This window comes from Myotis nattereri, assembly GCF_964212035.1.
Source record: "Myotis nattereri genome assembly, chromosome: 6".
NCBI lineage: Eukaryota > Metazoa > Chordata > Mammalia > Chiroptera > Vespertilionidae > Myotis > Myotis nattereri.
This window is the reverse complement of record NC_138081.1, coordinates 85,655,487-85,727,575: the sequence shown is the minus strand read 5'-3', so window position 1 is coordinate 85,727,575 and position 72,089 is coordinate 85,655,487. Positions and strand designations below refer to the sequence as shown.

The 72,089-nt window shown below is 38.1% G+C and overlaps 1 protein-coding gene across 4 annotated transcripts; it reads left to right on the top strand.

Annotated features, from left to right (window-relative positions):
• The first annotated feature begins 16,539 nt into the window (after positions 1 to 16,539).
• On the top strand, positions 16,540 to 69,683 carry HSF2 (heat shock transcription factor 2). Of its 4 annotated transcripts, XM_081093884.1 has the most exons (14): positions 16,598 to 16,750; positions 29,603 to 29,711; positions 29,868 to 29,995; positions 30,845 to 30,969; positions 32,667 to 32,742; positions 37,157 to 37,218; positions 39,406 to 39,493; positions 41,894 to 42,042; positions 42,470 to 42,709; positions 43,355 to 43,460; positions 49,514 to 49,567; positions 51,543 to 51,627; positions 52,060 to 52,233; positions 69,070 to 69,679. In XM_081093884.1, the coding sequence occupies exons 1-14, from the start codon at positions 16,631 to 16,633 to the stop codon at positions 69,123 to 69,125; spliced, it is 1,572 nt and encodes a 523-aa protein (XP_080950010.1). In that variant the 5' UTR covers positions 16,598 to 16,630; the 3' UTR covers positions 69,126 to 69,679. The 4 variants fall into 4 exon arrangements, with proteins under 4 accessions (XP_080950011.1, XP_080950009.1, XP_080950008.1 ...); XM_081093885.1 differs by lacking the exon at positions 49,514 to 49,567 and having other exon boundaries at positions 16,540 to 16,750; positions 69,070 to 69,683; XM_081093882.1 differs by lacking the exon at positions 69,070 to 69,679 and having other exon boundaries at positions 16,577 to 16,750; positions 52,060 to 53,211.
• The last annotated feature ends 2,406 nt before the right edge of the window (positions 69,684 to 72,089 follow it).

Sequence of the window (72,089 nt, the reverse complement as noted above, 5' to 3'; positions counted from 1 at the left end):
TCCATTCTGCATTGATAGCTGTATAGTTGATGATGATCTCAATATGTGGATATTTATCATTCACTTGAAAATAAATAGATAAGATATATCAAAATAAATACATATATCAAAAATTTTATTAATGAGGGCTAAAATTAATTTTATAATGATAAGAAAAATATTATACCTGCATTTTACTGTACTCCAAGAAATTATTGTATGCATACCAGTATCTAAAAAATATGGCATAATGTTATCTTAACTATTAAATTATAATAGATAGAAGAGGCTTGGTTTTATTCAGATGCAGAATAAAATAGAGAGGTTTTTGGAATGTCCTATTGATTTTCCAACATAAATGTGCCTTGTGCGCCATCTAGAGGAAAAATGCAAAATTTCTATTGAACATAAACATTTGTCTTGGTTATAGAGACTGAACAATCTAATCAAGTAAGTTGTAATATAGAAAAGTTTTTCATCTGCTTGACAAAATCTTAATATAGTCCTGGTAGAATATTACTTCCAGTCTTATCTAAATGAAGTCATATGCCAATTGGAATCTGAACTTTGCTTTACCAGAAATAATTATTCTAACAGGAATAATTAGAGTTGCAATTATTTAAAATTCTTCTTGAACATAATTCAAACTCTAATTTCCCTTAGTAAATTGGAGAGCCTTCAGCTAGATTTTCTTTTGACATTAAGCTAAAGTCCTGTTATTTTAAATTAAATGTGACCCTTATGTTACCAATAAGTAGTTTCAGCGATAAGAAAAAACCTTTTTCTCTTTTGTTTTTCACATCTTAAAAAAAAAAAAAGTATTACTGATAGGAAAATTGAAATGTAGATTATAAAAACTTCAAAACCTAAGTGTCTTACTACCGGGATAAAAAAAGAATCAAAGTCCATCATCAAACATTTTTATCAAGTATCTTTCTGGGCCTCATAGCATGATGCAGCAAAGTCAGTGAAGTTAGCAGCAACACTACTTTCTGGGAGTAAACATTTTTAATATGCAACTCTGTCTTTATGGCATATATTCAAATTAAGTCAAAGTAATTATTACTATTACTATAAACACAATTTTTTAAAAATTAGAAGAGGCTCGCTCCTTTTACTGTGCTATATTAAAAGCACTTAATCAGGACTAAATCTCTATGCCTTCATTTCTTCTCACTATATCCTCTCTTCCTAATTAGTGTCATAAAAAATTAAGTCTCTTTGGAGAAGTGTCTATTCAGGTCCTTTGCCCATTTTTTAATTAGGTTGTTTGCCCTCTTGGTGTTGAGTAGGATAAGTTCTTTATATATTTTGAAAATTAACCCCTTATCAGATGCATCCTTGGCAACTATGTTCTTCCATTCAGTGGGCTCCTTTTTCATTTTGTTGATGGTTTCCTTTGTTGTGCAAAAGCTTTTTACTTTAATGTAGTCCTATTTGTTTATTTTTTCCTTTGTTTCCCTTGCCCGAGGAAATATATCTTACTGTGCACTCATGTCTTACTGTTCACCAAAGGGAGAAAATATGATCCTAGGAAATACAACTCTGAAGTGTACTCAGTGATATAGTTTTGCTAAGAAGGTGCAATTGCAGTGCTGAGGAAACTAGGAAATAATCCTATTAAATACCATTTGGAACCTCTTAAATGAGATTTAAGTTTCTTTAATGGACATTTTTCTTCTAATAATTTTTTTCTGCTGTGGTTCTTTTTAACTCAGCCGCCAAAAATAATGCATTTACCGGTCGCAGCAGTAACACATTATGACAGCAGAGGGAGCCGAGGCACTAGCCAGATGGTGAATGTCAGTGAGGCTTAGGGTTTCACTGCCGCCAAACCACGCCTGATTTTGTGTTCAACATGAATATGCAAAACCCCACACGCTGAGGGTGTGCAAATCATATTGATTGAAATAATTGGGAGATCTCTTTATTCTCAAACGTAGCATAAAATGTCAAGCTATCCTTAATGGAGCCCATTCTTACCAATGATTGTCTTGGATAAATGTAATTAGGAAAATATCTTCTCAGTTCATTTTTTAAATATTTTAGAAAATCATTTTCAAATAGTTAGCACCTCCATGATTCCTGTTACGAGTACCTTTGCACCGATCAGAGCAGAGTTCCGGCTCCTTATAGGAGGACTTTCCACCTTGGGGAAGGGGGGTGAGGCCAAAACCAATCACCTCACTCTTGACTTCCATTAAGAAGGACTTCTTAGGGTGGCCCAATGACAGAGTCATGCCCACAAATGGAGCATTTTTAAATTCCTGTTTACTCCTCTCCATGGTCCCATGTTTTCTCATTTCTTTTTTTCATATATTGCCTTTCTTTGTGTTTTGTTTTTCCTTTCTTCCTTCATTTCTACAACTATTTTTCTCCAAATGTTTCCTATTTTTTCTTTCCTATTTTTATTTTATGTTCCAATCATATAGTATTTCAGCCCCTGTTTTTGTAATGTTCTTTATACTAATTTTCCCCTTTTTCCCATTTATCTTTTTTCTCCCATCCTTAAGTTTTCTTCCTCTGATAAGCTTAGCCATTGCCTCAAAATTTTTTTTTCTCTTTTCACATTTATTGAGAGAGATACCTCTTTTCAACTTTCGTAAAGTGGGAAGAATAATGCCTCTGGCTATATTCTATAATTTACTTATTTTATGAATGCTTACCACATACCGACAGCATATGGCATGTTTCAGGCACAGGGTTGGGAGGTAGCAATAAGGAATATAAAAATGAAAATGGCATGATTCCTTTCCTCTGCTGCTCCTAATATGAAATTAAATAGATATCAATAACTATCAAGGCAGTATAATAGTACCATCAGAAAAATATAATATTTTTCTCTGGGGAGATGGGATTATAACTGAAAAATTTTACATATCAATGAGTGTAAATGGGGAGAACAAGATGAATACTAATAAGGAGAAAGAGGGAATAGTTTAAGTATGTTAAGCATAAGCTTGTATTGCAGGGAATTTTGTACATTATCTGCCCAACAATGGGGAAGGCTCCTCTGCAGGATTTCAAACAGACTCTGCCTGCCAGCAAGTCTTTTCTGCCTTCTGCAGACTCGGTGGGAGAGACTGGATATCGTAATTACTAATCCTCATCCTTTAATGCCTCTTCCTTCCTTTGTAAAATGGGATAAAAATAATAGTACCTAATCCATAGAGGTTTTGGTGAGAATGAAATGAGGTAATAAACATAAAATACTTATAACTGTTCCTGGAACATATTAAACCCTGCAAGCCTTTCTTATTGTTGGTGTTGTTATATGAAGGGTTAATTGAGGCCTATTCAAATATTCTCTATTCTTTCCATGAAGCTTTTTCGAATCTCTCCAACCTACTCTAGCCTTTTATTTCACTGGACGCCTGCTCAGTGTTACCCAGTTAAATATTTAATTACTCCCCAATTATGTTGTGCATTGTCATCATGTGTCTTCATTAGAGCATAGATTCCTTTTGGCAGAGAACATGAAGATGGTGTTGTATATTTACTTGATCTGTCCGTGGAACTAACATGAATGAGCACAGCTAATGACACTCAGAAACCATTAGCTCATCAATGCAGTTCATAGCTTATAAGTGAACGAGTGACTACTATGAAATGTAAGCCTGCACAGTCCTTAGTGGAAAGTGAACATTGTAGAGAAGCTGGGATGATATCAGAGAAGAATGGCTCAGATTTACCTTCCTGTTTCAGGGTTATTTGCCAGTATTAGAAAACATTTATTAGGCATCCACTATTACACATGTATTTATCCACAATAAATTCATTATTGAATTAAAACTTTACAACCTTATGAGATTTTGTAAATGAGTGAGGCTCAGAGAGGTCCACAGTCGCATTGCCATTTATAACGACAGAGCTAGGGTTCTAGTCCATGTCTACCAAATCCCATGTGCTCTTTCTTCTATAGTACCTTCCATGAGCATGAGTAAGGTAAATTAGAGAAAACACTTCTTTTTTGGAGTGAACAGATATATTACATAGTCAGAACAATTATGGAAGCCCAAATAGAGTGAGAAAAGCAAAAATGGAAATTTAAGGAAGTCTAGTAAGAATTAACAACTGTTGAAAACTGATTTAAAAGGTTAGAATTCAGCAAATTAATTGTCATATCAACAAAATATTAATATTGACATTTTTCAATGGTGGAATAAATGCTTTTTCTTACAGGTGGTGTGGCAGTCCTTGAGCAGGGGTTTATTGGGGGAACAAAGTTTATAATAACAATAAAGTACTTCCATTTTTATTTCATGTTTTTAAAGGTCCGCCTAAATTCTTTCTTGACCCCATGAGTAGGCCATTTCTTTGTTAACTGGGAGTCGAATTACTATATCACTGAATGGAGCCTGCCTTTATGAGAGGCCCTTTAGCCAGCTCTGGCTGTACACTTAGTTGATGGGGCATTACCTAAAAATCTGCTCTCCTCATTCATTCATTTATTTATTTTTCAACAAATATTTATGGAACACTTACAATGTGACAGGGGATACATCCGTGAAAAAAAAAAAAAAAAAAAAAAAAAAACAAAGATCCCTGCCTGCCCTTGCAGAAAAAACAAAAAGGGATTATGGGTGCATGGAGAGGTGATGGCGAAAATAGCTGCAATTTTAAATAGGCTGGTCAGAAGGAGCCCATAGAAAAGATGGTATTTGAGAAAAGACTTTTAAGAGAAAAGAGGAAATCTCTGAGGCAATGTAGGAAAAAAAGGCATTCGAGAAAAGGCAGCAGTCAGTGCAAATGGCCTTAGGAAAAGTGTTCCTGGAGTTTGAGCTACTCTCAGAAGTCCAGTTCAACTGGCAAGAAATGGGAGTAGCAATAGATGAGCTCGAAGATAAGCTCTTAGTGGAGGGAGACGGAGAGCTTCTGCAGCATTCGCAGTTAAAAAATAAGTAGCATTGAGCCATGTAGTGACTTGTTAAAGGATAATTTAAAAGCAGGAGGCTGCCCTAGCCGGTTTGGCTCAGTGGATAGAGCATGGGCCTTGAGGAATACCTCTGTTGCAGGCTCCACTCTGGCCCAGGCCCCGGTCAGGGCTCGTGCAGGAGGCAACCAATCGATATTTCTCTCTGTCTTTCCCTCTCTCTTCCACTCTCTCTAAAAATCAATGGAGAGACATATGTAAAACTTTCAACAATAAAGAATTTTAAAAAATAAAATTAAAAATAAAAATCAATAGAAAAGTATCCTCTGGTGAGGATAAATAATAATAATAATATAAAAATAAAAGCAGAAGGCTAGGAAAGAGAAAACATAGTTTGACTACACCCAAAATATTGATGATCAAGTTTTTTTCTTCTTAGGTATCAAGTATTGCATAATTCATTAAATATTTTCTAGTTAATGTATCAGAGAAAAATAATTTAAATTTAATAGAGATATATTCACCTAAGCTTAGAATAGTGCCTATCTTATAAATTTTGATGACTAAAATGAAAATATGAGTAGCCATTAAAAATGTGTTTGTCAGTTTATCCAGTCATTATAAATCAACTAGTTAGTCAATATTTTTATTAAAGTATGCAGAATGGTTGGAGTTTTTGGATAAGCTGAGGTTTTGATGTAGTTGAAGGTCACAGACCTCCTGAAGACAGTACTTTAGCAATCTCTGCTCAGGGTTTCCAGCAAGGCCAGTGTGCAGGGGTGGGGGGCGGGGGGGCAGGGTAGGAGGGAGAGTGAGCAGGTAGAACCAGGATAGGAGAGGGAACCTGGCTACAGGCCAGTGGGAGTAGATGCCCAGCAGATCCTATCGCAGTATATGATGGTTGTGGGGAACCGGCCCCTACGAAGCCAAGGCAGAGCTGGGCTGCTGCAATGCTCGCCTAGGACATTAGTTTTCCAAGGCTGCCCTAACGGAGTACCACAGACGAGGTGTTTTAAACAAGAGACACTTATTTTCTCGCAGTTGTGGAGGCTAGAAGTTTAAGATCAGGGAGCCAGCAGGTTTGGTTTCTTCTGAGGCCTCGCTCCTTGGATTGCAGAGGCTGCCTTCTCGCTATGTCCTCACACGCTTACCCCTCGGTCTCTGGGTGTCGTCTGTGTCCTAATCTCTTTGTATAAGGACACCAGTCATATTGGATTAGGGCCTGTTCATCTGACCTCATCACCTCTTTAAGGTCTCTATCTCCAGCCACATTCTGAGGTCCTAAGAGTTAGAATTTCAACATATGCCTTTGAGTGGGGAGAACACAATCCAGCCCATAATGCCTAGCAACAACATCTGAACCAGGGGTCCTCAAACTTTTTAAACAGGGGGCCAGTTCACTGTCCCTCAGACCGTTGGAGGGCCGGACTATAGTTTTAAAACAAAACTGTGAACAAATTCCTATGCACCCTGCACATATCTTATTTTGAAGTAAAAAAACAAAACGGGAACAAATACAATATTTGTATTTGCATGTGGCCCGCGGGCCGTAGTTTGAGGACCCCTGAATCAGGCTGAAGCAAGACTCAGGACCAGAGCACTTAATTACCTAACTAGCCATTAGGCAAAGCAGAAGAGCCCAAACATGTTTTTGTATGTATTTCTTTTTGTTGTTGTTGTTTATTGCATATTTTTATATTTTCAAAAAGCATCAAAGAAGTCATCATGAAAAAAGCAGAACTTTATTGCACTTTCTTATACTTACGATAATAGAGTCTTGTAAATTGGCCTCTACCAGTCTTAGCTGGCCTGTGGCCAACTCTAAGGGCTACAGGAGCAGCCCAACCAAGGGTGGGGCAGGTCTTTGATTCAGAGCTCTGGACCTAGCATGGAAATGGAAGTGCAGATCAGAAAACGAGGACTGAACCCTAGTTATAGGGTCCAGAGGAGTGAAGAGCGTCTAAAGGAAAGGCTACCACTATGGACTGGAAATGCCACGCACTCACACCCGACACATCAGCTGTGAGACTTGGGATACCAGCTGTGTTTCGGGTCCCGTTAGGGTCCTCTGAAGGTAAATCCTAAACAAAGTGGTTAGAAGACGTGAGCTTTAAAGTGAAAAGGCTCAAAATCAGAAAACTAAATATATATCATACTGGTTATGACCCTATGAGAATGTAACTAAATTATCTGAGAATGAAAACATCTCCATTTCAATTAATATCTCTGTAACACTAATTCCTTTTCTTTATTCTTGCCGCTCGGCTGAGTAGGGACTGGAGGAGCCAGTTACTGACAATTATAAATGTAACCCAGTGGAAGTACACCGGAACTAGATAGGCCAGAAGCAATATGGAATGTATCTTCAGCCATCAGTACCCTCAGAGTCACATGTAATAAAACCTACAATTTCCTGGCTTTGCATTAACGTGTTATGAAAATATTTTTTTAAAGGTATCTCCTTTAATTTCTATCTGTCAAAGCTCTGCTGAGCACCAAATATTAGATTCTTTTCTACCAAGCGTAGACATTTGCTATTGCCATAGAAACATGATGTTGACATTTCTGGTTGCTAGTAGCGTCACAGTATTGGATTTGTACACAATGGCATTCTGTTGGCTCAAATGTGGGGCTTTTTAATCGGCAGGACTTTCTTTTCAGATGCCGGTACAATAATGGAAAGTATTGATTTACCATGCAAATTATGCATGAAAATCTTAATCCAATAATCCAGAGAAATAAAAGCACCTGTATTTAAGGACTTATGTTTAAGGATTTTTTTTTTTTTTGCAGCATCTTTCATAGTGAAAATAAATAAATAAAAGCCTTGAAACAAAGCAGATGCCCACCAGTAGCAGAATGGCTGAATATTTTGTGCTGCTCACACACCATAGAATACCATGAATCATTAAGAGAAGTAAATTATAGCCATGTCAGTTGTCTTGAAAGATTTTTACCATGCATTGTCAAGTGAGAAAAACAAAATGCAAAAAATTACATGTATACAGCAACACGCATAGCAGCATTATTCACAATAGCCAAAGCATGGGCACATTTAAATTTTAAAATGTATTAATTATAATTTATACTTAATTTTTAATTTTATTACATAACTATGAATAATTTATAACTTAAAAAACATGCATATAACTTTACTCTTTCAAATTTTTACAATGATTTAAATAACATTTTATAAGATATAGGATGTCCCAAAATATATATACACACACTGCAGAATTATAAAGGCAGCGTTTATTAAAATACATTTCACTTTCCAAATTGAGCTATCAGCTCTTAAAGTGTGTATACATTTTTTGGGATACCCTGTATATTCAATTTGAATTTTAAATACAATTATGCTTTGAATACAATTACATTTTTTAATACTTTGATCATTACCATCAATAAGACACTGATTATATGAAAATCTTGATGACAGCCTAATAATGTCAATCACCATTGCTGAAATAAAGGCAAGAAAAAACAAATTTATAGGATTAACCTATGCCTTATGAATTATATTGTGTCTCTATTTTATTAGTCATCTAAAACACAAATTCCCAATCACCAGACAATAATTAAATTTGATATGTTTGGATTTTTTGCCAATTTAGTGTCTTATAAAAACTATAACTTTATACATAGCTTTCAAATTTGTTATTATGAATATATATTTTTCCAGGTAGGAAAATAGAACATATTTTATTTAACAGCTCTTTAACCTGATTTGTGATCCTCAAGCGTTTTAAAATATGTACTATATGTGGGCCTCCATTTTTTACTTTTGACCCAGGCTACCCAAACCTTCTGGACTGGCCTGAAAAGCACTTTGAACAAAGGACCTATGAGAACCTAAGTTAGAATACCTAAAGAAAAGCATAGGCTACTAGGCTCAGATGTTTGGAAGGTACTGTAGTGAAGCGTGGGAGCTCCAAAACACTGTTTCTAGTCAATACGCATTATGAACTTCATTCATTTCACAAACAAAAAAAAACAAAAACAAAAACAAAAAAACACCATTCTTTCCATTTCTGTTATCCTCATAAAACTTCTAAAATAAAGCCTTCCTAGAGCGGGCTTTTGATTCATTTTTCAAATGCTGACTAACCACTCCTGGAAAAAGCATTCCTAATTAGGGTCTTTCAAATGCTAACTAACTGTCCCTAGGGTATAAATTACAATGAACTATCACACTACCTACCTCTGTTTCAATAGCTGTATTTGAAAGTAAATTATAGTCAGGTTGGTGTAGCTCAGTGGTTGAGAGTCAACCTAGGAAACAAGAGGTCCGGGGCTCTATCCCCAGTAGGGGGCATGCAGGAGGCAGCTTCTATCTCTCTATTCTCTCTCTCTAAAACATTTTTAAAAATCAATAAAAGTTATAGCAAATGTGTCAATCACCATACGTAAGGGCTTTATAAATAAAGACTTCACGGTTCTTTCAGGTGTTCTTGAAGTTCCTTAATTCAAACGGTGCCAGACTTTTCTCCGAAAGGTCAGAAGTCATCCGTTCTGTCCTAAGATGCCTCTACTTGACCTCTGCTGTACAGAACTGCCCTTGGAGCACACAGCGTAGAAAGGACATCTCCCTTTCCAGTTAGTCCCGAAATGCTGCTCATAGTACTTGGCTAAAACTTAAAGAGGTCAGAATTGTTCCAGTCATTGTCACCTCTCACCTCTCACCTCTCAGCACACATCTGCGACAGTGGCTACCTCTTCAATGAAGCCCATTTCTCCGGTTTAATTTTATATTGAAGGTATGAGTAGGCTTCTGTGCTTAAGCCATATGACCAGTTCATTTCATCTTTGAGGGGCCTCCGATCTTCACCATTAAATGATTTCAATAAAATAATCCTTTAACGCCACTACAGAGAAAGATGACATCCAAACACCATCTGTTTGGGCCACCACCTTCCTTTGGGGCAAGACCAGTCCCAGGGAATGGCGCCCTAGCATGATACTATTTTAGTGGAAATAACAGAAGGCTTATATCGCAGGCCACGCCGCTAATGGACATTTTTCTAATGCTTCCAGTCCTTTTAACTTTTCTGGCCTTGAGTTTTCTCTCTTATCAACATCTCTCTGCATGGGCCTGGGCCTCCACTAAGATCTTGATTTGTGGGGTACATAGATTCCTTCATTTATCAGCTGGCTGTAAGGGTGCCTGTGAAAGAGTACCTCCACTTAGCTTTCAGATAGGCTAAGAGCTGCACTAAAGTTGTAGATCGCTCAGGTGCACTAGTTGCTATACATGTTACCATCTTAGCTTAATGAGTCCCTGCTTCTTGTCCAGCATCAATAACTGGGAGACGCCGGAGTTTGGGAATCTATCACCCTGGTTCGCCTAGGCTGAGGTAGTACTGAGGCAGTACTTTCAGTACTAACACAGAAATGTCCTACACAAGCCTGGACTTCTTCGTCACCCTTAATGGGTGAGTGGTTGGATTCAAGAGAATTTGGCATGCAATGGAATTTTCTGTGAAGTGGTGCAAGGGCAAGTCTAGTGCAAGTGGTACTAACCCATAACCTAACTTTAAAAATTCCTCCAGACAGTGACTTTTTCACCCGAAAGAAAATTCTTTCTTGAAAATTTTAAGAAATTAACTTCCATAGCCTTCTAGTTCTCAACTTATTCAAAAGCATACTATAGGGTAGTGATGGCGAACCTTTTGAGCTCAGCGTGTCAGCATTTTGAAAAACCCTAACTTAACTCTGGTGCTGTGTCACATAGAGAAATTTTTTGATATTTGCAACCATAGTAAAACAAAGACATATTTTTGATATTTATTTTATATATTTAAATGCCATTTAACAAAGAAAACTCAACCAAAAAAAATGGGTTCGCGTGTCACCTCTGACATGCATGTCATAGGTTTGCCATCACTGCTATAGGGTGTTTAAGCATTTTGCCATTGTCACCAAAGAGTTGTTTATTTCAAAGACAAATGATATCAAGCCTGGCACTCTATGACATTCCATTAATGTCTGGCATTAATGTCAGGATTCTCATATTTGCTCCACTAATAGCTCCTTAATCATATGCCTCTTTGTTAAGCTATCCTTACGTTCTTCTTGTCTTCTCTTATTAACTGAAGAGTTGATATGGACTGAGATTTAATTGTAAGGAGTTTCCTTACTAGACAGAGGACATTTTATCCAAAGGGTTTCAAAAACTAAAATTATTCCTTCAACAAATATTTCTCAAGCAGTTCCTGCATTATTAACAATGTGTTTACTGCCAAATATACAAGAGTGGATGATGCAAGCACTATCCGTCAGGCTAACGAGGGGTTCTGAGAAGTAAATGAGCATTAGCAGTGAGGTGAATACCATAAAGGTCAAGTTCCACATGCTATGGGAGCATCTGGGAGAAACAACTAATCAAATTTGAGGGTCCTGAAAGTTAAATGAATGATTAGTGCTCAGGTAAATGCATTCATTGATTAAATTGACAAGTATTTATTGAAAGTCTAATGTGTACCAAGCACTGTGATAGCCATTGTAAGATGAGAATGAATGTAAATATGACACAGTCTTTATGCTGGATTTTCATAGCCTAATATAAAAAAATATGTGCAAATGAATAATGACAATATGATTTGGTAAGGGCTATAATAGAGGTCTCCAAAGAAGGCCTCACAAAAAATGTGATGTCTGTACGGAAGTGTACTTGACCTTGAAGGTTAAGGAGGAACTTATAGGAAAATGGAGAAGAAGGGCTCTCCAAGCAGAGGCAACAGCTTGCAGAAAGATGTAGAGGTGTGAAAGAACATGACTAATAAGGTAAATACATGCAGTTGGGTGTGGCTAAAGGAAATGTGTTGTGAGGAGCGGTAGACAATGACTGGAATGGTAGGCGGCATAAGATCACAGAAGGTCTTTTATGCTATCTTAAGGGCTTTGGATTTGCTCTGAAAATTATGGGATGTCACTGGATGGCTTTAAATTAGGCAGTAAACTTTTCAGATTTGTGTTTTAGAAAGATAGCTGTAAAGATTGTGAGGGTGGACTGGAGGAAGAAGCAATTGATCTGGTCCTCAAAAACACTCTGTGAAGCTGAGAATAGCAGGTATTTTCACTCATATCCTATGTAATAAAAGGCCAGCGACCAGAACGATAGTTTGACCAGTTGCCATGAGGTGCATTGACCACCTCTCGGTCCCTCCACCTTGGCCCGCAGGCTCCGATCACAGCATGGCGAATGGGGAACCACGGGGAACTAGGTGCCTGGTGGCAGCGACCAGAACAAAGCAGCCCCAGTCCCAGGTGCTGGAGGGAAGCCGGTGTCAGCAGCCGGGAGAAGGGAGGCCTACTCTTGCACAAATTTTTGTGCATTGGGCCTCTATTTTTATATAGAAAGATCTAAAGTGATTTGCCAAAGGCCCCCTATGTCATTCCAAAATTGAAGAAAATCAACACTGTCCAGGCAGGAATGTGGGTGGAAACCTCTATGCATTTACCTTTGGCTTCCAGTCATGTTGCACTTGAAAATAATCTTTAAAAGTTCTGTTTGCACTGCTGCGCCCACTATTTTTGCATAATAGATTAGGGAGAATTTGTACAGTCTGAATCAGATGCTTTGAAGCATCAAAGTGCTCCACAATATTCCTTTCTATTTCGTAGGCAAAGGTCGGAGTCACTCATATTTTCCAATGTTGTTCTAAATTTTCTAAATCTTGCAGTCCAGGGAATTCACTCTAAGAAAGTGATATTTGTATCTTATAATATTGTAAACATTTAAAAATTGTTGACATTGGCTCAAATGTATTTCTTCTAACATTTGTGAGATATTGAGGGTGGCAAATAATTCTGAGTTTAAAAGCTTGATTTGGTTTTGCTTCTCAGTTTTATAAGTAAGTGCAAATGACCACCAATGATTTTCTCTTCTCCCCCAAAATGTTTCTGGTCAATAAAGTTTTCAAAAAGTTTATTAATTACAATCAACATTAAGGATGAAGTTCATAGAGAAAGAAAATACAATAGTTTAAATAATTCCTGGAATGTCTGGAATTTGTTGAGGTGAGTAACAGCAAGTCTATATATGTTTGTGAGGGAAGGTCCGATTAAATTTTTCTTTATTACAGTGGTTCTTAAAGAGTGGTCCAAGGGTCTGCAGCATCTGTGTCACCTGGGAACTTTTTAGAAATACAAATTCTTAGCCTGAACCCAGACCTACTGAGTGGAATGAGGAGAGAAACAGCAATCTGTTTTCACAGAAGCCCTCCAGAGTAAAGGGGGGGGGGGGGGGAATCATGTTTCAGACTACAAAGAGCATGGTTTCAATTCTAACCCCAGACATGAGATTTTAGACACATCATCTATCCTGGTGCCATCACTAGATTATCTGGTTAATAACTTAGCCCCTTACCTTGCCTTCTTAGTATTGTAAATACTACCTAAGTCAGTGGTCGGCAAACTGCGGCTCGCGAGCCACATGCAGCTCTTTGGCCCCTTGAGTGTGGCTCTTCCACAAAATACCGACTTCTGTGCATGGGCCACGAAGTTTCAATCGCACTGTACCTGCGCGCCCTCATGTGGTATTTTGTGGAAGAGCCACACTCAAGGGGCCAAAGAGCCGCATGTGGCTCGCGAGCCGCAGTTTACCGACCACTGACTTAAGTTATTCTTATTCACTTGTTATATTGGCAGTCTTCTCTCTCCAAGTGATTTGGATGCGTGCTTAATTTTGAGAACTATCTATCTTATAAAAAGCCACAGGCCCTAACGCCGTAATGACCAAAGACTGGCGTGGGTGGGCGGGGCCACGTGATTTCACATGCTGGGCTTCTAGTTGGTTTATAAGAGGTAATATACTGGAAACACACCAGCAACATAACCTGAGGGGCCCAGTGCAAAATGAAAATGCAGCATCCCTTGTTTAAAAATTAAGAATTTCAAGATGGTGACAGCAGAGCATTAAACAAGGAAGGGGCCCTACCTACTAAGCACGGGCCAGTGCCTGCGCAGGTTAAAGCCCAAAGAGGAGTTTCTACGCGTATCTAATCACACTTGCTCTTCTCAGACAGAAATAATACAATGCCATGGAAGTGGCCACACTTCCCCCTCGGACCCCAGTCTTAGCTCCTGAGTTGTCTTCCCTTCAGAGGCAGACCATGCTCATTCTCTTCCCTCCCCACCTTTGCTCACTGTTGTCTGCCTTCCTTTCAGCTAGGTGAGTGTATTTGTACTCCCAGACCCGACTTAAAGTCCTCGTCCTCCATGAAGTCCTCCCTTACCACCTTAATCCACTTAACTCTTGTCTTTCTAAACTTTTCAAGCTTTTGTTTTATTCTGTAAATTTAACTCTGATTTTAAAAATATTAATGATTGCTGATCATTGTGTTCATGTTGTTTCTTGGGTTAGAATATAAGTATCTTAAGCGTCTAGATCAGCGGTTCTCAACCTGTGGGTCGCGACCCCTTTGGCGGTCGAACGACCCTTTCACAGGGGTCACCTAAGACCATCCTGCATATCAGATATTTACATTACGATTCATAACAGTAGCAACATTACAGTTATGAAGTAGCAACGAAAATAATTTTATGGTTGGGTCACCACATGAGGAACTGTATTTAAAGGGCCAGAAGGTTGAGAACCACTGATCTAGATGGTGTCATCGTCATACAATGGAAAGAGCACAGGCTTTTGAGGCCTGGGTGTAAATACCCTGTCTTATTTACTAATCATGATGGGATGAGTTAATTAATATTGAGCCTTAGAGACTTCATTGGGAAAATGAGATAAGACTGACTTCATTGGGTATTTCTGAGTATTAAATAAGATAACATATGTAAAAAGCGGAGTCTATGTAAGGGCTCATAAGATATTCGTTTCTTTATTAGACGTATTCTACCACACACCTGATTTGCTTCCGCAAACAGACCAGTGCTGAACACGAAGGTCAGCATAAAATAAATATTTGCTCATTGGAAATTGAATGCATTTTTTTAGGTATTATTTTACATGTATCCAGGAAGTAAGAAATCCTATGTTAAATGTTGTATAAAGTGTTATTAGCTCATTTTTTAAAAAGCATTTTCAAACCTACTATGTTATTAATAATACTTTACATGGGTTAAAATGGAGATATTCTTATTCCCAATGAATAAGTGAGGAAGAATGGCACCAACAGATTAAGGGATTACTCTAAATTATAAGGTATCAATACAATTTAATATCCACTACTAAAGTGTCCTTGAAGCTGGGTCTAAAGTCAGATATGCTGACTCCTTGTCAATTCCCCCCCCCACACACACACACACACACACTATAACTAAACTATCTCCAGCAAATAAAAATATACCTGTAAAATACGTGTGGCAACAATTATTTTAGTTGATTAAAATAGTGTAAGGAAGACTGTTTCTTATGTAGAACATATAGTGAATTAAATGTAGGGTGCCTATTACAGATCCTGGGTCACATTAGTAAGTACATCCTTGGGAATTTAGTGAGATATTTAAATTCCTCTTTTTGATAAACATTTTAAAGGGCCCATTTTGAATTTTAAAAGCAACAGGAGGAAAGCAGGGAATGCTTATTCAATGGTCAGCTGATTTCTCAACAGAAACTTTGCAGGCCAGAAGCAAGTGCCAAAAAATATTCAAAGTGATGAATAGCAAGGACCTACAACCAAGATTACTTTACCCAGCAAAGCTATCATTTGGAATTAAAGATCAGATAAAGAGCTTCCCAGACAAGAAAAAGCTAAAGGAGTTAATCACCACCAAACCAGTATTGTAAGAAATGTTGAAAGGCATTATTGAAGAAGAAGAAGAAGAAGAAGAAGAAGAAGAAGAAGAAGAAGAAGAAATAAAAACTATGAACAATAAAAATGACAATAAATACATATCTATCAACAATTGTACCCCAAAATCAAACTAAACGAACAAGGCATCTAATGAACAAAATAAACTCATGAATAAAATAGAACCAGACGCATGGGAACATGGAACAGGCTGACGAATCTCAGAGGGCAAGGGGCGGGAAGAGATTAATCAAAGAATTTATATGCACACACGCATTACCTATGGACACGGACCATAGGGTGGTGAAGGCGTGGGGCGGGGCAAGAACCAGGTGGAGGGGGACAATGGTGGGGAAAAGAGGCCATCTGTAATACTCTCAACAATAAAGATTTTTAAAAACAAAATAAAAAGCAAACAACAAAAAAACTTAAGAACAAGGTTTATTATAATAATTATTATTATTATTTTAGGTTTATTATTTTTAAGATAGTTTCAATTTAGGGCCTAACACATCGTGCTTGAAAGCCGCTCCCCTCTCCCATCTGAATGACTATACACTTCCCTGCTAACTGGCGCAAACACACCTGCCTGCCAATCGCAGGCCTGTGAGCACTTTCTGCAGCCGCTGAGCCACAGCCCAGGAACCCAAAGCCGTTCCCACGTGAAACAGCCAAACAAGGTCCCTCAGCCAAAGGTCCGCTACCGTCAGGGCTCTGGGATAAAAGGCGAATGAGAAGGCAGCGCCCCGCTCCTGCTCCCACCCCCTCCACTCCCTAGTATCCAATCGCTGATCTCTTTCGCGTAGCGGGCGCCCGGGATTGGCTAGAAACGGAGCCCGGCGCGGGACCAGGGCGCACGGGGCGGAGCGTGGAGCCCTGTCCATCACGGGCGGCCGTGGGGCCTCTTCTCCTCGCTGCGCGCCCGGCGAGGCTGGGGGGCGGGGCCCGGGAGCTGCTGCGCCTGCGTCGTGGGCGTTCTCGGGGAGCAGCTGCCGTCGCCGCCGACGCCACTGCCGCGTTCGGGTGTCGAATGTGGAATCCCTGCGCCTCGCTAACAATGAAGCAGAGTTCGAACGTGCCCGCTTTCCTCAGCAAGCTGTGGACGCTCGTGGAGGAGACCCACACCAACGAGTTCATCACCTGGAGCCAGGTGCGGGCCCGGGGGTGGGGTGGGGGGGCGGCGGCCTCCGCACCCCTGGCCAACCGCCTCCCCCCTCGCGCTCTCCCGCGGGGTTGTCCCTCGCGGCCTGCGGCTCGACGCCCCGCGCGAGGCCGCCCGTGGGGGGGTGGCGGGGCGGCGCGGGCCTCGGCGTCCGGCCTCGCGGGGGACCCCGGGTGTTGCCGTTCGCGCGGGGAGTCGCGGGGCGCCGCGGGGGTCCGGGTCGGCGCCGCGCGCCCAGGCCGCGGTGGGGGAGGGGCGGCCCGCGCGGGGCCCGGCGGCCTGGGAGGCCTCCTAACGGTCCTGCGGGGCCGGCGTTCGGAACCGGCCCGCCCGAGCGGGGCCGGCGAAGGGGGAGCCGAGGGCGAGGGAGCCGCGTTACTGCTCGCTCGTCCGCGGTCCGCCCGCCCCGGCCCGCGCGGCAGGACCAGGCTGCCCCGGCCCCGGCCCGGCATCGTCCACGCGGGGCTTCTCGGGGGAATGGACCTCGGGGCCGCGCGCTCCTCGCGGACCACGCACACGCCCCGATGTGCATCTCTTTGGGGGGAGCAGTCGCGGGGGGGCGCGGATGTTCAGATGCAGGTGACCGCGCATCGATAGGTTTTCTAAACATGTAGCGAGTAGCACGCTGTTGGGAGGTCCTGAGCCATGTGTATTAGCGGGTTTTTGTGGTTATTTAATGACGTGCTCAAGGGCGTTCAGTCACTCGGCGAGGAGCGGAAAGGACTCACTAGATTCCACTGAGTTGCTCCCGAGCGATGGGTGCGCCGCCTTGGCTGTTGGTTGGGTCCCGGCGCTGTCAGAGGCGTGAAGGGCCTCATGTCTGGCCCGCGCGTCCACGCCGGGGACATGGATGGGTGGCCTTCCGCTCGCAGACCCCGCGATTCGGAGCAGAACGGCTTCCACAGGGGCTGCGCGCCGGCGTTCCGTTCCCTCGCGGGTGTGGGAACCGCAGATGTGGATGGTCCTCTGTGGGGCCGGTGTCTTGCTTCGGGGGCCGGGGAGGAAGTGGAAACTACCCGCGTGGGCCTGGCACCTGCTAGCAGCGAGGGCGATGAGTAAACGCTACCTCCCCTCTCGCCCTTGCTCTCCTGTAATTCTCGGTTTTATTCTTGACTCTTGTCCTCACAGGGTGCAGCTCTGTGGAGTGCTTGACGCTTTGACTGCTGTAACACCATATTCTGTCTGACATGGCTGTCATTTGTTCATTTTTTTTTGTTTTTGTTTAATCTTCCTTCTAGGACTTAGTTCTCTTGAAGGTCGGTATCATCAGCTTGATGGTCTTAAACATGGGATGGATTCTGTACAGTTGTACAAAGAAAGGTGAAAATAGGGAAGCCAGCTGCCTGCCTACACTTAAAAATAAACAGATGTCTCATGCTGTCATCAGTCGGAAGGATTAAAAGCTGACGAGGATGGATGGGCACAGGCGGCTGGACTCAGCCTTGCATTCATGTTGGAGGCTGGACGGAGACTCCCCCCATCCATCCAAGCTGACTTTGTCAGACCTTTTTGGCCTGCATGTGCCTTCTTATTTTTATTGCCTAGAAAGGGTACATAAATATATTGGTAATCGGTTTTAATTAAAGGGCATTATGTTGGTGGCAAGTCTAATAAATTCTCATCAGCCAAAGTATTTTGGTATTTTATGAGCAGTATCAAATGTGGAGTCTCATACTAATCCACAAATGCATCATTTTATGAATTCTAAGCCAAATACGCAACTTAAAATAATTCTTATTTACCCCATTATTATGTCTAAGCTTAAATACACATTTTCTAATACATGATGGGACATTTAAAATATAAATTCAGCGAGGGCAGGGACAGTATCTATGCCAGGGACACAGGAGGTACTTAATATGTTCGCTTGAATCAGTGAAATTCTTGAAATATATAATGAGTGGTAAGAATGATAAAGATAGAACTATAACTGAAAAGAATCTTAGAAATCATCAAGTTTAGCCTTATCATCATGTCGATGAGGACCTGAGGCCTAGACAGGTTAGTTATTCATAATTACAAAGCTAGCCATTATTTGATGTGGGAATCTGACATAGATTTCTGACCTTCAAGGTCAGTGTTTCAGCAACATCACTACACTAATATAGATTAGCACAGTATTTAGTTACCCAAGTGTTACCCTTTCACAAGTCGGTGGACAATTCTGGATTAATGTTGTCTAGGGCTAAAGGGTAGTGGCTTAGGGAGCTGTCTCACTCTGCCACAGATTTTTCCAAAAGCAGTGACAGTGCAAGGTAGAACTTTAATTAAACAATGATGTTAGATGGAAAAAAACAAGTTACTCTCATCTTTTAGAAGTTGCTATTTTAAAAAAGTTGTTTCTGGTTTCCCTCAAACTTGTTTGGCTGAACTTTTATTGAGGTAATTTAGCATTTATACTATTACAGTGAAAATCATATTAAGACCTTTAGAAGCAGCAGATGTTTTCAAAAGGTAATTTTAATGCAGTTTTTTCTTTTTCCACTAGTGGAAAATAATTTACTCCTCTAGCTTGAGTGTAAGGCAAGGGAAGAAAACTCTTTCAAACTATAGTTTGAAAAGCTTGGCTTAATATTCCTAAAGACTTGTCTAACTTCACTATTAGATCCAGAGTGTCTTTAAAACACATTGCATATGTTTTATTTTCCCCCTTTCTCCCCATGGATGTTTCTTTTTACTTTCTTTATTTTGTTCTTTCAGTTACAGGAACTTTTATGTAGCTATTTTGGCCTTGGTGTGTAGGTAGTCTTGCTGAATCGGGACAGATAGTAATATTGGACAACCTAAAGCTGTTTCCATTGTAAAGGAGTCCTAAACAGAGGGCACAGGTTTAGCTTGCAAGCAACTGAGGAAACTTGATCCTCAGAGTTGAGACTGGAAGTTGAATGGAAGTTCTTGCCATTGATTGTGGGAAACGCCATAACTGCTATTGATACTTGTTTATGTTGAAGTGAAGCAGTATAAAAAAGGAGAAAACTGGAAAGTTGTTTTGCCAGTGTTATTACCTTTGTCTCTGTTCTTCAGATTGCTTGAGAAGACCAAGAAGTGATTTCCCCTGACCCCTATCCATGTGCCCCTTTGGCATTCTGTACTTCCCTATCCCTCTCAAATCAGCGGTGACAAATCAGGAAATAGAGGGAAAGAGTGCAAAAACAGAATTTGTCCAGTATTCTCTAGCTGTCTTGGTTGAGTTTGTTCTGTAGGCCCTTAAACCTCCCAATGTTTTGATATCATTTTGAACTTCTCAGCAACAATTGGGTTATTACAGTATTCCCTACTGAAAACAAGAAAGGCCACAAAAGTGGCAGAAAGCCATCCTAGATGGGCTTACAGAAAAGTTGAAAGATTCATTGAGAAGTGTTTTGTTTGTTCGTTTGTTTGTTTTTAGTTTGTTTATGCACAGGAGAATGAACTCAAGACTCAGAAGGAATAGTTGTTGAATGTTAAGAAGTTGTAGACTGTTTTTAAAAGAACATTGCAAGTTTCTATTCTGAAAAATGTTTTAAAATAAGGGGGCTGAAGTATTTAGATTATCAATAAGAATTTTTAGATGTCTTTAAGAGGACCAATTTGAGCAGTAACAACTATTACTATTCTTCAGAAGTTTGTCAACATTTATGGGTGAGGCCTAAAGAAAAGCTACCTATTTCTCCCACTGCATTCAGTAATGGCTTTCTTCCCCTTGTAAAGTGTGTAAGGTGAGTCCTTGGTTGTATTGCTTGAGGCTCACAGGTCTTACTCAAAGTGTGTAAGGTGGAATGTTTGCACTCCAGAGAGGTTATTTACTAATTTTAGAGTGGAGACTGCAGGAATACCATAAGTGGAGACAAAGAATGATATGAGTGAATGACGGTTGTGTGTGTGAGAGCAGAAATAACCAAGAGGCATTCATCTCTGCATTTGATATAATCCAAGAGTTGAAATCCTAAAAATAAAATTTGCTCTACTGTGACCACAACTTTATTTATTCAGTTACTCACAAATATTTATTGTGAATCTCTTATAGCCAGATAATGTGCTAATATTAGAAATTATTCAGTGTTGAACAGAATGTCTACCTTCATAGAGCTTACATTCTAGCGAAGGGCACTGGTAATTAACAAGTAAGCAAACACAAATAATATAATATAGTTAGTGTAAGCACCATAAGGAAAATAAAGCAGGTTCAAAAGAGAGTTTATCAATTTAGGGTCCAGTTAGGAGACAGAAGTCAATGCAGTTTTTTAACATGAAAAGTTAAATAGAATTGCTAACTATATTAGGTGAATTGGAGTAAAGGAAACTCCAAAATATAGGAGTAACAGTTATAAGAAGCAGCCACCATTGCTAGGGCTAACAGAGTGCCAAAGTAAGAGTCCTCTCCCCACGTCTAAGATCCTGGCCTTGTTAGAGAGAGTTCTGACCATTTCTCACTGAATGGCAAAGAAATTACTGGTGCCACCCTGGTGGAACTTACTGGAAATTCATCCTTCAGAACTTGCCGGGAAATATAACTTCTAGGGTAGAGATTGGCAAACTATGGCCATGAGACAGCTATCTGTTTTGCAAATAAAGTTTAATTGGATTTAGCCATGCTTAGTTTATTACATAGTGTCTATATAGTTGCTTTCTTGCTACAGGGGTAGAGTTATGACCCTATGATCTACAAGTTTAAAATATTTACTATCTAACCCTTCAAGAAAATGTTTATCAGCCTTTGGTCTAGAGCAGTGGTTCTCAACCTTCCTAATGCCATGACCCTTTAATACAGTTCCTCATGTTGTGGTGACCCCAACTATAAAATTATTTTCATTGCTACTTCATAACTAATTTTGCTACTGTTATGAATCGTAATGTAAATATCTGATATGCTGGATGTATTTTCATTGTTACAAATTGAACATAATTAAAGCATAATGATTAATCACAAAAACAATATGTAATTATATATGTTTTCCAATGGTCTTAGGTGACCCCTGTAAAAGGGTCGTTCCACCCCCGAAGGGGTCGCGACCCACGGGTTGAGAACCACTGGTCTAGAGTATCCTAGAAAGCTGTTCATGGGGAGATGTCATGTTAGAGATACTCGAATTTGAAATGTTCCAAGGAAGTGAGAGAGTCAAGGGAAGCTGCTGCCCTGAAGGAGCCTGTTAAGGACAGGGCATCAGGAAGAAGAATCCTTTCCTCTTCTAATATCTCTCTGGTATCTTCCATTGACAAAGCTTAATACCATGACAGCTAGAAAAAGAAAGATACTTTGGGACCCAGTTCCAAGTTTGCAGAGCAGACAATGAAGAATTAATTTGGAGCAATAAATTGATAACTAGCACATAAATGACAGATTTGTGGGTATTTTAGGTAGAGTAATAAGGAAAGCTCCTCTGAACAGTTGACTTTTGAGCCAAGACTTGAATGATCAGAAAGGATGGACCAAAGGGGAATGGCACATGTAAAGGCCTTGAACGTGGCATTTTCATGTGATTGGAAAAGGCCCAGGTGATTAGAGTATCCTTAGAGAATGTGGGGTCAGAAAGGGAGGTGGGAGCAGATGGTATAAGGCCTTATGGGTGTGGTGAGAAGATTGGAATGAGGGAACTAATTAGAAGACTATCACAGTTTTCCACTACGGTGTAGAATATAGTGTGGCTGAGACTAGGGTAGTAGCAGTGAAAGTGGTGAGTAGATTTGATAACGACTTTGAAGGCAAATCTGCATAACTTATTGATAAACTGGCTGGAATTGGAGGAGGGACAGAAGAATTAGATTTTGCCTGAACAACAGGATGAATAATGGTACCATTTGCTGAGATGTGGGAAGATTTGGAGAAATGCAGGTGGGGCCATATTAACTTTGAGATTACAGATGGATCACTAGTAATAATTGAAAATTATTTTATTTTGCTTACATTTTCATATTCATATGGCCACACCTAATTTTTTTAAAAAATTATCACCCTGGGATATGTTTTTATTGTTTTTTAGAGAGAGAGGAAGGGGAGGATGGAGAGAGAGAGAAATATCTATCGGTTGCCTGCCTTACACACCTGGACCAGGGATCGTACCTGCAACCTAGATATGTGCCCTCACGGAATCTAACCCTCTACCTTTTGGTGTACAGGATGATACTCCAACCAACTGAGCCACCCAGCCAGGGCTGGCCACATCTAATTTTAAATGAGATGGGGAAGTGCAGTGTTAGGAAGGACAAATATTTCTGAAGAACCTGAATAATGACTTCTGCACTCCAAGACATTTCACGTGGAAATGTTGAATAGGATGTTTGGATGTAAGACTGGTATTCAGGGTGGAGTTTGGAGCTTTGAGGTCTTAATTTATAATTCCCCGATTACTAATAAATTCAAACACTTCATATTTATTAACAATTTATGTTTGCTATTCTATGAAATATTTGATCATTTTTCTATTGGGTGGTTTATCTGTTACTATTTGTAGGAATTCCTTGTATATTCTGTATATTTATTTTTTGAATATATGTGCTGCCTATATCTTTTCTCAGTTTGTGGCTTATCTTTTTACATTCTTTTGATGAGCAGAAGTTCTTAATTTTTAGTATTGCTTAATATATAGTCTATTTTGAGGTTTATACTTTTTTTCCTTCAGGATATGTTCTCTTACCTCCTCCAAAGAAAGAAAAATACGTTTCTATCTCCTTTTCTTCTGAAAGTTTTAAAGGTTTACATTTCAAAGCTTAATCACTTTGAATTGATTTTTGTGTCCTATGAAGGATCCAGTTCATTATTTTTAATGTAAATATTTTGTTGTCCTAGCCCCTTTATTGAATAGTTTCTTCTTTCCCCAGTGACATGTATTGCTACCTCTGTCTTATAGCAAAATTATATATTGTGGTTTTGTTTCTAGGTTATTTATTCTGTTCCATCAATGACATATCACATCCCTTATCACATGTCTTAATTACCATAGCTTTATAAAAAGTCTTGCTTTTGGGAGGGCAACTTATTCTTCAAGAGTGCCTTAACTATTGTTTGTCTTTGATCTTCATATATGTTTTAAAATCAAGTTCTGTTTTTAAAAGTAAACCTATTGGGGTTTTTATTGTAATTGCATTGAAACTATAAATCAGATTAGGAAAAAATATATATTCCCATGAACAAGGCACATTTCTAAATTCATCTTATTATTTAATAAGGTTTCATAATTTTTTTGCAATTAGGTCTTGCACATCTTTGTTAGATTTCTTCCTAGGTATCCTTTAGTTAAAAATATATTTCTAAGTGTTGCTGGTAATTAGAAATACAAGTACCATTTGTATGTTGGTAATACACCAGTGAGGTAATCATTTTACTGTCTTGGGTTCTTTTAAGTGTACATCCATAACATTTGTAAATGACAATTTTGTTCTTTCTTTTAGAACCGTATACTTGCAATTTGTTTTCTTTTGCAGTGGTTAAAACCTCAGTAAGAGTGTCAACTAGAAGCAGTGATCATAGGATCCCTTTTTCTTATTTTTTAAAGGGAATATTTTTCAAGGGAACATTTTAAATAGTTCTTGTTATTAAGTACTAGCTATTACAATTGAGAGTTTTTAATTTTTGTTGTTGTTGTTGATGTCAAACTTAATTGGGTAACTTTAAGGGGAGAATGGCATGCCAGTATTGGGGATACAGGAAAAAGTTGACTTCGGGAGAGTAGGAAGATAGATTTGAAATAGACAGTAGGGTGAGAATATAATGAGTTAAAGAGCATTATGTAAAAATGTTGACAATAGAAAATCCAAGTGTGAAATTTGAGATGATCTGGGGCAGAGGCGTAGATGTGATAATCATCACACATAATAAAGTCTGTAATTAGATACACCGGTGTGGATGAGATTGCCAAGGGAAGAGTGTAGTAGATGAATTGGTCAAGGATAGAAACCAAAAAACACACTACATCTTGGTAGGTGGAAGGCAGTTGAAAGGAAATGTAAGAAATAAAAGTCAATAATGTATAGAGTTTCAAAGCCAAAAGTAGAGAGGAAGAGATTGTCAGTAATGCCAAATGAAATGACTCAGAGAGGTGTAGGAAGATCAGGATTGAAAAGAGGGCATTAAATTTGTCATTTGACATTTTAGAAAAAATGGTTTTAGTGGAGTGAGAGAAACAGAAACCATTTTTAGTGAAAGTTAGTAGATGGTCCTGAATTGCAGAAAGAGACTTCAAAGTATTCGTTTGTTAAATTTTGCAGTGAAGGAAAAGACAAATGGGGTGGATAGATTGAGAAAGAATTAAAGGGAAAGTCCTTTGAAAAGGAGGGGATGTATGAATTTATAAATTATTACCTGATAACCAACACTAGTTATCAAACTTTTTAAATTTTGCCAATCTAATAAGTGAAAATTATTTGTTTTGCTGTATATTCATTATAAATGAAAGTCTCCCTAAAATTCACATTGGATGTTTCATTTGTTAGAAATTTTTAATCAGTGCAGTTAATTTTTCATCATAAATTTAAAAAATACTTTATGTTACTAGTCTTTCAACTTTATTTAATCTATTTTAATAATTTTATTATCAGTTAAGTTTAGACACAGTAATAGAAATCCAAACAAGAGAGTGGAACAAAAAGTGTATTTTTCTCTCACATCTGAAGATGCCCAGTCACCCTTTGTTTTCCAGCCGGACATTGTTCCTCTCCTTCAGGGGTTTGCTGGAATACAAGTTCCAAGCAGGGATATGGGCTATAGGGATTCGATAGTTGGAATCTCTCCCCTTTTAGAAGCTTTTCTGAAAGCCTCACTGAATATATTCTACTTTTATTTTGTCAGGTATGTCATTTGGCCATCTCTTACTGTAAGGGGACTGAGAAATGTAGTTTCAGCATCAAACAAAATTGTATTTCAGTTAGTAAGAAAACAGAGCATCATCCATGTTGTTGCATATGCCAGGATCTCTTTCTTTTTTTAAAGGTATATAATGTGACATTGTGGAACATTTTTTATATATATCACATACATTTATATACTTAGATACTTACTAGAGGCCCGATGCATGAAATTCGTGCAAGAGTAGGCCTTCTTTCCCCTGGCTGCCAGCACCAGCTTCCCTCTGGCACCCGGGACCTGGACTTCCTTTAGACTACCTGCAGGCACCCGGGACTTGGGCTTCTCTTGCAGCCCCGGCTTCATCCGGAAGGTCGTCTGGAAGGATGTCCGGTCTAATTAGCATATTGTGCTTGTATTACTATAGATATATATATATCACAACTTTTTAATTCATTTTTCCAATGGATGGACACAGGATGCTTCTGTATCTTGGCTACTGTGAATGAATAGTGTTGCAGTGAACATGGGAGCACTGATATCTCTTTGAGATACTGATTCCATTTCCTTTGTGTATATACTCAGAAGAGGGGTTGCTGGATATTATGGTAGTTCTATTTTTATTATTATTTTTTTAGGAAATTTCATACTGTTTCCCGTAATGGCTATACCAGTATACACCCCCCACCAACAGTATACAAGGGTTCACTTTCCTCCACATTCTTGCCACCCCATTGTCTTTTATTTTTTTATAATTAGCCATCCTCACAGGCATGAGGTGATACCACATTGGTTTTGATTCGATGTTCCTGATGTTCAGTGATGTTCAACACCTTTTTATATACCTGTTAGCAAATTGTATGTCATTTTGGGAAATATGTCTATTCATATCCTTTGCCCATTTTTTGATTGTGTTGGTGGTGGTTTGTTGTCATGTTTTTTGTTTGTTTTTCACTGTTGACTTGTATGCTCTCCTTATATATTTTGGGTCTTAATCTCTTATCAGATAAATTATTGCAAATATCTTCTCTTATTTTGTTAGGTTATTTCATTTTGTTGATTCCTTTGCTATGCAGAGGCTTTTCAGTTTGATGTAGATGATATGTTAATTAGCTTGACTAGTAGTTATTTCACTGTGTATGTATATATATCAAATCATTGTATTCTATACCTTAACTATATACAATTTTAGTTTTGAAAGATACAAAAATAAATGTAAAATGTAAAGGAATTTGGAAATAAGGTAGGCAAGTAGCAGTCTCCATGAATAAACTTACTACTTTTTATCTGTATTGCTTCTGGGTTTATTATGTATGTAATGCTTCCAAAAACTTGGTTGTAAAAAGTGAGGTTGCAGACAGTTTTTGTTTTTTCCCTTCCACATGGAGTTTATAAATCCTTTCCCCTCTTGATTTTATCCCCTGCTTTGAATGCTAACTTATCGTTTAAATTCTCAGGCAGATTTGCTTCTTCTGTCTTCTCTAGTCTCTCCTTTCTTTAGTACCAAACTAAAGAAACACCATGGTTTTGTAAACACCATGATTCTACCATCTGTATGGGATAGGATTAACACCTCTCCCAATTGTTTTTAGTATTTTCTTACCTATTGTTAAATAACTATTTTTACAAATGAACTTCAGTACTTAATATTTCCTTGTGTTAGCAGCTCTTCACCTTGCCTCCAAAAATTGTTGTTGTTTTTTTTCAAATGAGAGAGAATTTAATGTATTGGTTAATTTAGGCAGAATTAACCGTTTTACAACCATGTATTTGTCCCTCAGTAGTTTAATATTTTCTGAAAGGTCTTGTATATTTTTAAATTTTATTTTTAGATAGTTTTCTATTGTTGGAATCTCTTATTCCATTTATGTTTTAATTGTGGTTGTGATAAAATATACATAACATAAATTAACCATTTTAATCATTTTTTTAATTTTTATCCAAGGATATGTTTTTATTGATTTTTGAGGGGGAGAGAGAGACAGAGAGACAGACAGATATCCATGTGAGAGAAACATCAATTGGTTGCCAGTTGTTTCCCATACACACCCCATTCAGGGATCACACCCATAACCTAGGAATTGAACCTGTAACCTTTTGGTATATGGGACCATGCTCCAACCAACCGAGCCACCCAGCCAAGGCTTATCATTTTAACCATTTTTAGGTATATAGTTCAGTGCCATTAAGTACATTCATATTGTTATTCAGCCATCACTACCATCCATGTCCAGAATGTTTTTCATCTTCCCAAACTAAAACTTCGTACTCAATAGACAATAACTTTCAATTCCCTCCTTCCTCCTAGCTTACTAACTACTGTATCTATTAATTTGAGTATTCTAAATACCTCATGTACGTGGAATCATACAGTATTTGTCCCTTTGTGGCTAGTTTATTTTAGCATAATGTCTTCAAGGTTTATCTATGTTGTAGCATGTCTCAGTTCCCTTCCTCTTTAAGGCTAAATAATATTCTATTGTGTGTGTACATAGAAAGGGAATTGCATGGTAATTCTGTGTTTAATTTTTGAGAAACCACCCTACTATTTTCCACAGTGACTCCACTAATTTACATTTTCACCAACAATGCACAGGAATTCCAATTTCTCTACATCCTTACCAATACTTACTTTCTGTGCCCTCCCTCCCATGTGTGTGTTTTAATAATGGCCATTCTATTGACTATTAAGTAGTGTATTGTGGTTTTGGTTTTCATTTCCATAATGATTAGTGATGTTAGGCATCTTTTCATGTGTTTATTGCCATTTGTATATCTTCTTTGGAAAAATATTCAAGTCCTTTGCCCATTCTAATCAGGTTGGTTGTTTTTGCCATTGTTGAGTTGTCGGGTTTCTTTTTATATTGGGAAAATTAACTCCTTGTAAGATATATAATTTCCAAATATCTCTGATTCTGTGGGTTTCCTTTCCACACTCTTGATAGTGTTTTTTACACAAAAGTGTTTATTCTGAGGTAGCTTCATTAGTTTATTTTTGCTTTTGTTGCCAGTGATTTGGTGTTATCCAAGAAATCACTGCCAAATCCATGTCATGAAGCCTCTCGTTATGGTTTCTTCTAAGATTTTTATATATAACTTAGGTCTTTCATCCACTTGAGTTAATTTTTGTATATGATGTAAGATAAGGGTTCAGACTTCATTCTTTTGCATGTTAGTACCCAGTTTTCCCAACATCATTTGTTAAAAAGACTGTCCTTTCCTTATTAAATGGTCTTGGCACCCTTATAAAAATCCTTTGACTGTATATGCGAGAATTTATTTCTGGGCTCTCTATTCTATTCTCTTGGTCTGTCTGTCTTTGTGCTAGTACCATGCTGTTTTGATTATTGTATTCTAGTAAGTTTCAAGTTGTTTATTTTTTAGTATGAAAGAATACTAGTGACTAAGTATTAATTAGTAACCAGGTACTTTACTAAACTCTCATATAGTTTTTCAGTTGGTACAAAGATACAATTATGCTTGCAAAAATGAGAGTACTTTTCTCAAATTTTATCTTATTCTTGTCTAATTTTGTTGGCTTTAAAACAATATTAAATAATTATGCTATATACATATTGTATTTATTTTTCTTGTTTCTGATTTAATGGGAATTTTTCTAATATTTCACTATAGAGCATGATGCAGGTTTTGGGTTGAGACATACTCCTGAGCTTTTGTTTTGTTTTGTTTTTTGTTTCAGAGAGGAAGGGAGAGGGAGAGAAATATAGAAACATCAATGATGAGAGAAAATCACTGATTGTCTGCATCCTGCACACCCTACCCACCCCACACTGGGGATCGAGCCCACAACTTGGGCATATGTCCTGACCAGGAATCGAACTGTGATCTCCTGGTTCATAGGTCTATGCTCAGCCACTGAGCCACACCGGCTGGGCCTGAGCTTTTGAAGTTGGCATCAAAAGCTTAATTACAGTTGGGCACTTAATTGGAGTTTGTTTCTGTTGCCATTAACAGTTATAAATTGTTGGTCTGAAGTTATCATAAAAGGATTGCCCAGTTTGGGGGTTCTTATATACAATCTCATGTCAGAGGACCTTAACTATTTGACTTTATTTTTTCAGAATGGTCAAAGTTTTCTGGTTTTGGATGAACAACGGTTTGCGAAAGAAATACTTCCCAAATACTTCAAGCACAATAACATGGCAAGCTTTGTGAGGCAACTGAATATGTGTGAGTATGGACAGCAGTTTATTTGGAGTACTGTCATCAGCCACTGATTAAACAATTTTTTCCTATTAGAATGATAAAGAGGAAATATACTGCATAGAAGCACCATTAAATTTTGGCTTCTCTGTTTTAGTCATCTGAATTTTGAATCTTTTTCAGATGGTTTCCGTAAAGTAGTACATATTGACTCTGGAATTGTAAAGCAGGAACGAGATGGTCCTGTTGAATTTCAGCATCCTTACTTCAAACAAGGCCAGGATGACTTGTTGGAGAACATTAAAAGGAAGGTGGGCTATTGTTAACATGATTTAATTAGGGCATTACCATGTCATATACTTGGCTGAGACTTATATCAGTGTTGAAACAGAATGTATAGAAATACACTGGTGTTCTTTGTTAGGATGACTTAGACTAATAAAGTTTTAATTATTTCCCCCTATTTTTTCCCCCTGGTGCTGAATTATACTGAGTGCTCAAACACCTTAAAAGGGAAGGAAAATGTTTGCATGCTGACTGAGGATGAGGAGTCATTCATATTGGGATAGCTCACAACTTTTAATTTAGCTTAAAAAAATGGAAGCTCCTGCTAGAATGTAAATTCCATGGAGGGCTTTTTATGTAGTTCACTGCTGAATTTGAATGCCCAGAATGAGTCTCTTGTATATAGTAGGCATTTAACAGTACACTTTTTAATGAATATTTTACTGAAATAAGATATTTTACCAAATCCAGAAAATGGGGTGGGCGGATAGAGAGGTAAAAGGGCAATGGGCCATGAAAGAAAATGGCCTAACAAGCTACTTCTGCATAAATTTAATTAGACATGGAATGTGATAATAAAGAGGCTTGGGGAAATTACAGGGAGTTTGACAGAAGGAAATGAAAGGGGGTAGGGGGAAAGCCCTTAAGGTGTTCCTGCTTGTGGAAACTGGAAACTTACCCACATTTAAAAAAAATAGACTGATTATTCTTTATCCTTTCTCTGAGCTATGAAGTATATTCTCTCCCTAGAATCTTATCCTGGTCGTTTTGGAACTGGATTACTTCCTGAACACGCTATAAGAACCTTTTTAATAGGGAAGCTTTGAATTACAGTCATGGCATTTGTTTGATATCCTAAATTTGCTTTTTGAAAGGTTTCATCTTCAAAACCAGAAGAAAATAAAATTCGTCAGGAAGATTTAACAAAAATTATAAGTAGTGCTCAGAAGGTTCAAATAAAACAAGAGACTATTGAGTCCAGGCTTTCTGAGTTAAAAAGGTAAAGTATTATTTCCAAATATAATTCTATTACGGGGTTGGTGTGTTTGTTGTGTGTTGGGAATTGGAGGTTAGTGCTTTAAGTACTTTTAGATCATGTTGTTGAAGCCAAGGTCAAAGATCATTTTTCTGTAAGTATTGGTTCCCTTTATTTTTAATAGGTAGCCATAGACTTTGCCCCAATATTGTATCTTCATGATGGTGGTCGAAAGAATAAAAAACCTGAGCATTTGAAACAGTATTATGCACATGCCGTATTTGGTGAAAGAGTAGATCTTTAAATTAGTGTAGGAAATACGATTCTACATAGGTTAGCTTTTTTTTCTTTTCTTTTTAAAAAATACATCTTTATTAATTTTAGAGAGGAAGGGAGAGCGAGAGAGAGAAACGTTGATGTAAAAGAGGAACATCAGTTGGTTGCCTCCTGCATGCACCCCAACTAGGGACTGAACCTGCAACCTGGGCATGTGCCCTGACCAGGAATGGAACTGGTGATCTTGTGGTGCACAGGATGGCACTCAACCAACTGAGCCACACCAGCCAGGGCTAGGTTAGCTTTTATATGATCACACACATGAGGACACACAAAGTACTACGTGTGCTACCAATTCTTTCTTTTTAAAAACTTTTCTGAAAAAGTATAATTTTTTTTTTAAGTATTAGTCTCATTTTCGATACCCCTTATTTGTAAATATAGTTCTTTTTGTAATAGTTTGGATTGAGGAAGATGGCTTTTGTGGAAATTAACAAAAGAATAAATATTAAACATGTAATAGGTGGACTATCTTTTATGTCTTCTCAGCATTATTGCTGCTAACATTCAATAGCACTGCAATTTCAATAAATGTTTAATGAAGGAAAAGAAAGTATTATTCCTGGTCCAGTTAATTGGTTTGTCATATAGTTGAATATGCTTTTCAAAGACATACTTTTTAGTGTTTTCATACGCTTGTTTTTGAGACAGGTCTTAAGATAGATAGTTTTAGAGTCTGACAGACTTTAGTTCAACTTTAACCCTTAGTAAATCTATCTGTGTGATCTTGGGCAAGTCTTCTCAATTCTCTGAGTCTCAGTGTCCTAATCTATAAAATAGAGATAATAATTCCCTTCCTGATGGATTTGAGAGAAGTTTAAATGATTAGTACATATAAAATGCTTATCATAGTGCCTGGAGCATATTAAGTGCTAGGTAAATATCACTTCCCTTTAAAAATTGTTTCCTAAGCACAAGTACTGAATTCACGTGGTAGCCATAGTTGAAAGGTTAGCTTAAACAGGAAATGATGAACCAGATTGTCAGGAATAAATTGCCTGCTACTGTATGGATGGAGGCATGAGTCTTGAGTTTTTGTGAATATAGTGTCATGAGTAGAAGCTACTACCGTTATGAAGGAATGATTCTAGATTTGTGTCAGGATAATTGTCATCTATATAATTGAACCAAAAATTTTCTAGTCTCATAAAAATATATAATAAAAGCTACTTAAATTCTCTGGTACTTTTTAAATCTTTATTTTTAATTTTTAAAAATTTGTTATTCCCATGCCTTTTAATCCACCCTCCCACCTCTCCCCCCTTAGCAACCATCAGCTAGTTCCTATGTCTATGGTATTCCCTGGTATGCTTAATTAAATATATTCAGGCCTGGCTTTCTGACTGAATTTTTATTTTTTTGTTTTTAAATAAATGATAACATAGTGAAAATGAGTCCCTTTGGAAGGAGGTGTCAGAATTACGAGCAAAACATGCACAACAGCAACAAGTTATTCGAAAGGTAAGCTTTTTCCTCATGATCTTAATTGCGTGTGTTTTAATAAGCACCATTTGCGAATACCCTATTGAATAGTCCGTGGTTGATTTTAGTTTCTTATATATTAGGTGCACAGCTACAAGTAAAATTAGAAATCAAACAAATTGGGCCAAGTGTTAATATTCTTTTTAATAAAAATATTAGCTAAATATAGTAATTTCTTACTCCCAGTTAATATGTCATTAACTTTTAATAAAGAGGCTTTTGCCTGATAGCACACTTTAGAATATTTTATTCTTAGATGCATAATTAATACACTGCAAATTTCTTACACAGTTTTTAATATAAAAAACAAAGCCTTATTATATGGGGTTTTTTTGTTCATTTGTTTTTACTATTTTTTTTACTTTAAAAGGCATAGATACAGGTACAGAAGATAAACAGTATTTTCAAATCAGTCTACCAAATTATGAGTTCAAAAAAATGAGTTATCAGAGTATGTCATTATTAGTCTTTGCAGAAAAGCAGTTAATATAATGTTGTAAAATAAATCCTATATTTTAGTATTTGAGCTAAAAATGGGTGGAGGAACTGAGTCTCTTTGTTGCATTGTATCCTTGTGATTTAATCTATTCATACCATCTTTCATCCTATCTAATAATAGACAAACATGGTAATTAACCATACCTCTGACACGCTTCCCATTGGCTAATCAGGGCGATATGCAAATTAACTGCCAACCAAGATAGCAGCCGGCAGCCAGGCAGCTGAAGCGAACAGGAGGCTTGCTTGCTCCAGTGATGGAGGAAGCCAAGGTTCCCCGCCTGCCGCTTCCGGCCTCTGAGCTGCACTCTAAGAAACAATGTTGCAATTATAGAAGCTAAACAAACCCCAGAAACCTGCTTTCAGCCAGCCGTGCCTCAGAGCTGGAGCTGCAGCAGTGTTTCAATTATAGAAGCCAAACAAACCCAGATACCTGCTTTCAGCAGCTGAGGCCTCAGAGCTGGAGCCGAGCCTCAGAGCTAAAGCCGGCTCTCAGTCCCAGTGACAGCCATAGAAGGTAAATAAATCCCAGAATAAAAAAAGAAAAAGAAAAAAAGGAGAGGTTGGGAGCTTCAGTCACCTGCCAGCCTGAAAAAGGCCCTCAGCCCCTCACCCAGACTGGCCAGGCATCCCAGTGGGGACCCCCACCCTGAAGGGGGTGTGACCAGCTGCAAACAGCCATCATCCCCTCATCCAGGCTGGCCAGGCACCCCAGTGGGGACCCCCACCCTGATCCGGGACACCCTTCAGGGCAAAGCAGCCGGCCCCCACCTGTGCACCAGGCCTCTATCCTATATAGTAAAAGGGTAATATGCAAACCGGCCTTAACAGCAGAAAGACTGGGAATGACTGGTCACTATGACACACACTGACCACCAGGGGGCAGACACTCAATGCAGGAGCTGCCCTCTGGTAGTCACTACACTCCCACATGGGGGAGCTCTGCTTAGCCACAAGCCAGGCTGATGGCTGCCAGTACAGCGGTGGTGGTGGGAGCCTCTCCTGCCTCCTCAGCAGCGCTAAGGATGTCCGACTACAGCTTAGGCCTGCTCCCTTCTGGCAAGTGGACATCCCCCAAGGGCTGCTGGGCTGCCAGAGGGATGTCTGATTGCCATCTTAGGCCCAATTCCCCTGGGAGCAGGCCTAAGCCAGCAGGTGGTCATCCCCCGAGGGGTCCCAGACTGCGAGAGGGCACAGGCCGGGCTGAGGAACCCCCCCCTCCCCCCCCCCCCAGTGCACAAATTTTTGTGCACCGGGCCTTTAGTATGTTAATAAGAGGTGAAACATAAAAGTAATTAAGGTAGCTATTCTTTGCTCATGAGTAAATGGGACTCTAAACAGCAGGGTTTTTTGGGGGGTTAGTAGAGCACTTCAGCTTGTCCATGCTCAGAGGTCTTTAGCTAAAAATAGCGTTATGACTGACAGGATTTGAATCTAGTGGAACAGGCTTAGAAAATTGATGAATGGTAGTGCAACCTTTGGCCTATGGTCAAAATAGCTTTTTTTTAAAAATTATTATGCAAGTGAAGTTTGAATGTAAAATTCAATTCTGAGTACAAGTTACATATATTTTTAAAACTTTCCATAGCTAATTTCAACATGCAGTCCTGTTAAGAATACCTGATTTAAAATGATAATGTACCTTAACCTGTTACTTTATTTTAAAAATCTGTTCCTCATTTTTCAGAAAACAATATTTTGCTTAAATATTAACTTAAAATATTCTGTAATTTGTTGTTGTTTTTTCCCCTTATGGCAAGAATAGTTTGTAAAATATTTATATAGCATTTCAATTTTTCATGAAAGCTTACATTCTATCTGCTCAGATTTGAGTTTGAATCTATGTGTTTTGTTGGAGGTTAGGGAGTTTATATAATGCATGATGATAGGCAACCATTTTTTCCTCTATTCCTGGAATTGTTTTTTAATTCTTCAATTTACTCTTGGCCTTAGATTAATTGAAAATAGTGTATGTGAGTTACCTGTTATAGGACTTGTCAGGTGCAGAAGTCAGATGTGGTATATGTTAGATGCCTCATCTTCTTCAGGTTATAAAGAAGATGAGGCATCTAACATGTACTACATGTGCAGTGAGGTGGCACAAGTGTAAAAAGAACTGAGATGTAGAACAAATTTCAGAAGAAATTTAACCAATGATTCATGTTCTTATAAATTCAATTACTAATGTTTCTAGAATTTTCCCATGACACTTTTTTATAAATGAAAAAAAAAAATAATTGAAGTTGAATGATTTCAAAGATATCTTTAAGCATGAATGTATTTTTGTCAGCTCTCAGCATTTTCTTTGAGTAAGCAATTTAGTGGCTAATGTTTTCATATACTCTAATGTCTGACTCTTCCGTTTAAAAGTTTATATTTTGAAGTGATTAAGGAATAAAAGAAAATAAGGAAAAAACAAAACCTCTATAGACAGACAACTGTATGGAGATTATCAGAGGGAAAAGAGGGTTAGCTATGGTGGTGGAAGGAAACTTGACTTGGGGTGGTGAACACACAATATAATAGTATAGCTGACTTATTAAAGAATTGTGCCCCTGAAACCTATATAATTTTATTAACCAATGTCACCCCAATAAATTTAATAAATTATTAAAAATAAAATGAAATGTTTATATTTCTTTTCCATGAAAAAGCTCATATTGATTTGTAAGGCAAACTATTTAGTAACTTCTTTTGGGGAGAACACATACTAAAGATATACAATAGGTTTTTTTATTTAACAGTTCTTTATTTTAATCATGAAATTACATTTCACAAAGCTTACAAGAAACTTTTCTGCACAGAGTATATTGTCCCCCAGTCCCCTTTTTCTTTATTCGTAGCCTCTATACTGTTTTTCATTCTCCATGTGATACTTTTTTAGTTCCTTTAGGAAGTTACAGTATAATTTCAAGGCATACCATATATGGTTCTCATTCACATTTGTACCATCTGGAGCTGGGCCGCCTCCTCAGAATTTAAAATTTTAGCAATTTTAGAGTTGGGCTAAGAATTTGCATGCAATGCTGCTGCTCCATTAAGAAATACTGTCATAGCCCTAACCGGTTTGGCTCGGTGGATAGAGCGTTGGCCTGCGGACTCAAGGGTCCCAGGTTCGATTCCAGTCAAGGGCATCTGCCTTGGTTGTGAGCACATCCCCAGTGGGGAGTGTGCAGGAGGCAGCTGATCGATGTTTCTCTCTCATCGATGTTTCTAACTCTCTATCCTCTCCCTTCCTCTCTGTAAAAAATCAATAAAATACATTAAAAAAAAAATACTGTCATAGAGTATGAAGGAATGTGGCATATCTTTCTCTGTTTAATAGTTTTCTTCCAAATGTAATCGCACTTAGTGCCTCAACAGTTTTTCTAGAATCAGCCAATAAGCTTTCTAACTTGAACATTTTATGATCTATTTTTCTTTTGAGTAAGCAATTTAGTGGCAAAGAGTTAGCAATTTGCTTTTTACTTCTAATTATATTACCTGGTGTAAGAAAAATGTTGCCTGTCAAACACCAGTTGTTGTTTTTGTTTGTTTTATTTTTGCATCATAATATTCTTGAAAGAATTTTAAAAGTTGGGATCTGTATTCAGGCATGCTTGATAAGTATCACCAAAACAAATAACTGAACTGAATATTGTATATGTAAATGGATGGGTTGATGGGTGGGTTAGGCATTCCTATCCTAGGTAGTAGCAGCTTTATCTATCGCAGGTTATTCTTCTATACCAATTTTAAGATGCATCCAAATTTCAAATGTGCTAATATAGGAGAAATTATGTGACTTGGAATAGAGGACATGCAATATATGAATTAATTTTGTAAGACGTGTAATGTGGACTAAAGAACTAAGAGTCTATGATGGAAAAAATTTATATTTATATTTTCCTTTTAGATTGTCCAGTTTATTGTTACATTGGTTCAGAATAATCAGCTTGTGAGTTTAAAACGTAAAAGGTAAGATTTTATGATAAAGTATTTTGACCTACACATGGACAACAAAAAATTTTAGTGTTTAACCATGAATGGCCTACATTTGCTGAGTGTACGCCCATTTTCCTTGATGAACAGTCCTCCCTTGTTAAATTACACTCATGTTTCAAGAGTATGTTACTTCCTCATGCTATCATCCTGCTCATGTTTTTGAAAGATAAGGATAGCCTAAATGATCACTTTACAAATAACATACAGTTAATAAAGAATCTGTATTTCATTACATTAGCAACTTAATGTATCTTTAGAAAACCTGAGTGAAATTGTTTTAAAAGGTTGTATCTTTTAAAAAGAAAACAAATTTTTTTACTTGATCATATGTTTAATGTACTCATAAGGTCTTTAAAAGACCGTATGTCAACCATGGATTGTGGTACCTATAATTGTCAGTAACTACCATTGTTACAACTAATACATAAGAATAATAGACAAAGGAATATTTGGAAGAAGAAAAAGATTATTTTGTAAGGCTAAGATTTTAGCAAAGCTTGGTTATGCTTACAGCTTATGCAGTGGCCTTAATTAACCTACTTCCACTAATTAGTTCTTATGATATTACCTATTTATTTTTTACCATGTAGGCACTGTACTTAAAACTAGACCACCAATTTTACACACCATACACAAACATAAACTCAAAATGGATAAAGGACTTAAACATAAGATGGGAAACCATAAAAATCTTAGAAGTAGCCATAGGCAGCAAATAGCAGACATTTGTCGTAGCAGTACCTTTACCCATACAGCTCCTAGGGCAATGGAAACTAAGGAGAAAATAAACAAATGGGACTACATCAAAATGAAAAGCTGCACAGCAAAAGAAACCATCAACAAAACAAAAAGAAAGCCCACTGCATGGGAGAACATATTTGCCAATGTTATTCCAATAAAGGTTTAATCTCCAACATTTATAGGGAACTCATACAACTTAACAAAAGGAAGATAAACAATCCAATCAAAAAATGGGCAAAGGACCTAAATAGACACTTTTTGAAAGAGGACATAGAGAAGACCAAGAGACATATGAAGACATGCTCAAAGTCACTAATCATCTGAGAGATGCAAATCAAAACAACAATGAGGTACCATCTCACATCTGCCAGAAAGTCTATCATCAACAAATCAACAAACAACAAGTACTGGAGAGGATGCAGAGAAAAAGGAACCCTCCTTCACTGCTGGTGGGAATGCAGACTGATGCAGCCACTGTGGAAAACAGTATGGTGTTCCCTCAAAAAATTAAAAATGGAACTGTCATTTGACCCAGTAATACCACTTCTAGGAATATATTCCAAGAAAACAGAAACACCAATCAGAAAGGATATATGCACCCCCATGTTCATAGCAGCACAATATACAATAGCTAAGATTTGGAAGCAGCCTAAATGCCCATCAGCAGATGAGTGGATTAGAAAACTGTGGCACATCTACACAATGGAATACTATGCTGCTGTAAAAAAGAAGGAATTCTTACCATTTGCAACAGCATGGATGGAACTGGAGACCATTATGCTAAGTGAAATAAGCCAGTCAGTGAAAGATAAATATTACATGATCTCACTCATTTGTGGAATATAAAGAACATTATAAACTGATGAACAAAAATAGATACAGAGGCAAAGAAGCATCGAACAGACTGTCAAACTACAGCGGGAAGGCAGGGGAGGGTTGTGGGTGTGGGTAAGAGATCAACCAAAGGACTTGTATGCATGCATGTAAGGGTAACCAATGGGGGGTGGGTGGTGAGGGCATGTGCCGGGGGTTAGGGGAAGCCAGGGGGAGGTCAATGGGGAAAGGAGGAGATGTACTACTATTTGTAATACTTTAAATGATAAAATTAAAAAAACAAAAAGCAAAAATTAAAAAAAAAAAAGAATTATATAGTTCAGTCAGCAATGAAACATATCTGGAGAGAGTAGTTTGTTACATTTATTATAGCAAAAGTAGTAAAAATGAATGAAGAAATAAGTTTTTAGGCACACTGATCCCCCAGTTTCTATTTCTAAGATATAATCATTTTTAAGAGTTTCTTTTGTATCCTTACTAAAATTTATTTTATCCTTACTATTCATTATTGCCATGAGTGTATTTGTAGTAGAAGCAGTTTAAATTCCTTGTATGTGTGCTTCATAGATATCTTTTGATTTTTAGGCCTCTACTTCTGAACACTAATGGAGCCCAAAAGAAGAATCTATTTCAGCACATAGTCAAAGAACCAGCTGATAATCACCATCATAAAGTAATTTTTTGTTAACTTTTATATTTATTGTCTCAAACTAATTTTTAATAGTTACATTTCATGCACTCAAAGAAGTTTATTGAGTAATAATCTAAGTGCTCATCTTCCAGCTTTATTAAATCACTAGAGGCCCGGTGCACGAAATTCGTGCACGGGGGGGGAGGGGGAGCCCTCAGCCCAGCCTGCATCCTCTCCAATCTGGGACCACTTGGGGGATGTCTAACTGCCAGTTTAGGCCTGAACCCAGGGATTGGGCCTAAACCGGCAGTCGGACATCCCTCTCACAATCCTGGACCATTGGCTCCTAATCGCTCACTTGCCTGCCTACCTGGTCTCCCCTAACTGCCCCCCCGCCCCCCGCCAGCCTGATCGCCTCTCACTGCCTCTGCGTGCCTACCTGATCACCCCTAACTGTCCCCTCCCTGCCGGCCTGGTCACTCCTTACTGCCCCCCCTGCCAGCCTGGTCACCCACAACTGCCCCTCTCTGCCGGCCTGGTTGCCCCTAACTGCCCCCCCCTGCTGGCCTGGTTGCCCCCAACTTCTCCCCCGCTGGCCTAGTTGCCCCTCACTGCCCCTCCCCCCCCCCGCCAGCCTAATCGCCCCCAACTGCCACCCATCCCCTGCCGGCCTGGTCACCCCTAACTGCACCCCCTCCCCCCCGCCGGCCTGGTCACCTCACGCAGCCTGCTGTTCAGTCATTTGGTCGTCCCTCACTAACCCCCCTGCCGGCCTGGTCGTAGGCAGCTATCTTGTGAGGGTTAATTTGCATACTATCTCTTTATTATATAGGATGACTTTTTTCATTGTTTGCATTAGATTATTTTAAAAGCTAAACCATTATAAATATAGTTGTCTCAGTTGCCTGTTCCCAAGTTTGTTTTTCTCCCCCTGTCCAGTCTCCCGTCACCTAGAGATAATCACTGTTTTGAATTAGTATTTATTATTTCCATAGTCATTTTATATATGTGAATCCATGAATATTTGTTATTATTTATATATATCTAAACTTCATACAAATGATATCATTTTATACATATCATTTTGCCTTGTGGCTTTTTTCACTTGGTCTTACTTTTGAGATTTATTAAATCGAGAATTATTTAATCTTAATTACTATATATTAATTGAATATTATGATAATGTAATTATGCCTTCATCCATTGGTTAAAGTTATTTCCAACTTTCATCATAAATGTACACAGACTAGACTTTTTTACTATAGCAAGTTGAAAGAGTATTTTTGTGTCCTGGCCAGCATGGCTCAGTGGATTGAGCGTTGGCCCATGCACCAAGAGTTCACTGATTCAATTCCCTGATGCCTGGATTGCAGGCTCTCTCCAGGGGGAGGCATGCAGGAGGAAGCCAGTCAATGTTTCTGTCTTCACTCCTCCTTTCCTCTCTAAAAATCAATAAGAACATATTTTTTAAAAAATATTTTTGTTTACCTTTATTTTTGTCATAGGCTCACTGGATAATTTGTCAAACTTACATCCAGTGGAAAATTAGTCCAGTCCAGGGTCCAGACTTCTTTAGTATCTGATTATCATTGTTACTTTCACATCTTAGAATTTTAATACTGTTAGACATTTATCATTAAAGTTTCAAGATTTTTGTTCTCAGGAAAATCAGAGTTAACCTAACATCTGGTTCCTCTTCCCACCACTGTTTCTAATAAAAAATATCTAATACTTTGTTTTTAGGATTGAAGATTCATGTATGATATTTTCATTTTAACTCGATTTATATATTTTTTAAAGACTTTACATCTTCTGCCTCTATACGTTCTAGTGTTAAAATTGATAGATTTTTGCTTTATAATAATGACTTGTTTGCTTTAAAGAATTGAATGCTTTTTTGTTAATGTACCTATGGTCTGACTGTAGCTTATCTTTAAAAATAATCATTACTAAAATGCCAGGCTGTTATTTAACTGGAATAGTTGAAGTTTTTTTGTTTTTCTATTTTAAAACCATTTAATGAGTAAGAAAAAATATGTATCAAACAGAGTATCTTGAGTTGAAGTAGTACTATCAGCACAGTGCCCTTCTGGTTTATGCTTGAAAATTTCTGGTGAAATCCTGACTTTTCAGCTTTTGGGTATAGAAAAATACTTGAAAATTTGAAGCTCTTTCTTATATAAGCATTCTGAGGCATGCCATCTTCAAGGTCCTTTAAAAAAAAATAGTTAAGTAGAATGCAGAGAGTATACCTTATACCTCTGTACTACTAGTACTAATTAGTGTGTAAGTCCAAGAAGAGCAGTGAATATATCTGTTTTGCTTACTATTGTATTGTCAACATTTAGTAAACAGTAGGTTCTCAATTAGCATTTTTAAATAATGTTTTGGAGTTAATATAATTTCATTTTTTTATGTATTTTTTTCTCCCTGATTTATTAGGTACCACACAGTAGGACTGAAGGTTTAAAACCAAGGGAGCGGATTTCAGATGACATCATTATTTATGATGTTACTGATGATAATGCAGATGAAGAAAATATCCCAGTTATTCCAGAAACTAATGAAGATATTATATCTGATCCCTCCAAGTAAGGAGATTGAGAAATAACATTTATGAAAATAGTTACTTTTCTTACCAAAGAGCTAAATTCAAAAACACTTTATTCTTCGATGAACTAATATCTGACTCATGTTTGAGTTATTAAACTGAAAAATTAAGCCAAATTATTCAACCAGATATCCCTCCTCGCGCTCCCACCGCCCCCCCCAGCAAAAAAACTCAACAAAAAACTAATGAGAATTCTGATTTTTTAATTTTGTAGTTAAACAGCTTTAATTGATTCTTTGTGGTCTTACATCATATGAACTATCAATATTTGTGATTAAGATACTCCCCCAAGAAATTTAAACCTTTTGATATGTGGTTTGGGGAGAGAATTTCCAAGGAAAAGGAATGGATAGAATTAATTTATTGAGTTGGTCTGTAATTGGTTCTTTCTCCTATTGTTGATATAGCTGTAGCCAGTACCCTGATATTGTCATTGTTGAAGATGACAATGAAGATGAATATGCACCCGTCATTCAGAGTGGAGATCAGAATGAACCAGCCAGAGAATCCCTAAGTTCAGGCAGTGATGGCACTAGTCCTCTCATGTCTAGTGCCATCCAGCTAAATGGCTCCTCCAGTCTGACTGCAGATGATCCTGTTACCATGATGGATTCCATTTTAAATGATAACATCAATCTTTTGGGAAAGTGAGTGTTCATTTAGATGTCTAAATTTATTTTCTTTCTTTATTTCATGTATTCTCTTTCTCTTTGATTGACCTACCTTTCTCATTATGAACCCATGTAGTCTACCTTTCTGTGTTTTGGTCAGGGCTGAGCTCCACAAATGCTGTTTTGAGAAGGAATTAATCATTCCAAGAGTAGTTTGGGGATTTTTTTGGCAGTTCCTCAGATTTTCTTAATGAAATATTTGTTTTGAATGTCCATAAAGTATATGTGATTGTACTTGTGTTTATATCAGGATAATGGAATAACATACCTCTATTGAGAGACTTATTTTTAGCATTAAAAAACACGCACAGAAATTAGTAGCAATGACCAGTAATAAGAAGTTAAACATTTAATAATTTATAATATAGAGGAAAGAAAGAAATCAGTCTGTTTTTGCAAAACCTTTTTTCTGTAAACACTAAAGTTTTATGTAAAAGTGCTGTGAGTTCTTGGTTAACCAAATTTTTAGGAATCCCAAATACTGAATAGGACCTCTAAGATAAGAATTGGTAAGGATTCCACAGTTGCTGGAAATGTTTTGCCTTGCTAGATTGCAGTGTAATTTAAACATAAAAACAGGAAAATCTAATTGATTTCTTTTTTAAAAATCTTTTTCCTTAGGGTTGAGCTGTTGGATTATCTTGACAGTATTGATTGCAGTTTAGAGGACTTCCAAGCCATGCTGTCTGGAAGACAGTTTAGCATAGACCCAGATCTCCTGGTTGATGTAGGTACTTTGAATAATCTTAGCTGTACTGGTAGTTTGTGTGTCTGTGTATGCTATTTATAAATCAGTATGTCATTTTCTTGTATTCTACACTTGTTTTTGCATTTTTAAAAAAATAAATGGTTTTGTTTATCAGAAAGATTGAACAGATGGGTTCAAGACAATGAAGGTAGGTAATCACTACCCATCTATAAATAGCAGTTCAGTTAACCCCCCTGTAACAACATATCAACTCTGTTCAACAGTACTATTAAGTCTTGTCTGGACTTGTTGCTGTATTATGGTTTTCTTTAGAATAAATTTTCATTGAATAGAAATTGGTGGAAGTTACTAATAGAGATATGTGGCCAGAAAACAGCATGAAGGCATTTACTAACTTTTGGAATTAACATTTTCTATTCAAATGTATTATACTTGATATATTTTTATAATGTGTGTGTCCTGTGTCCTAATGTTCTCCTGCTTCAGTCCCCACTACCACCTCTTTGAACTTGACTCCAGTGTTGTCTGGTCTGTGAATCCTCATCTACCATTCCTGGCACTAACCACCTTTCTTGTTCTCGTCCCTTGTGTAACTATTACTCCTCTTCCCCTTGCCTAAAGCTTCCTTTGTGATCTGCTCCCATCCAGATGAATCTGGTTCTCTCCCCATTTTCATTTTCTGTTGTGAACATATTTCTGCCTTTTGAAGGTTTTGACTTTTTTTTTCTCTCCTTAAAATGCTTCTCTCATGTCAAGAGTATACAGTTTTTGTCCGTTGAAGAGCTTCCCAATGAGGCTAAAAGGAATTAGTTCTTTCTTCCTCTTCAATCTTAATTGACCACCTTATCTCTCTACTCATCAGTCTGTGTGTCATAAGACTTTATCATCTTTCCCAAACACTCAGTGCCTCTTAGGATGGATTTCATCTTCTTTGAAGACTTCTTTTCCATGCCAGTCTACGTTACCATCTTAGGTGAATTCAGCATCCATGTTAATGACCTACTTCAACTTGTTAACAGTAACTTGACTTACCTTCTTGATTCTATCAGTCTTAATCCCCACTCTGAACCCAGATTCCTTTTAGAATATCTGTCCCTTAGATCACTAAGAAAAAAATAAAATCCTATAACCTCTACAAATCCTTGTAATCTTCAACTAGGTTATTTTAATTCAACTTTGAAACATTTATCATACTTGTTTGTCCTCAAGGCCTCATCCAGCCAGCTATTTCCTATTCACAAAGGATAATTCACCTCTTCCTGGTCTTCTCATAGATGTGGAATCTCATCTTACAGGAAGTACTTCCTCTTTAAAGCCAATTTGTACACATCCTCCCTGCATCTTAGTTTTTCTATCTCTATCCTTGATCTTTCCCATCTGCCTTTAATGCTTCCCCATCTTAAAAAGCATTTTGATATGTTGCTCTGCTCATTTCCCATTCTGCTTTTCTAATCCTTTCACTCATTTAGAAATGAGTGGCTATATGTGTTACTTCTTTTTTACTCTGTATTTCATTTGAAACCCTGTATTATCTTCTTATTTACTCTAAGCTTGTGCTGCCTTGGTTTATCCATAGTAAGTAGGCTGTGATTTCCTGTGATCTCCCCCCCTCCCTAATTAAGGTCACTGGGCTAGTGGAAGAACATTTGTTTTGAATCAGATTTGGGTTCTACTTTTGGCTCCTCTTACTATACTAGCTATGTTATTATTAACCTTGGAAAAATTAAGCTCTCTTTCCAAGTTTCCCTATCTATAAAATGTAGCTAATGCCCAGAAGGGCTGTTATAAGAATTATAAGTAATTAGCAGTATTATTATTTATACTATTAATTTTCTAAAACAGAACTTGTTCTGTTGATTTTAGAAGCCCTTGGACCTTTGTTATCTCCTGTCACCCTAAACATTCTCCATTTCCTCTAAAAACTTCTTTTTCTTGCTGTTTTCTACTTCTACTTGGGTCTTCCCCAAAGGTACTCAGTCTTTTATCCTCTTATTTTCTATACCTCTTCTTTTTCTGTCCTTCCTCTCTAAAGGGATTTGTGCTTGTAGAATTGCTCTTAAATGTATATCTCCAGCTCTTAATACTTTTTAAAGTAAACTTGCTTGAATTCTAAGTCCATGCCTTTAAGAGTCATCAGATCTTGCCTTAGATTCTGTTTAATACCAAATTTTTTTTATTTTCTAAGCTAGATACCCTTTTTAGATTTTAATTTTTGAAGTGATACCAGACTTCACTCACCCAGGATAGTAATCACAGAGGCATCTTGGCTTCCTGATCTTTATCTCATCATTCAAGTCCTGAGTATTTTTCAAAATAGCATTCACAAGCCACCCCTGCTTTTTGTTTCTAATATTGGCTCTCTTACCTAGACCTTAATTATCTCATCCTTGAATTATGCTGTATTGTTATAAATAAAAAAATCCACCTATAGGTTGCTTTGTTCTCTGAGATGGCAAAGATAATAAGGGATAAATAAGTATGCTGAAGAGTTCATGGATTCTCTCTGCAAAGTCCAGTTATGAGTGATCCCATGTGGAGTCGGCAGAATAGGTCTGGCCATAGAATTCAACCCAACTGTGTCAGCTCCTCCTCTTGATCTACTTTTTTTTAGTTCAGACTATGCATCTGGTGGGAATACACGAAGGCCATCCTGAGTCAGTGTGTAGGAGGAGTGGGCCAAAAATGAGTGGGGATCTTTCACTGTTGGGCCTCTTTAGGTGCCTCTCTCTTTAGGAACAAAATCTGGTTAGGCCTCTAAGCTGAACTGCAGAGACTGGCAGTCTCCTATAGCTACCTGAACCGAGTCTCTTCCTATTCGAAGATCAGTAGGTGATAAAGTTAATGAAAGAAAAGAAGGAGCTGGGATATCTTTAGGTCTACCATGAATGTGGAACTTTGAGAGAATCAGTGTCTAGACAGGATAGAGGAGGAACCTGCCTGTGGCCTCTGCATTTCATTGTATCCTGTAAACTGTTTGTTGTGCTTGTTCTCTGGAAATACTGAAATTGCCAAATTTCACTGCTCCATCCACTTATTACTGTGGAGAGAATGTGGTCTTGTTCCCTGACTGGCCTTGCTTTACTTTTTGAACCTTATGTACACAACTTACTATTCAACTTAGAACTTGTGTGTTATTTGGACTGGTCATCTTCTTGGTTGTTGCTAATGTTACAATGTATTTTTTCCCCTTCCTTCCTTCCCAAGTCATTAACCATTCCCCAGGGACTGACACAGGTTGCATAGCTTTATCCAGATATTTTGTTTATTCTGTGTATATTTGTGTATGTTTGTGTCTGTGTGTTTTTCTTCTTTCTTTCTCTTAACTCCTTAGTGCTTTTAGCTCCACCATCCATTATTATTATAGTACGGATTGTATATGAGCATATGTTACTATTTGCTGCTGTTCTTGTCTTTTAGATTGTAAGCTCCTGAAGAGCAGGAATAGTGTATTCATTTTATATTTATGATGTTAATTATTGTATGGTCAATAAATCCTATGGAATGAATAACTTTGACACTTAGCAATTTAAACAAAAGTTATGTCTGTAAACTGCCTGGCCTGAGGAGTACAGTAAGCAGTGATTTTAGCATTTATAGCTTCCCTTGCTAGGCGTGGTGAAAAGAACCAGCAAGGAGGTATGCCATTTGTAATCTAGGAGCCACTATCATAGAACAGATTCCATAAATTTATCACATGATTAGCAAATAGTCAGTGAAGACAGTGTCAGGGCAATGAACTCAGTCCTGGTTGGCACTTAAGGCCCGAGGCATTTAGGGAGAAGAAAAATAAAGGAAATGAAGGAGAAGGGAGCTGTGGAAAACCACCATTTGTCTCAAGTTTTTACTTTATAGTTTTATAGAGAAACTAGAGGCCCAGTACACGAAATTCGTGCACTGGAGGGGAGGGGGGAGGTTCCTTCAGCCCAACCTGCGCCTTCTTGCAGTCCAGGAGCCCTCGGGGGACATCCAACTGACGGCTTATTGCTGCCACGGGCCTGGCTTCTGGTTGAATGGTGCTCCCCCTACAGGAGCACACTGACCACCAGGAGGCAGCTCCTGTGTTGAGTGTCTGCACCCTGATGGTCAGTGTGCGTCATAGCGACCAGTCGTTCTGCCGTTCGGTCGATTTGCATATTAGCCTTTTATTATATAGGACTAGAGGCCCGGTGCACTAAAATTTGTGCACTCGGGGGGAAGGGGGGTCCCTCAGCCCGGCCTGTGCCCTCTCGCAGTCTGGGACCCCTTGGGAGATAACGACCTGCTGGCTTAGGCCTGCTCCCAGGTGGCAGAGGGCAGGCCCAATCCCTAGGTGCAGCCCCTGGTTGGGCTCAGAGCAGGGCCGATTGGGGAGTTGGGGCGCCACCCCCTGTCATGCACAGAGCAGGGCGATCAGGAGGTTGTGATGCCACCCTCAGTCACACTCAGGATAGGGCCAATTGGGGGGTTGGGGCACCGTCCCCTGTCACACTCAAGGCAGGGTCAATGGGGAGGTTGCAGCACCACCCCCTGTCACGCACAGAGCAGGGCCAATCAGGGGGTTGGGGCACTGCCCCCTGTCACTCACAGAGCAGGGCCCATCAGGGGGGTTGGGGCTCTGTACCCTGTCACGCACAGAGCAGGGCCCAACAGGGGGCGTTGGGGCTCTGTACCCTGTCACGCACAGAGCAGGGCCCATTAGGGGGTTGGGGCGCCGCCCTCTATCACCCACAGAGCAGAGCCGATCAGGGGGTTGGGGCGCCGCCACTCTCACACTCAGGGCAGGGCTGATGGGGAGGTTATGGCTCTACCCCGTCACAGAGCAGGGCCCGTGGGGGGGGGGGGTGTTGGGGCGTCGCACCCTGTGACACACAGAGCAGGGCCGATCAGGGGGTTGGGGTGCCGCACCCTGTCACACACAGAGCCGCAGGGCGATCAGGAGGTTGGGGAGCTCCCCCCTATCAGGCACAGAGCAGGGCTGATCAGGGGGTTGGGGCGCCTTCCCCTGTCACGAACAGAGCAGGGTAGATAGGGAGGTTATGGCCCGCCCCCTGTCACACACAGAGCCGCAGGGCGATCAGGGGTTTGGGCGCTGCCCCCTGTCATGCTGATCCCGGTGCCGGGAGGCCTCGCGGCTCCACTGATCCCGGTGCTGGGAGGCATATTACCCTTTTACTATATAGGGTAGAGGCCTGGTGCACGGGTGGGTGCTGGCTGGTTTGTCCTGAAGGGTGTCCTGGATCAGGGTGGGGGTCCCCACTGGGGTGCCTGGCCAGCCTGGGTGAGGGGATGATGGCTGTTTGCAGCTGGTCACACATCCTTCAGGGTGGAGGTCCCCACTGGGGTGCCTGGCCAGCCTGGGTGAGGGGATGATGGCTGTTTGCAGCTGGTCACACACCCTTCAGGGTGGGGGTCCCCACTGGGGTGCCTGGCCAGTCTGGGTTAGGGGCTGAGGGCTGTTTTCAGGCTGGGGTGACTGAAGCTCCCAACCGCTCCTTTTTTTCTTTTTTCTTTTTTATTCTGGGCCAGCTTTAGCTTTGAGGCCTGGCTCCAGCTCTTAGGCCTCTGCTGCTGAAAGTAGGTTTCTGGCCTTTGCTTACAATGTTGCGATCCTGCTGGCTGAAGCCCAGCGGACTAAAGCAGGTTTCTGGGGTTTTGTTTAGCTTCTATATTTGTTACATAGTTGCTTAGAGTTGCAGCTCAGAGGCCTGCAGTGGCAGGCGGGGAATGTTGAAGTCCTCCGTCACTGAAGCAAGCAAGCCTCATGTTAGTTTCAAGCTGCCTGGCTGCCGGCCGCCATCTTGGCTGGCAGTTAATTTGCATATTGCCCTGATTAGCCAATGGGAAGGGTAGCGGTCGTACGCCAATTACCATGTTTCCCTTTTATTAGATAGGATTCTTTATAATGTCTAATTCATGGGCTAGCTTGCTCTGTTTTTCTTTCTGCTTTTCTCTTCCCAACTTATTTTACTCTATAGGAGCTTCCTAGTGCAGGAACTATATCTCTTCACCCAACATGGCTGTATAAAAATTTTGAATACAGTTAGCTTTTTAATATTTTTTAAACTTACCATCTTTCTTGTTTGGTCTTTCAGCTTTTCACTAGTTCTGTGCAGATGAATCCCACAGATTACATCAATAATACAAAAGTAAGTTTTAATTAATGTTGCTCAGGACCCATAGCTATAAGAATTTTTAAAAAGTCTTAGTAAGCATAGAGCAATACCTCTCCCAGTTATAAAGCATATTCTATTACCTAATATGGGTGATCAAGATAGTAAAGTTCCAGATGAAAAATTAGCTTTTGGTTATGGGGTGAATTATTACCCAGTTTTGCTGGCACTTAACTATCAATACCATTAACTATTAGTATGAAGTCAGCCCTCAAAGTGCTGGAAGATCACTTGATTAAACTATTCGAAACTGTTAATCTAGAACTCAGATTTAATTTTTCTATGTATTTTGGAGCAATATGCATTTTGCTGTTTAACTGTATTTAAGGTATTGGTTTTCGGAATAGGAAGGAGATCCAAGAATAAAGAATGACACACTGTATACAAAAAATAAATACTATATCACATCACTAAATAAATGCAAGACATATGTTCATTCAACTTAAGGTCTAACATTTAATATCATATTTACTGAAACATAGTGCTGAAATGGTCCATAGAATCTTATAACATAAATCTAGGCAAACTATGGTCCACATGACAAATTCAGGCATACTGCCTGCTTTTGTAAATAAGTTTTATCGGAACACAGCCACACTTGTTCTTTCATGTACTGCCTATGGCTGCTTTTGCACAAAAATTACAGAGTTGAGTAGTTATGACAGAGAACACATTTATATATGTACTTACATTTACTAACTGGCCTTCATAGAAAAAGTCTGCCAACCCCTAACGTAAGTCATCCAAAGTGAATGTATAATTTCTGATTCAAAGTTCACGAATTCTTTCAACTCTAAATTGCCCAGGATTAGAAACTACCAAAAACAATGACACATCAACTGCTATTCCCTTGCTCATGACAGATATTATGTGACATGGATTACAATACTCTTTCCTAATAAATCAGGATACTCCTCAATACAGGCCTCTAAGTGGCCCCTGCTAATGAATAAGAGTTTGCATGGGAGCTGAAACCCATTTGTCATCCTTGTTCTCATAGGTTTTAGTGGTATCCTTGGAAAATACCTATTTTAGGAAGTATAAAAATTATGGTATTACTGCCTTAATATTTATTGTGAATGCTAACTAAGAAATATTTTAATGTAAATTTTTGGAAAGGCATAAGTTCTTATTATATCGTGGCGTTGTTATTCTTTCTGAATCCTGGAACTCATGCTGCTTTATTTTACAATGAATATCAGGGAATTACTGGAATTAGTGTGTTTGTTACACCATATGTACCTAACCAGCATCAGCTATCTGGGATTTACAGCTATTGAGGAGAAGTTGTGAACCTCTCCACCTCACTTTGAATATCCTTGAAAAGAGCACTGAAGAATTTAACAGCATTAGTGACTTAATTCCCTTACAATCATATGTAAGGAGCGAAGACATCACTGGTTGAAAGAAGCGATTTAAATGACAGAAAAGAACTGAAAGAGCCACATGAAGGAAATGAAGAACCACTTCAACTTTGAGGCTTCCAAATACAGGGATAAATAGTTTTAGGATGTCATTGTGTTATCTTCAACTAATCTAAATGTGTTCATTTACTCTGCGAAAGAAATGTGTAATACATTTTTAATGAAAACTTTAAAATTGGTTTGTTTCAAGAGTGATCTCTTTATTAGAAGTTTGAAACCAGCCATCTTTGACTTATTCCCATCTTTTGTCCTTGACAAATTCTGTGTTTTCTGCTGTTGAAATGCTCCTTCTTTTTCATACTATTGCCATCCTAGTTCAGGATCTTTGATTTAGCCACTTGATGACAGCAATAGCTTTTAAAATCAGTCTTGTTACCTCTACTCAAATCTCTCTCTAGTGCATCTTTCCTGGTGCTCCCCCTTCCCATATATGTCAGATAATATACCAATATTAACATACAGTTTTTTTATTTTTTGCTATTTTCAGGAACATGAAAAAGTATTTTTGTTATTTTTCTCTCTTTTAGTCGGAGAATAAAGGATTAGAAACTACCAAGAACAATGTGGTTCAGCCAGTTTCAGAAGAGGGAAGAAAATCTAAACCCAAAACAGGTAGGTATAAATGTAATACTAATTTCTGTAGAATTTCAAAAGTAAAAGTTCTACGTAGAAGCTAATGCATGACAATGAACTTCTTGCCATTCTTAACAATTGAGCACAGATATATTGATCTCAGTTCTGTGCGTAATGGTTTCCAGCATACAGAGAAAATTGAATTGGTGAGGTAGTAGTTCTTAAAATTTTAAGTTGTGTGTGGGTTTTTTCTACTTAACTTTAGAAAGAACCTTCATTTCTTAATTGTTGAATAAAAGACTAACTTTTCTGACTTGAACATCTTATAATTTACTGACAAATACCTTATTTCTTATTTTGTTGGGTTAGTGATTACACATAAGTAGATCTCTGTTTTTATATTTTCCACTTTCGTCTTGAACTCTGTATAAGCTGGTGATAAAAGTGCTTTTTTTCTAATCATTGTTATAGATAAACAGCTTATCCAGTACACTGCCTTTCCACTTCTTGCATTCCTTGATGGGAACCCTGCTTCTGCTGTTGAACAGGGGAGCACAGCATCATCAGAAGTTATGTCTTCTGTAGATAAACCCATAGAAGTTGATGAGCTTCTGGATAGCAGCCTGGACCCAGAACCAACCCAAAGTAAGCTTGTTCGCCTGGAGCCGTTGACTGAAGCCGAAGCTAGTGAAGCCACACTGTTCTATTTATGTGAACTGGCTCCTGCACCTCTGGATAGTGATATGCCACTTTTAGATAGCTAAATTTCCAAGAAGTGGACTCTACATGTATATATTCATCAAAATGATGAACTATTTATTTTAAAGTATTATTTGGTACCCGTTTTTTTTGTAAATTGCTTTGTTTTGTTTTAATTGGATACTGTGGAATCAAAAGCACCTTTTGCTTTTCTCACTAACCACACAGTCTTGCAAAGCTTTCAGATATTACTCAGCTATGTAGGTACACAAAGTGTAATGCACATTATTGCATATCTTTAAGTTGGATTCAGGTGGGCATATTTTTCTGATTGTAGTAAAGTTGAATTATTTTTTATATATATGCCCATTAACCCAGGTTAAACTTTTGTTTGTTTTACTTGTTTGATGCTGTCTGTTGGCATTGAGTGTAAGTCACTAAAATTAATGGTAGAACTCCTAAAGCTTTCTCTGTTCCAATTACTTTTACTAAGTATTTTTCACTTGGCTTATTTTTAAAACTGGGAACATAAAGTGCCTGTATCTTGTAAAACTTCATTTGTCTCTCTTGGTTCAGAGAAGTTCATTCATGTTCATCAGGAAAGGCAAAGTATACATGAGTGCTTGCTGTCTGATATGGTTCCAGTTCTGTATACCTACCTAGAAGGGGATGGGATGGTGTCAGCCCAATCCACCTAGTTGGACTAGTTTTAAGTAAAAGTTTTTGGTTTGTTTTTTGAACCATAATATTTAGTAAAATAAATATAATGAATGTTGCATTCTAGTGTTTATTATGTGTCTTCTTTGGAGGTGACATCCACATGAACCATTTTTTTTTTCCTTTTCATACGAAGTAGTTTGTTGTCCTTTCTTATGAGTTACATCATGATCTTTGTGCCTCATCTCAAAAGATAGACTGTATTGCAAAAAGGGAGAAATATAAAGTCTCTAAACTTAATGTTTTATAGTTCTTTGTTTAAAAATTATAGTGGCTTGCTTTCTGTTTCTAATAAAGAACTGAGAGAATTATGCCTCTCATTGTTCCAGATGAGTAAAGAACATTATCACTGGATGCCACTAAGGGATGATAATTTTTGTTCTGAGAGAAAGGTCACTTTGTCTCTTTGGAACAGGTGCTCAGAGGATTATAGACACTTAGTGCAAGATAAGGCCATCTCTTTTATCACTTGAAGATCAGGCAGGGGGCTGGAAGCAGTATGGTGCCTGAATATTTTATGGGCTACTTAATGAGGTATTACACAGGTGGATTCCCTATTGGCCATATTCTGTCTCGATATCTTGGAATTTCTCCTTGCTATGATGCAAAAATTCAAAGTAAAGCCTAGCACAGAGGAATAGAAAACCCTTTCTTAGCAGATTCTAAAATATTTGGCTCAGACAATGGGATCTTAGTGAACTAATTAAAGACCTCAGAATAGTTTTCTGCATAAGCTTTCTAGACGTTTTCAGGTGAAAAGAGTTGACTTAGAGGAGAGAGAACTTTAGAGACCTTTTCTTTTTCTCTTCCCTTCCTCACTGGGATATCAAGTTTCTTCTCCTTGGGGAAATTTTGGAGCTGTGGAAGTATTCTAGAATGATTTTGAAAAACTTTATATCCCTTAGTAATTTTAAGTTGACATTTTAAGATTCAGAATGGATAGAAGGTGTATCTATTTTGTCTAATGTGAAAAGAATAATTGTTAAGGGGGATAAAGCCTTGTCCTGAGGCATCTTTTCAGGCAGATCAAGTTTAGGAAGGTACACATGAAAATTGGAGATCTGGAAACTGATTCCTGTAAAAATAATTTGGTTTGTGTTTACCAGAGAAAGTCTCTGTGTACTACTTGTAAAACAAATTACCACTATATGAAGACAGTTAATTTAGAGGGTAACTCCCATCTCTATCCCCCTCCAACTTTCTTTTACCTCAAAAAGATAAAATAGGAGGTAGCTTGTAACTTACAGGAGCTAAATGTTTTTTTCAAGGTGTGTCACTACAGCTGGTCCTCCATTATGTCATTCACTGTTGTCTCGTGATAACGTTGATGAGGAAATCAGTTCCCAGCTGGGGCCACTGTGTAGTTTGCATGTTCTCTCCATGTCTGTGTGGATTTTCTCTAGGACTCGTTTCCTCCTATGTCCCAAAGATATGCACGTGAGGTTAATCACTGTCAATAAATTGTCTCAGAGTGAGTGTGTCGGTATGAGTGTACCCCGTGATGGAAGGGTGTCCTGTCCAACTTTGGTTCCCACCTGGAGCCTTGAGCTGCTGTGATAGGCTCTGGCCACCTGCACATGAACTGGAATAAGCAGACTAGAAAATAATTATCTTGTTTTTATTAATCTTTCTTAAATGTATGTATAGAACACATTTCTATGTGTAATACTAGAAGTATTTGGGGTATTTAGAAGTTTGGTGATGTTTTTGTGAACAGAAATATGCCAGATGAACTTAACCATTGTTTATATCAATTAGTCTATGGTAAAGTTGGTTTTGTTGTATGACGTTTGATGAACATGTACAGAATCCTACATTTAAGAATTAGCACCTAGACCTTTGTTTCAAACAGATAGGAATCTTTTTTTGAGAACTGGTTGCACATTGGGCAATAGAGCAAAGTCAACCTATTTCAAGAAATTGCTGTCAAACAGACTATAATACAAATAAGCTACACTTTGACAGTTCTGAGGAACAGTGCCTGGTATTTTGTAGTGTCCCCCCATTTGGGGTTACCTGATGTTTTTTCATGGTTAGACTGGGGTTATTAGGTTTTGGGAAAGACTACAGAGGTGAAGTGCCATTTTCAATGTATGTCAAGGTACATACTGTCAATGTTAACTTTTCACCATTAACCTTAACTTAGATTGGAATGTCAAAGGAACATTTCTGAGCCCAAAGGTCCAACAGTATCTTCCATGCTGTCTCAAAAACAACCCAAGTGGCCATGGCGCCACTGCCTTACACACGTCAGTTTATGTGTTTCTGTCTGCCAGCTAGATTTTAAACCCATCAGCTTTGCGATCAGTGAGCCACTTCCATATATGTATCCTATTGGTTCTAATAACTACAAAATTAACAGAAGCTCTCTTTATGCTATATATATATCTGAGAAAATTGAGGGTGAAGGAGAACAGCTTTTGCCCAGTAAATAAGGTTGCTTTTAGAGATGTCACTGGGCAGCAAGACAAGGATAATGGAATCCAATCAAAATTAAACACTTTCGCTCTGCAGAGACCGTTAAGATGGAAAGACAAAGCTACAGACTGGGAGAAAATATTTGCAAACTGCATATCTGATAAAGTACAAGTTCCTAAAATATATAAAAAACTCAACACAAATTTAAAAAAACAATCCAATTAGAAAAAGGCAAAAAAGACATGAATCGACATTTCACCAGAGGACACATGGATGGCATATATGCACATGAAAAGATACTGTCCATTAGCCATTTGGGAAAGGCAAATTATAACCACAATGAGATGCCACATTTCTCTCAGGACAGCTAAAATAAGTGCTGTCAAATGCAAAAATTCAAAGAAATCAAACAAATCAAAGGTGTGACTATGAAATGCTACTGTCACTCTGGAAAAGTTTGGCAATTTATAAAACTAAACACTTAACCCATCCACAAGGATTCCTCTATCCCTTCATCCCTGACTCTGGGGAACCAGTAACCTGTCCTCCATTTCTCCAGTTTTATCATTGCAAGCATGCTGTATAAATACACCACATGTGACCATTTGGGATTAGTTTTTCTAACCCAGCATACTGCCCTGGAGATCATTCAAGTTGTACCAGTAGTTCACTCTTTAAAGTATTCCATGATACAGATGTACCACTGTGTTTAAACCTTCACCTGTTGGGCTCCTATGAATATTTATGTAATTTTTTGTGTGAACATTAGTTCTGGGTAAACATCCAAGAGTTTTGTAGACATTGTTTTGTGTATAATATTGGAGAAACTCAGACCATTTCAAATGAGTTATTAAATAAAATGTAATAAAACTTCTAATTCATATGGAATAGAGCATTTTATTTTATTTTTTTAGTAAAGGACTTAAAAAATACTACCCTAAGAATAAGAGAAAGAATCATCAAATGGCAACTTAGGAAAAAAAATGCCTGGAGGATAACAGCAAGTATAGAATTTTCAAGAGAATTAAAAATATTCTCCAAACTAAGCTGCTCCACCTAAAAGTTCTTCAGGAGAACCCAACTTTAATCACCTTTGAGATCTGATGGTAGGGGTTACTTTCAGAGAACAAAAAGAGTAAATATCACCTTTAAAACAATTTTTCAGGAGAGAAAATGGTCAGTTAACCCTGTAGTGCAGTGATGGCGAACCTATGAACTCATTTTTTTGGTTGATTTTTCTTTGTTAAATGGCATTTAAATATATAAAATATCAAAAATATGTCTTTGTGCCGGACCGGTTTGGCTCAGTGGATAGAGCGTCAGCCTGCGGACTCAGGGGTCCCAGGTTCGATTCCGGTCAAGGGCATGTATCTTGGTTGCGGGCACGTCCCCACTGGGGGGCGTGCAGGAGGCAGCTGATTGATCTCTCTCTTCGATGTTTCTGGCTCTCTATCCCTCTCCCTTCTTCTCTGTAAAAAATCAATAAAATATATTTTTTAAAAAATGTCTTTGTTTTACTATGGTTGCAAATACCAAAAAATTTCTATATGTGACACGGCACCAGAGTTAAGTTAGGGTTTTTCAAAATGCTGACATGCTGAGCTCAAAAGATTCGCCATCACTGCTCTAGTGCCAGGTTCTTTTGTACACAGGAGGAACACAGGTCTGAGTATTAAAGTCACCTAAATTTGAGCTGATAAAGAATTAATACACCACGCATTTCTCTTAATTCATTTATTTAGAGAATACAGTCAGTCAAATCATGGAACACAATATCAATACAGAATAAAGGGGGATTAAGTTGAATTGTATTTCATTTAAATTAATAAATACATTAAAAGAAGTAAATATAGATTAATATACTCACTAATGACACAAGTAACTAAGTTTCTAATTGGCTGTTATACTGCTTGACTTTTAAGATTATAATCTATACATATTAATTAGGTGGTAGCAGATACAAAAGCATTTTAAACACTTTCTGAACTTTATAGTATACTATAAGCAGTTTATTGTACAGCATTCCATCATTCTCGTGACCTCAGTTTAAAAGCAGAAGGCAAGCTGGACACCAGCAATCCACATCACATAAATTACCTACCAGTACTCAGGTGTAAAATCTGTAATGTGTTTTCTTTTTGTTTTTTGTTAATAGAATTAAGTTTTGAATGTCTGCCTCAGTTGCTTCATTTTTAAAACAGGAGGATTGGACTAGATTTTGTCAAAGTATCTACTGAAGCCTAGTATTTGCAGTTTCTTGTTGTCCTGTCAAAAGTTTAACACCTTTGATTTTCAAAATGAACTTTCAAGGAGATTTTCACCAACTTCCTTCTAATTCATGATTATCCTTTTCAAAACCTTTGTCTACATCCTTCAGAGTTCCCAGCATCTCCATTAACCCCTTACTTTCGCACATGTTTCCAATGACCGAAACAAGGTTCACTGTTGGTGTGGAAGGCCATCTCTACCCAAGGAAGATAGAACCTAAGTGAGTATTTAATTTAATGCTCACCACCAATCTTTCTTTGAAATCTCAATCTTCATCATAACCTACATTATTGTCCCTCAAACACTCCCCACCTATATAAGTTTCCTATATTTATATAATGGAAAAACCTGAAAAGATTTTTCAGACAACTGCCATTTAAGTGACTTGTTTACATAATTTTTAAATAGCCCACATTCTTTGCAATCTCCTGTAAGGCAAGGCATCAAGTATTTCAAAAGGCAGCCACTTCCTTTTATACTTTCTAAGATACAGCTTAAGTTCTAACAAAATTTAAAATTGTCAAGTTTTCTTTTTACTATTATTTTCACAGGTACAGAACAAGATGAACCTAATGTCCACTTTCCCTAACTTTCCACCATACTCATAAAACCTCTGTGATTCATTCTAACACACCTATCAATGCACTTGGCAAGAATACAATGAATAAAATGGCAAGCAGCAAAATCTCATGCCAGAACACTGGAGAAGTTTTATGGGAAGCACACACATACACAACTTTACGAAAGTTGGAAACACTATTAATTTCCAATAAGCAATGATTAAACTGGGACTTTCATGCCGGAAGTCCTGTTCAGTCAAAATCACGATTTGTAAGAACAAGTGGTGCCACCAGTGTCCAAACATAGAGTACGAGGCCGATCCAACTCGAAGAGATTTTCACCCAGACAGCTGTCCACTGACTTTTCATCTCATGAGAAGGCTCATACCTGAAATTTAAAGAAAACAAACAGGAGAGGTATTGAATGGTCAGCCATCAAGCTGCCTCATTATTTCAGAAGTGTTGTTTGTATACAGTTAGTGATAACAGATCCTATAGTTGCTGACTAATCTGTTGCCTTGCTTTCCGTACTAACTTTAATAATGTGAAGCTAAAAAGCAATAATTTTCTTTAAAGGAGTAAAAGACAGGCATCTAAAGTAGTTTTTTACATAACAGGCTTTCTGTGTATTTCTAGCTTAGTGGTTATGACAGCAGAGAAATGGAGCAAAACCTCTAGCTAAGTAAGATGTTATAACACAGAAGACCTATCAATCCTGTATATGTTCAAAGCACATATGGGGAACTCACTCCTCCCTCATCCCCCTCTAAGATTTAAGACTGGGAAGGATATACATCCCAAACCTAGCTGATTTTTGTGTTAATGAAACATAGCAAGTATACTTTGATCTAAAGTCTTTTAAATTTACTCTTATTACCTGCGAGCCAAAGCTGTGAATTACTGAGAACTATGTGGATTTTACACTTAATATGTTGCACTGTAGAAATTTTTTTAAATGTTCATTTTTTAATAGTAAGTGCCAGTAAAGGCTGCTCTCAAAGAAATGAAGCAGAGTAATTTTTTTTCTCATTTTTTTTGCTGGTATTTAAAGTCTTATTACAAGTTAAAGGTATTAATGCATTAAAAATTATTAAAAACACAACTGCCCAAAATATATAGTTCACCTTGAATCTTAGATCAAATCTTTCAGTAATCATTTGGACAAAATTTGAATTTTCAAAAATAATATAAATTGCTACCTTCCTCCCATCAGAAAAAAATTTATGAATTAAAAAAAAGCATAAATTAGTTTTGAAGAAGTTCTATGGAACCATCTACATTAATGTATTCACACTTCAATTTTAAAGCCTTAATGACAAAGTTTGAACAAGCCAGAAGACATATCTTTTACTGTATTTTGTCGAGAATTTAAAAAATAACAAGCTATTGGATAAACTACCAACATGTATTTCTATAGGAAATACTAGTTTAATGAAGATATATTTTAATCTACAAGATTTGGAAGTATTTCAATGTTATCACAAAAGCACGGAAGTAAAGTACATTTCACACACTAATCTCAATATTCATTTTGTGATAGTTTTGAAATACACTGAAGGATAAAAAGTACTTCAGACCATATTTTGCAATGGAATTAAGAAAAAGCTATCAGAATTTCCACATGCAAAGTTTAACAAAATATATGTACCTGTACCAGTTGGTAAGGGTCATCATGATATAAAGGGAAGCCAGGAAAAGCATGAAGTGAAAGAAGGAGTAACTGTAAGTGACACCATCCCTTTCATTATCTACAGCTCGGTGAGCATCATCTCCATCCTCAAGTGATCCATCATTTCTGGGTCCACCATCTTCTATTAATGTTGATTCATCACTTGTTAGAGTCAGTTTATTTACCTGACTATTGTTCGAAGTACGGATGCTGAATGGAAAGACAGTTTAGGAAGAGAGAGGAAAAGGGCATTAAAAAATGATTTATAAATGAATATCTATAGACTTCTTGTCTAAAAAAAATTCCGTAATTTTTCTTACCTTGAATAAAACACACACAATAAAAAGAGGATTAGTCCTATAATTCCTTGAGCGTGCCACCACTGGACAGACTCTCCCTCCTTTGGGACAGTTCTTGTTGTGTTGTACCCAATTATGCTTAGCAGACTTGGGTTGCAATTTGTTTCTGCAATGTAAATTAAGGTTATAACCTAACTGAATATTCAATTTAGTACCCACCACCAATCTGAGTTAATTTGTTAGAACAGTTAAAACATTATTTTTCAAGGTATAATTGTTCTTCTTAATTCTCTATACCCTTACAAATTCAAAAAGGTTTTCTGAAAAAGGGCACAAAATACTTTAAGACATTGTATTTATATTAATAATGAAACCTTCCAAGTTTTATCTTGTTAATTTTATAGCAGTGCTTGGAAAAGTTAAATAATTTCATTTTCAACCTCAGGCAGAGCTGAAAAATATTAGTAAGCTCTCAAAGTATAAATGAATCTCTAGCTGACTTAGGAATTCAGGTGTTTTACACCAAAGTTCACTGGCTTTTTACTCTATATTGTGATATACCAATAGTGACTATGAAGTTTACCAATCTGTCAAAGTACATTCTTATAAAAGAAATAGCTTACGCATAATACCAATTATTAGAATGCTAACAAATGCTTTGTGCCAATACATTAAGCCATAATGACCTGATGCTTATTCAGTTTAACTCTTCTAAGATAAAATTAAAGTAGAGTTGGTAAAGTATTCAGTGAAGTTTACAAAATGTTTTTTTTTTTTTCAGAAAACAATAATTCCTCAACCATTTTTTTTTTTTTACCTCAAATGACATATATTGGCTTCTATTCCCATGAAATGCAATGTAACTGACCTATAAAGAGATTTATTACAAAGCTCAATTATATTCACTTGCAAGGTAGTAATAGATAAAATCTTCAGTGAAAATAAACTGTACTGTCTACAACGGAATTAGTATTTTGCTTCAACTAAATCCATATTTTATTTCTTCCTATTTATCATATGCACTATGCAAATTAGGTATATTTCTTGTCATGTTCATGTAATTTCTTATAATTCTGTTAGTGAAAGAAACTAAAAAGTATGTAGCAATACATCAAACATGGAAATGGTATCATTTCCATACTCTATTCCTCTAGGAATAACTGTCTTTGCAACCCACCATAATAGTTGATCCCCTTTACCCAGTTCGCCCTTCCTCTAACACTCCTTGCCCTCTGGTAACCACCAATCTGTTGTCTGTCTCTATGAGTTTGTTCTTTTGTTGTTTTTACATTCCATGTGTGAGTGAAATCATGCATTTGTCTTCATCTTTAAATAGCTTAATTTCACAAAATGACCATCTCTGGAAAAAATAAAAGTTGCAGGATTGCTTAAAAAAAATAAACCCAAGCAAACAAAACATACCTGGTTCATTGGTCATAGCAGACCATGTCAAATACATTGTGTAGACTGTAATCACTGAAGACTGTAATAAACCAGATCTTGGTTGTGATTCCTACAAAAATAAGAAATGGATATAAATGTTCTAAGATCATCTTAAGATTTAGAAAAACTCAGCAAAGTAGACGTTTCATACAAACTAATTATATAAAGAGCATACTTGGATTTTTGGCAGTATAGACATTATAGAAGCACCAAGGCAGAGGAGCATGTTGACACTGATGAATGCTTTGTTTTCTGAACAACTGGCTGGATGAGTATAGTAAACAAAGAACAGGATGATAGCAACTAAAGACAGCAGATAATTCAGAGCTGTAGCTGATAACAAAGCTGTGGAAGAAATATAATTGGACAGTTAGATTTTATCACAAATACTAGAAACTGCCTAACCTTGTGTTACTTATATTTAAGTAACTAACATTGTGAGCATTATGCAGGCTATGAAAGAAGGAAATACTATCCTGAACTTTATTACAGAATAATCTTATACTCTTTACATATAGCTCACTGCTATTATGGTTTTCAAGTTAGTAACATACTAATATGATTGTTTTTAAAGAGTGATAACTAGCCTGGCCAGTGTGGCTTAGTGGTTGAGGAAATATGATGGTTTTGAAAGAGTGATAACTAGCCCAGCCAGTGTCGCTCAGTGGTTGAGCATCAACCTATGAACCAGGAGGTCATGGTTCGATTCCAGGTCAGGGCACATGCCCAGGTTGCAGGCTCGATCCCGTGTGGGGTTGTGCAGGAGGCAGCTGATCAATGATTCTCTCTCACCATTGATGTTTCTCTCCCTCTCCCTTCCTCTCTGAAAAAAAAAAAAATTTTTTTTTAACTGTCTGCTCCACTGTGGCTGGCAGTGTACCTGCTATAGACCAGTGGGGTCAGACCAAAAAAAAAAAAAGAGTGCTTATAAAACAGTAACTTTCGCTAAAAATTATTTTCAAAATACAGAAAAAAATAACTAGAAGGGGAATATTACTTAAGGTAGTTTTTAATCTTTATGTTCCCCCATCACCATTTATCCCCTATAGCCTCTTCCACTCTACCCCCCACAATCACCACACTGTTGGCTGTGTCCATGAGTTCTTTCTCTCTTTTTTAATTTTTTTTTGCTCAATCCCTCTTCCCCTAACATCCTTCACCCACCCATCAGAGATGTCTGCTTGCTAGTTCAGTTTGCTCATTACATTACACGAGTGAAATCATACTATAGTACTTCTCTTTCTCTGATTGGCTTATTTCACTTAGCATAATGGTCTCCAGATCCATCTATGCTGTCCCAAAGAGTAAAATTTTCTTCCTTTTTCTTTCCTTTCTTTCTATTGTGTAAATGTGCCACAGTTTCTTTATCCACTCATCTACTGACGGACACTTGGGCTGCTTCCAAATCTTGGCTATTGTAAATAACACTGCAATGAACATAGAGGTGCGTATATGCTTTTGAATTAGTGTTTTGGGTTTCTTCAGATAAATTCCCAGAAGTGGAATCGCTGGGTCATAAGGCAGTTCCATTTTTACTTTTTTAATGTAACTTCATACTGCTCCCATCTTCAAAATTAAGCTATCTTGAAGCTATTCTGTAAGACAAAAACTTACCTGCATACCAACATCTTGAGTTTCCTTCTTCCATTTTTTCAACCCATGATTCATTCCATGAATGGGCAAAATCAATAAGTAAGACAAGCTGTATGAGGATGAAACAAAAGGCACCTGCCATGCCTACATAAAACCATACTGAAAGAAAAAAAACGTACTAATAAGTGGCTGGTTCAGTTTTTATTATTTGTCACTATCGCAATACACAAAAGGGGAAATACAATCTATACTAATAAAAGGGTAATATGCAAATTGGCCAGGGCACCCTCACAGTAACGACCAAACAGCAGGCTGCGTGGGCCAACCAGGCCGGCAGGGGGGTCAGTGAGGGACGACCAAATGACTTAACAGCAGGCTGCGTGGGGCGACCAGGCCAGTGAGGGCGGGGGGAGCTGTGATGGGCAGCCAGGCCAGCAAGGGGGGTGGGGGGCAGTTAGGCCGGCGGGGGTTGGGGGGAGCAGGGGCAGTTGGGGGCAACCAGGCCAGCAGTGGGGACAGTTAGGGGCGATCAGGCCAGCAGGCAGAGGCGGCTTAAGACTGATCAGGCTGGCAGGAGGGGCAGTTAGGGGCGATCAGGAAAGCAGGCAGGAGCCAGCGGTCCCAGATTGTGAGAGGGTGCAAGCTGGGCTGAGGGGGACACCACCACCCCCGCGCCCCCCCCCCCCCCCCCGCCCGCACGAAATTCGTGCACTGGGCCTCTAGTTTTACATAAATGCTTTGATTTTGCCAACTGGGAGAAAAGGAAAACAAAACAAAGAAACAAACAGTTATAGTTCCAGGCAATTCTTTAACTTTCTTTAAAAAATATCAATATCATACAATTTTAAAAATAAATATTTCTTACCAGTTGTAAAAGTTCCTTCTGGAATGAAGAAAGCCCCAATAATAATTGCTATTGCTGCAGAAAATTTAAAGAACCAGAATCTAAAAGAATAGGAAATATGATTTTTTTATTAATAAACAAGTCATTCAATAAATAATGTCATATATAAAATCTTTTAAAAGCACCTTGAAGAATAGCTATACTTCATGTTACTGTTCTATTTTTTTCTGATGATACCCAGAGAATGAGAAGTGAAGACTACTATGTACACTGCTTTAGGACAATTTTAAGGAAAATATTTTTATATTTAATTCATTACAATAAAATGAGACCCAGTTCCATTTCACAGGTTTATTTTATGTAATAAGTGCGATAATATGTGAAAATATAATGTACATTATACAACTGGGTTTTTTTATTGATTTTTTGAGAGAGAAACATTTGTTGTTTCACTTATGTTTGTATTCATTAGTTGCTTCTCATTTTTCCCTGACCCAAGATAAAACCTGCAACCTGGTGTGTATCAAGACAAGCTCTAAACCAGGGGTCCTCAAACTTTTTAAACAGGGGGCCAGTTCACTGTCCCTCAGACCGTTGGAGGGCCGGACTATAGTTTAAAAAAAAACTATGAACAAATTCCTATGCACGCTGCACATATCTTATTTTGAAGTAAAAAAACAAAACGGGAACAAATAAAATATTCGTATTTGCATGCAGCCTGCGGGCCGTAGTTTGAGGACCCCTGCTCTAAACCAACTGAGCTACCTGGCCAGGGCCTTTGATGTTGTTCTTTTAACTCACAGTACAAAAGTAGTAAGCACCGTTAACTGTACAAAAACACATAGTCTGTAGCTCATCTTTTAAAACCAGAACAGCCAAGTGAAAAGTCAGTACAGATTCTTATTTTTACTTAAGCCAATATACTAAATCAAAGCAGACAGATGACCAGAAAACTGTTTGCTATTTCAACTCATGCTGAACTAGACCAGTGGAACACTGTCTTAGTAGAAAGGTTTTGACAAGAAGAAAGAATTGCAGAGTCCCTACCCTAAAGGAATACCTAACAAAGAACTGATTTATACAGAAAGGGTTATAAGCAAATCTGCACAAACACTTCACATGCTATAAGAATACCTGTTACTATATTTCAGCATAAGCACACATTCACCAGTGCCCAGTAAAACAGGAGTGCCAAAATTTAAAAAAAAAAAGCATTTTTGCTTTTTTTTTAATTTAAATATATTTTATTGATTTTTTACAGAGAGGAAGGGAGAGGGATAGAGAGGTAGAAACATCGATGAGAGAGAAACATCGATGAGCTGCCTCCTACACACCCCCCACTGGGGATGTGCCCACAACCAAGGTACATGCCCTTGAGTGGAATCGAACCTGGGACCCTTCAGTCCGCAGGCTGACGCTCTATCCACTGAGCCAAACCGGTTAGGGTGCATTTTTGCTTTAAAAAGCACACAGCACAGCCTGGCCTGCATGGCTCAGTGCTGAGCATCGACCTATGAACCAGGAGGTCACAGTTCGATTCCTGGTCAGGGCACATGCCCAGGTGGTGGGATGGATCTCCAGTGTGGGATGTGTAAGAGGCAGCCAATCAATAATTCTCATCATTGATGTTTCTATTTCTCTCTTTCCCTCTCCCCTTTCGGAAATCAATAAAAAAATACTTTTAAAAAGCACACAGTAATACTTCTTTAAGGGAGTAATCATGGAAGTTCCAAGATTATAACTACTAGGGTAGGCTGAGTATTCATCTATAAAAAAATTTTTTTCTTTTTCAAAAATGCTTGAGAGATTTCTGGAAACAGTGGGACTTCATTAGGACCAGCAGAAGACATAATGATACAAGAACTGCAAATATAAGACTAGGAATTGGTTTTCACATGTAGCATTTAAGGCAAGAACATCTCTGCTCAGTTGATTCCCAGCCAAGAGTAGCTGTGATAACAGGGGCTCCAGAAATCTCAACGCAGGCACTTGGCTTCAGGAACATCCACATAAACATTTCTCAAGTCAGAAACTCCACTGAGAACTGAAACTTTAATGCATATAAAAAGCTGAGTGCACAATACTCATGCAAAGCCTTCTGGAACAAAGAGGGCTGGTGATGGTGGTTGCTGACACGCCACTGTGTATGCTGTGGAAGGCGCCCCGGGGGAATGCAGGATGTGGGCTTGCTCCAGAGGAGCCTGAGACTCAAAGCCCCTGGGAGAGGTGGCTGCTGACACACAAGGGTCTTCAGGATAACTAGGTCCCAGGAAAAGTCAGGTAGTTTTTGTGACCCATCAATACTTAACATTAATGAAGAGTTGCAGAACAGAGCTAGTCTTTCCACGATGTATTCTGTCATTAGCCGACGCCTCTCTCAGTATATTTGGCTACTTGCTCTCCAGAACAATCTCATTGCCTGGAGGTGGGACATAGCACCACAGATTGTTCTGGAAAGCCAGCAGAGGATGATTTGCACAATGAAGTTACCACTAAACCATTGTGTAAGTCCAGCCCCCCAGCCTTCTTCTTCTGCTCTGAAGTCCAGAAATATTTCTTTAAAAGCCAGAAAATCGGTTAATGTTGGTAGCATGTCAAATATGTCATCAGCCACTTCATCTTTATGGTGCTATAAAGTTGTTGTGAAAGCTGCCATGTTATATCCAGGAATCCGCTCCAGCTGCTCTTCATCAATATACTTTTCTATCAAAGAAATATATTCATTAAAAATAGGCATGTAGGCCAGTTTATTCTCTTCTGTGTCTTCAAACTCCTGGTAGTAGTTGTCCATAATGTTTCTGTCATAACTGGAACTCCATAATAATGTCCTCGAAATATCCAACCACAGCATCAAATTCTGCATCAGAGGCAGAAGAGAAAGCAGGAAGTTCCCTTCCAGTAGGACATCCATCACCGCTGTGGCCGCATCCACCCTGAGTAGTGGTGGGTGGGGTCCACAAGGTTTCCTACCCCGCTGGCAGTCAGGGCACAGCCGCCATCTGCTCCGCAGAGCCCCAGCTGGCACAGGGGAAGTCTCGTCACCGAGGCCACGACCAGCTAGCTCACCGCCAGCTCAAGGCCCAGCCCAGTCAGTGCCTGCATGCCACCCTAACCTCAAGAAAAGAAAACTATAGACTAATTTCCCTGATAAGTAAATAAGCAATAGCAAATACTCAAAAAAATTTTTTTTAACTTAAGGGGGGAAAAAAGAGATAAAATTTAACATTTTCAAACAGAGTACCAGAAATGGTGTTCTATATTATAGAAAACTAATAAAAGGGACCCTGAAGTTTCCTTCTAGGTTGTTCAGTACAACCAAACATTTAGAAAAGTAATCAATCACTGTGTTTAAGAATAAAGTTTTTCATTTTGGCTGCATTGTATGTCTAGGGAACTGAGTTCTACTTTATGTAAAGTACACACCAAAAGCGAGGAAGAGAAAAAAGAATAAGCTGCTCATTACTAGTCACAGAAGTGATTTCGTTTAAAATGAAAATATAAAACATTATGTATCAGAGATTATAACAATAAATGACTGAAGGCTTACATTTAACATTTATGTTTCCAAAGTCTAACATTCTCAAGTAGACAAGAGGATATTCTTACTTTGTCATTCATAACTAACAAAATATTCTATAAATTGTTTAAGTTTATTTGGCTTTAATGTTATTTAGACAGATTCAAAATTACTGGCAACAGGCTACCCAGACTTTTATATTGAAGTTTACAGTCATGCATCACGTAACAACATTCAGGTCACCAACAGACCAACAACCTATATGACAATGGTTCCATAAGATCATAATGGAGCAGAAAAATTCATATGACCTAATAATGTTATAGCTGAGGTAATATTGTAGTGCAACACCTTACTCACATGTTTGTGGCAATGCTGGTGTAAACAAAACTATTATGCTGTCAGTCGTATAAAAGTACAGCACATACAATCATGTACAGCACATAAACTAGATAATGCTAACAGAGAACTATTACTGGCTTATATCCTATATAATAAAAGCCTAATATGCAAACTGACTGAACAGCAGAACGACCAGTGGAATGACTGGTCACTATGACATGCACTGACCACCAGGGGGAAGATGCTCAACGCAGGAGCTGCCCTCAGCCTGCAGGGCCCAGGCCAGCCAAGGCGGGTGCCAGCAGGGGGCCCCCATCACCCTGCCGGTCGCCCCACAGATCAGCCCTGATTGCCAGCCAAGCCTAAGGACCCTACCCGTGCACGAATTTTGTGCACCAGGCCTCTAGTATTTACTATAATGTACTTTTTAAGAATGTATTTTTCAATTATAGTTGAAATACAATATTATATTAGTTTCAGGGAATGCTATACTTATTATTTTAGACTGTAGTCTTTTTTATTTACAAAAACAAGTTTTCCTCTAAAACAGTATGTTGTGTTATGCCAGCAGCAGCCTCATATCTCTCATGTTTACCATGTCTCTTGATTGCACCATTTTATCTCGTCTGATTTAATCTCGTGTTATTTTTACATTCAGTGCAGCCTAAGTGTACAGTATTCATAGTTTATCTACAGTACTGTCCTAGGCCTTCACATTCACTCACTACTCACTCCGACACTTTGAGCAACTCCAGTCCTGCAAACTACATTCATGATTAATTGTACCATTTTTTTAATCTTTTATACCATACTTTTGCTGTACTGTTTGTTTACATTTGTTTAAATACACAAATTCTAACATTATGTACAACTGCCTACAGTGTGAATAAGTACAGTAACATGCTATACAGGTTTATAGCCTACGGGTAATAGGCTACATCATACAGCTTAGTTGTGTAGCAGGCTATACCATACAGGTTTGTGTACGTGCACTCTATGATGTTCGCCGTTTACACAAAGATGAAATCGCCTAACAATACATTTCTCAGAATGTATCTCATCATTAAACAGCATTTGACTACATTAAAAAACTTACCCATTGTGTATTGCAGCTCTAGGATCACTGCTGCTCTTCACTTTGATCATCAATAGAGAGAGGAGAAGATAGAACATAGCCAAGCCAAAGCACAAACGGTATACAGCTTTGTAGCCAACCAGAATATTACAAGGGACGACACCTTTCTCATTCTCACAAAATCCAGGAATCTAATACAACAAAGCAAGAGTTTGTGATCTAGAATTTTTTCAAGTAAAAATAAAAATTGTGTAATCAAGTATTTTAAGTAAAAATTTAGAAAATTAAAGTTTGCTTTTCAGTTAATGCTGAATATGTAATCAAGGTAAGTCTGGAACATTTTTATAGATAAAAGTTTAATTCATTTTTCACTTTATGTGAGCACATGATAAACTATAAGTGCAAATCCTAAAGATAATATTTATTTTGACTTGCAGACTTATTCTGAATTTTTTAAAACTTGTATTCTGCTGTGATATACTAAATTACCTATATAGGAAAAGAGAAAAACATAATCAATAAAAGTTTAAAGAATTACAGAGCAACTGAGTCTTTAAACTCTAAAGAGAATACTGATGGCTTTTTAAAAACAGTGCTATGTAAATAACAACTGTTATTTCTGATAATGAATAAATTCAGAATAACATAATCGTTGGCAGTGATTTTATTTTTTAACTTAGAATCTTGAAAAAGACTGACCATTTCCGAAAGTCACATTGGAATCAGAATACCAAAATAAATAAATAAATAAAAATTTAAGTGAAATAAATGGGGGTAGTCCTCAGAGCTATACACACTATTTGTATACATGAGAATTTAAAATTACATTTAAGCTAAGAAGGCACTACTTCCTTTTGCTAGTTTCTACACAGTTAATAAGCTCTTTCTTGGTCTGGTTTAAATCCTACCTTTCCAACCCAATTTAAACTTTATGGCAATATGTACTGACCCATAATCACTTGCAACATGTACTCACTAGCACCCTTAAATATCCCTCTCCCTTAGAGTTGTACGCAACTAGGCCGATTTCCATCAACTTACTTCAGCCATATATATTAGTCAGGTTAAGCTGGTACATACAGAAACAACCCCAAAGTGGCAGCTTAAAACAGCAAAGGTGTATTTCCTGCTCACGTGCAGTCAACTCAGGAATCCAGGCTACTGGAGAAGCCATCTCAAATGTTGCACATATTGTAATAGGAAAGGAGATCTTGCATCAGCAAGTAGAAGCTGAGGTGTATCACATCCACTCACAACTCACTGACCAGTACTAGGGACATGACCCTACATATCACAAATACTCTAGGAAATGCAAATCTTTGATGACCTTCGGAAAGCAGAGAAGTAGAAATATTTGGTGATAAGAACTAACATCCACTAACTAAACTATAACCACTGTCAACTGGATCCATTACAAATCATATGAACATCTCTTGGTTTGCTTATTATACCCAGGATTTAGAATGACATTAACTGAGCATACAGCTATGATACTAGCTACTTTCAAAAATCATAATAATCTAATTATCCAAACTTTTACCATTTTCCTCACCCCAAAGCCAACCCCAAGCATACAACTATATGCTTTGAAATGGAGGTTCTCTGACATAAATATTCTCTTTCAGCATCAAATGTTCTATTATCATTCACCTTGCTTTGGAAGGCAGCTAACTTCTGTATCTCCTCTCTTGATCACTTCTCCCTCTCCCTCTTTCTCTCTCACACACAGATGAGATCTCTTATCTTGGACTACTCTCAAAATAAAAATTATTAAATCTCCCCATTCTAAAAAATCCTTTCCTTAACTCAGTTTCCTGCTAAGACCACCATCTTCACTATAAAATTCCTCAAATCAGCATTTTATACACACTGGATACGTTTCCTCATGGCCTACTGATTCCCCTCCCACTCCCCTCTAGCCCCAACACTGAAGAAACTGCTTTTTCAAGTCATGAACTCGTTGTCCAATACTCTCTTTCTGAAGACTGCACAACAGGACATTCTCTTGGTTCTCCCTTTTTTCACTGTTTCTCCAGAGGTTCCCTTTTCTCTACGAACCCCCTTTCTTTTTTAAGTTACATATTCATATTTTCTACTTCCTACTGATTCTCTCTCTCTCTCTTTACATATGTAGTTCAGTACTCCCAAGTCAACATGCCACAAACTATAATAAATTGTATTTTCCTCATCGCTTTTTACAACCTGACTTCACGAAAAAAATCTTAAAAATATAACACCCTTTCTTCTTACTACTTTTTTCTGGGTTAACAGCAACAGTTTCATGCCAGTTGTCTAAGACCAGAATCTTGCTATTACTTATAATCCTATCACTGCCAATATTTAAATCCAGATTCATCATTTCTACAATCAGTCTGTTTCAGAACCTCTATACACTCACTTATTACATCACTGCAACAGCCTCCACACTTAATTGCTTGACTTCTATCCTAATTACCAGATGGATCTTCCTAAAGCATACATACATACTAGGTTCAAAAAGCTCTTTATCTTCATTCAGCTTCCTATTTTTCAATCTCTGAATACAAAAGTTCTACTCATTCTCAGAATGGCCCCTTTTCCTTGACACCCACTGAAATTGGCATTTATTTGGTTAGAATTACTTATTTTCTCTTATTAGCATAGCACATTTTCTATATCACCACCACAGAATTTAATAAGATACCTATATTGTCTGTTTTTCCTAAGATTATGAGCAATTAAAATTGAGGTTATGTATTATCTTACTTTGTACATTATTCTGCTTCCAATACAAAAAAAAAAATCAGTTTCATGCATACACACACTATAGGTTCAGTTAATTTTTTAAAAAAATACTAACCTTATTCAGTTGTTCTTCCATTCCTGGTATTAACATTACACAAGCTACACACACTCCAACAAACAAGAAGAATACATAGATCAGCCTAGTTATAGTGGAGTTGTTTCCACTAGGGCAGCATCGGCACAGCAAACACGGGGCACTGCCACACAAACATGGTATCTGAGGAAAGAATATTAAAAATAAGTCTAGTTTAAAATGACAGAGGGGAAATTTAC

What these genes read in the sequence shown, in the direction of transcription:
- HSF2 (XM_081093882.1), top strand. Translation starts at nt 16,631, where the DNA reads ATGTGGAATCCCTGCGCCTCGCTAACAATGAAGCAGAGTTCGAACGTG. An exon ending in AGTTCATCACCTGGAGCCAG is followed by an intron (nt 16,751 to 29,602) that starts GTGCGGGCCCGG and finishes TTATTTTTTCAG; the next exon opens with AATGGTCAAAGTTTTCTGGT. An exon ending in GTGAGTTTAAAACGTAAAAG is followed by an intron (nt 37,219 to 39,405) that starts GTAAGATTTTAT and finishes TTTGATTTTTAG; the next exon opens with GCCTCTACTTCTGAACACTA.